The sequence below is a fragment of the Oenanthe melanoleuca genome, chromosome 6 (genome assembly GCF_029582105.1).
Source record: "Oenanthe melanoleuca isolate GR-GAL-2019-014 chromosome 6, OMel1.0, whole genome shotgun sequence".
Taxonomy (NCBI): Eukaryota; Metazoa; Chordata; class Aves; order Passeriformes; family Muscicapidae; genus Oenanthe; species Oenanthe melanoleuca.
The window spans coordinates 19,018,701-19,090,789 of NC_079340.1; the positions used below are offsets into that span (position 1 = coordinate 19,018,701).

The 72,089-nt window shown below is 38.8% G+C and overlaps 1 protein-coding gene across 2 annotated transcripts; it reads left to right on the forward strand.

Moving 5' to 3' along the window:
- Positions 1–4,461: 4,461 nt before the first annotated feature.
- Positions 4,462–37,815, forward strand: HECTD2 (HECT domain E3 ubiquitin protein ligase 2). 2 transcript variants are annotated; one of them, XM_056495218.1, is made up of 21 exons: positions 4,466–4,944; positions 9,157–9,286; positions 13,648–13,786; positions 15,212–15,314; positions 16,168–16,254; positions 16,808–16,872; positions 17,891–17,936; positions 19,002–19,111; positions 20,531–20,679; positions 22,028–22,151; positions 22,878–22,974; positions 23,828–23,935; positions 25,741–25,873; positions 28,693–28,781; positions 29,477–29,635; positions 29,926–30,000; positions 30,765–30,852; positions 31,090–31,196; positions 32,348–32,463; positions 33,076–33,219; positions 35,260–37,815. In XM_056495218.1, the coding sequence occupies exons 1-21, from the start codon at positions 4,687–4,689 to the stop codon at positions 35,378–35,380; spliced, it is 2,448 nt and encodes an 815-aa protein (XP_056351193.1). In that variant the 5' UTR covers positions 4,466–4,686; the 3' UTR covers positions 35,381–37,815. The 2 variants fall into 2 exon arrangements, with proteins under 2 accessions (XP_056351194.1, XP_056351193.1); XM_056495219.1 differs by lacking the exons at positions 33,076–33,219; positions 35,260–37,815 and having other exon boundaries at positions 4,462–4,944; positions 31,127–31,196; positions 32,348–32,460.
- The last annotated feature ends 34,274 nt before the right edge of the window (positions 37,816–72,089 follow it).

Here is a 72,089-nt window from a genome sequence, read left to right on the forward strand (position 1 = left end):
TGCTGAAAACCTGTTTTGTTGGAAAACTCCCAACCATTTCTTTCTCTCCTACACTCATAGAGAGGAAACGGGTTGTCTTCAGCCTTTGCTTCCTCTTTTGATGTTTCAGTCATACTGTGCTTCCCCTTGTGCCCACTCAGGGTCCATCCCACACATCTCTTAAATGGCCCAAATATTTTGTACTGGGAAGCGTATGAGATCTTCAAAAGGTACAGAGAAGGAAATAGCACTACTCCATAAGAGAAACACAGTACAGATGTGTGATGGGAGTACATCAGCAACTGAATGGGAAAATTCCGCCTACCTTTTCTGAAGGACGTGTGTCATTTCAGTTCCTGAAATGCCAGTTTGCACCAGAGATTTTTGACACCATTTGATTGCAAACACTAGTAAACTATTTGAGGATCAAGGAAAAACTCACTAACAGCCCAAGCCTATCCCCTAATGTTACTGAATTAAACCAGGGGAGATTTTGGCTACAGCTGAATTTGACTTCTGATTGCAGAGAAAAATGAGAGATCCAATCAGTATTTGTCATGACAGCACTAGGCAGGGAACTCAGCCCTTTTTATTTTTTACATTTGTGTGTCACTCCCAAATGCCAGTCTCTGTGAGTGTATCTATTACTTGAAAGCGTTTAGTAATCATTTGTGAACAAATGTTAGCATTTGGTTTGGTTCCATCTGTCATTCCTAGCGGCGGTCTGTGCCTGGCCACGTCATTGCACAGAGATGTGCCAGTGGCTTTTCCCCCTTCCTGACAACTCAAACTCTTTGGATAGAAGAGATATATCTGTGAAACATTTTAAAATAAGGTATCAAGAAGGTCTTATTCCAGTGAAAGGGTCAACATCCTGCTAAGGCAGCACTGTTCTTCTGTAAGTACAGGAAAATCTGTTCAGGGTCACATCCTGCCTGTGTCCCCCACAGTTTTTCAGGGGTGGTACTGCAGTGTGCATATGTTTATCTGAGCCAGCAGCATGGTGTGCCAGCATGGGGTCGAGTGAGACTGCAAACTCCTCTGGGAACAGCAAGAACTGTAGACCCAGGCAATGTGTGCTTGGGCATGAGCAACCATTTTCAGTTGAGCTTTACCTTTGCCCCTTTCACCAAAAATTTTGATGAAGTAGCTGGCACCACGTGATTTAAGATTTTTAAGTAGCTTACAAGAGATGTAAAAAATCAAGGGAAGTGTCCTTTGAAATAAAGGCATTGAGTGTGTTTGGCTCTTTGTCAAGACTCCCAGGCCATCTGGCCAACAAATTCATGAAATCTGTAGAATGGCAGTTGCATAGTTCTGTTTAGTTTTGAAAATTGTGTATGTAGTATTTCACACAAATCTTACTGCAAGAATGTCTTTATCCTGTTTTCTGATTGCTCCATTGCCCACTACCCTAGTTCATCACTTTGGCAACAAATTACTGCAGGGTTTACATGCATCACCTCATTACATGCAGCACTGCTTCTCCCAGGTAGCATTGATCCATGCTAGAAAACTGAAAGCAGATTTAGACATGTCTTTCCCTGTTATGATTATATCTTTGATTGCCTTGTGGATCTATGAATGATATTGAAATACTTTTAGTTTCAAACCCTGGGCACCAGATGTATGCTACATTAGTTAGAAGTAAGAAAATGTGTTTGCTTGTTCAGTATTTTTTGCTCTCTTACAAAAATAGAAAGAAATTTTTTGTGTCTACTTTCATAATTGCTATAAGTTAAAATATTCACCTGAATTAATTTAGTTCCAAGAGAGCACTTCACCTTCAAATAGCACAGGAGAGCATGGACAACAGAAGTTGATATCTTTCATATTGTATTAGATTTTTCGTGAGATAATCTTGGTAGAAACTATTACAATGTTTTTGACATCGTCAAAAATCAGGCCTTTATAGCTTTAAGGAACTGAAAAAATATTAATTTGTTTCCATACTTTCTACATTTAATTTTTTCTTTATTTCATGTCTCTTTGCAGGCTCAAGGGAGCAAATCTTTCTATGTTTCAAGCTGGCACAGCTCCACAAAACAGTTGTGCCAATTATTTCTAGCTGGGGACTGCCACTGGGTGTAAAGCTGCTTGTACTGAAGCTGTTGAAATTACTATAATTATGTTATTTCTTGGCATGGAAAGGAAAAAGATGAGTGAGTGTTTGGGGGGCTTTGTTTAAGTGCAATAGGCTGCTTATTCATGCAAACTGCTGAAAGCCACTGGGAAGTAAGCACAGCAAGGAGAATGAACTTCTTGGAAAACCAGATCTCATATTTAACTTGGTAAGGAGACAAAGTTATTTCTTAGTGAAACTTTAAAAAACTCCAGGTCTGCCAGTTCCTTCAGAAAGGAAAAGCCTTTTTCAATGTGTTAGATCAACTCTGCAGTACCTATTGTGCCATTGCTTTTATGATTCTTACAGAAATCTTTCCCACAGCTCCTGCAGGAGCTACTTGTGTACTACCAATGCTCAGAAAAATCATCACATGTTTTTCCTCCACCTGGAAAACAATTTTGAAGATTTGTTTCACGTGGTCTGTAATGCTATTCACGCTCTGTTCCCGAAGCGGGGAGAAAAATTCTTCTTCAGACAAAAAATTAGAGTAGTCTGAAGGAAACTTGTTTCATCTGGCAGAGAGTGGTTTGAAGAGCTTAAATTAGATATAAGTTGGGGAACCCAACATTGTCTGCCCCTCATGCAGCAGGGCTCTGCAGCTGAACAAACCAAGCCAAGTGGCAGGTCAGTACCTCACACTCAGTATGTGTTACATCTGGTCTAGATGTAATGGCAACCAGTTCAACACAGCACCTCTTCTGAAGATGGTATTTCTTCACACACTAACAGCAAAGCTCCAGCACAGCCAGGGAGCTGCACTAGGCTCTGACAGTGGGTACTGCCTCAGGCTGCCTGAGACCTGCCCAAGTGGAGGGCCAAGACCCACCACAGCACATCCCTGGCACCGCTCGGGCTTTGCCATCAGAGACAGGACCACGCTCATACATCCATCACACATTCATTCCTCATGGTACCGTGCAGTCCTTCACAATGAGGTTTGACTCCACGATATGGTATAGTGGGCACGGTGTTATTTGGTCAAAGATTGGACTTGACCATCCCAAAGGGCTTTTTCAACTTTAGGGATTCAACAATTTCTGCATTTTCTCATTGGAACGTGACCTGAAGCAGAGAGGAATGTGCTGTGGGGCGACAGTGCAGTGTCAGAGGTGCCACTGCCAGCACAGCCCTAGGGCGGTGTCAGAGGTGCCACAGCCAGCACGGCCTCACAGCGGTGTCAGAGGTGCCATTGCCAGCACAGCCCTAGGGCGGTGTCAGAGGTGCCACAGCCAGCACAGCCCTAGGGCAGTGTCAGAGGTGTCACTGCCAGCACGGCCCTAGGGCAGTGTCAGAGGTGCCACAGCCAGCACAGCCCTACAGCGGTGTGAGAGGTGTCACTGCCAGCACGGCCCGACAGCGCTGTGTCAGAGGTGCCACTGCCAGCACAGCCCTACAGTGTTGTCAGAGGTGTCACTGCCAGCACGGCCCTAGGGCAGTGTCAGAGGTGCCACTGCCAGCACAGCCCTACAGCGGTGTGAGAGGTGCCACAGCCAGCACGGCCCCACAGCAGTGTCAGAGGTGTCACTGCCAGCACGGCCCCACAGCAGTGTCAGAGGTGTCACTGCCAGCACGGCCCTAGGGCAGTGTCAGAGGTGTCACTGCCAGCACGGCCCCACAGCAGTGTCAGAGATGCCACTGCCAGCACGGTCCGACAGCGGTGTCAGAGGTGCCACAGCCAGCACGGCCCTAGGGCAGTGTCCGAGGTGTCACTGCCAGCACGGCCTCACAGCGGTGTCAGAGGTGCCACAGCCAGCACGGCCCTAGGGCAGTGTCCGAGGTGTCACTGCCAGCACGGCCTCACAGCGGTGTCAGAGGTGCCACAGCCAGCACAGCCCTACAGCGGTGTGAGAGGTGCCACTGCCAGCATGGCCTGTGCCAGCGCAGCATCACCCGGCACCACCCGCCGTGACGGAGGCGCGGCCGTGCCTAGCGGTATCCCTTCACCGAGCTGTATATTTCTATATATTTCTATATATTTCTATATATTTCTATATATTTCTATATATTTCTATATATTTCTATATATTTATGTTTACATTTGTTTATTACTCGTCTATTTCCTTGTCGCCACTCCCGGGTCCCGTCGGTGCCCCACACCCGGCCCGGCACCCCTTGCCAGGGCGGCTGCGCGGGGCCAGCCGCAGCCCCGCGCCGAGTTTCCGCCGCCGTGTCCTCCGCTCCCCCGCGGCCGCCCGGCGCGTTTCCACGGGCCGCCGCTGAGCAGCATGGCGGCGGCGGCGGCCCCTCCTGCCGCCCGCGCTCTGTAGGCGGCGCGGCGGCGAGGGCGCTCCCGGGCAGCGGCTCCGGCGGCGCCTCCGCTGCGCCGCGTCCCGCGCTCCCCCTGCTCGCCGGGGCCGCGGCGGGGGCGGCCGGGCTGCGCTGCGCTGCGCTCCGCCCCGCCGTGCGGGGGTGTCTGGGCGCCCGGGAGCAGCACGGCTGCTGCAGTGCCGCGGCGGCCGAGCGGAGCGCAGCGCCGGAGCCGAGGGTGCCCGGGGGGCTCCTCGGAGGGAGGAGAGGAGGAGGGCGCGGGGTCGCGGGTGCCCACGGCACCGAGAAGCGGAGACGCGCCCGGGAGCGGGAGCATGTCGCTGCAGAGCCCGGCGGCTGCCGCCGAGCTGTCCCCCGGCCCCGGCGAGGGGCATCCGCCGGGCGCGGAGCTGAGCCAGGGCAGCGCCGCCGCCCCGGCAGCCGAGGAGGGCGGCGAGGAGGAGGAAGAAGAGGAAGAAGGGGAGAAGGAAAAGGAAAAACAAAAAGAAAAGGAAAAGGAAAAACAAAAAGAAAAGGAAAAGGAGGGAGAGATACTGCCGCCCATCCCGTCGGCGTCCACCGCGGCGGCCGGGGTAGGTCCCGTCAGCGCCCGGGCAGCCGCCCGCGGGCCCGCCTGCGCCTCTCCGTGCTCGTTTGCTGTGTTTGCCGCTTTATTTGGGAGGGGAAAGGGAAGGGGGGAAACATCGTCTTCATTTTCTTTCATGTTCCTTTCCGTTGAGAGGCTTTCATTCAAGTTTCTTAAAAATAACAAGTGCATCTGTAAGCAATGACATAATGAAGCTATAAATTCTCCATCCGCTTATAGTTAACATTTTACAACGGTCTGTTCTGTCGGGTTAGTCATGACTGAGGGTTTGCAGCATTGTGAATGTTCATTAAGGGTTCTCGGGGGTGGAGGGTTTCAGCTCTAATACGCTAAATGGCAAGAGAGGTAGCTGGGAAATACTTCTCTATTTTTAACTTTTTCTTTAAAAATCTTTTCCGGTTTCTTGTGTTGAAGCAAAGATGACAGAACATTTTGATGAAATGACGAATGAATTAACGCAGGGAAAAAAATGGGGATAGGATATTTTCCTATAGCTTCATTTCAGAAACGTTTTCTCAGGTTTTTAATTATAGCAGAGTTGTGCTTTTCTTTCTACTGACCATACAATATTACAGAAAACAAAATTTTTCTGTCACGAGTTGGATATCTTAAACAGCTTGACATTAGAACTTGTGGTAAGTTACTTCGGTTCAACAACATAACAAAAATGTTACTAATCTTGCAGTAATACACTTAGGAGATTTTAGTTCAGTTTAGCAGTTCTGATAAGCATGTGACTTATGAGAAATTATCATTTATTTAAATTCATAATTTGAATTTAAAAGGTTGCACATATAATATTTATAACTGTCAGGAAATAATTGTGATGTTAAACTAAGTAATTGTATGCAAACTCCTTAGAGCAATTCTGCCAATTTTGTGTTTTGCCTAAACGTTCCAATCTGCTGAAAGACTTTCAGCTTTGTAAATCTGTCAGAATGTGTAAGAATGTGTTTATTCTTGTGATTCAAATACCGATTTGGTGGGAGAAGTCTGTAATGGACGAGTGCCCAGGAGTTATTTTTACCTTTGAATATCTCCACCTGAGACTTAAAATGGCAAATTAAAGATACAAATGCTGGCCTAAAATGTGTCAGGCTTAGCTCAGCTAATGAAATGTGTGCCCCTGGGTGGCCACGTAGATAGAATTGCAGCTGCCTAACAGAATAAGGAGAATTTCTTTGTAGCTGGACATCCGTTGTACCTCTGAAGTGATGCCCGCAGGCCGAAGCTGTCTCAATGGACCTGCTGCAGAGGAGCTCAGAGCTGGCTGGGTGTGGTTGTGTGTCAAGCGCAGGGCGGGGTTTGAATTTACCTAGAGCCTTATTTGGGTTCAGTAGTATGTTACGGGGGAGAGAGAGAGAGTTTTGTGGAGAGATGTCATAGACTATCACTAAAGGGGTGATAGTTCGGGTGTCAGCATTCAGATTCTGGAAAGAAACTTGTGGAAAGCTAAATCATTTGCTCCCCAATAAATAGGAACAATTAGATACTTCTGTAAAGGAAAAACAGTCCAAAGTCATAGCTTTCAAGCTATGAATGAAAGGGAAAATCCTGCTTTTTGTGCAGCCCATTGCACTGTCACATGCCTTTTGGAAATCTGAGTGTCCTCCATGTCTTCTTGGACAGGGAAGAAAATCTTCTCATCCTCACTAGTCTTTGCTTGTCATATACATAAGGGTCTTAAGTAAGCAATGTTAGGGCTAACACAGGATTTTCAAGAAACTCTTCTGGATGATCTTTTGTCTCTTCCGAGAAAACAGTCTGTATGTGCTCTTTGCAAACATTTTGACTTGTTTTCACCATTTCATTTAACGTCAATAGTGAAAAATGCAGTTTTATAAAGTATAATGCTATACTCCAGTCTTATGGAGACCTTCATGTTTTGGAAAACATCCACTAAGAAACCAGCAGAGTTGTGGCTTATTAATATGATCTTAAAACAAGGCTAAAGATAACTTTGATCTGCTTATTTCCTCTAAGCATATTCATTCCTTTTACTGGATATTCAGTTTTCTGATGGCAATGTGCTTGTAGAGTCTTAGGCTTAAAAGCTCAGTGACCTCCTACAAAATTTTTAAGTATGACATGGTGCTGTGCACTTGCCCTAGATTACTCCCTCAGGGGTTGTCAGTGTTTCTCATTAATGAGCATGAAGTTTGCCTGCAGGGCCTCCCAATAAAGCCTTTGTCCATATGTTTGTTTAGTATTGTTGGAACTGCACTTGAAACAGGATGATGGAGTTAGAGAGTGCATGCAGTTTTTGTTCTTTATGATCACTGCTGAGGGAGGTGGCAGTAAGGAGAAAGTTTTTTAAAAACTGTCCACCTATAGTGTTTCAGTGACATGGCTGGAGTAAAACCTAGAAAGCTAAGTCAGTCAAAAAGGCTGACACAATAATTTATTTAAGAAAAAACTCCTTTTTTCAATTATCTCTGCTATCCATTCCCTATTAATCATAATTAGACTAGTCTGTGCTTCAGAGCTTTTCTGCCTGGAGCACACATTTTGTGACAGAGCAGATTAACCTCAGATCTGGATTTGTTTAGAAGTTATTTTTCAGTTGCTAATGTTTGTCCAGGGTCTGTTTTTCTCAGGTCAGGTGCCAGGTGACTTTTAAGAATGATCTTAATGATATTTCAAAGATTATAGACTAAAAGGAAATGTTAATCTGAAAATCACACTGTAATTGCATTTTATTTTGTAACGTTGTTGCATATAAGGAATTTGGAACTGGAAATTGAAATTTTGTAAAAATGTCAATTTTAGAAATTTCAATTTGTAATTTTTACAGCCAGAAGTCCTGATGATTGTTCAAATTTACAATTTAGCGAGTTACAAGCCACAAAAAAATAGCTGCATGTGCCACAGTTATTTAAAATTCCTGGCAGTGTACCAGCTTGTGTACACTGTGGTGTGGTAGGTTTATGGGCTGTGTTATTACCCTTCTGGTGGTTTTTCAGGATGTTGTGGTGGAAGTCAAGTGCTTTTCTTAGAATGAATGATGTTCTAAGATGATGATAGGTTTTAGCTTTTATATACTTTGTCTGCATGTCTTAGTCAAATGTATTTCTGTTAAGGGGAAAGGGAGATGTACATGTTCAAAAATTTTGATAGGATATTACATAAATTATTCTAGAATATGTATTCTCATTTGCAGAATTAAAGTTTTGATTTGTGTGGAAACATTTTTCTAACTGAGAGCACAGATGCCAGATATCAGGAAAATGAGTCTTTAGGTTACTGTGAGGTTGAAAATCATGGTGTGCAGGAGGTGTGTGTATTTTTTTTTTTTTAGTTGATTTACCTTCTCCTGATATTAATTTATGACTTGGAACTGAGATGAAAATTAAAATATTTATTGTAAGACTTCTTGGGCAAGCCTCTTAACCCCACCTATGCTTTACAAGTTCTGTAGTAAGTAACTGCATCTAATTGCACCCAGTGCTGATTAACCAGACTTACTGGCACAATCCTTTGGAAGTCTGATGTGTGATTTCACTTCTGTTTGCTGTTAAAACACATTAGTGCTCAACACTTCCTAGCAGACAGTTGTGCTGGCTCCTTGGTGACAGCATGTACAGGTGCTCAAGCAAGGAGTCTTTTAGCACTTTGTTAACCAATGTTTGTTGGTCAGCCTCTCTTCAGTGGCAGCAGATGCTGACCATTTTGAATCATTAGGGAGTTTTGCCTGGGTGATTAGTATTGAAATTTTTTTAGCAAGTTAGGATATTTGGCCTCACGTTTCATGTCTTGGGAAATTTGTCTAAACTACTTGAATATATTACGGCTATTTGGAGAAAGGAATATGTCACTTTCTTCTGTTTAAACTGAGCTGAATGTAGTAAGAAGTATAAAAGTAGACATTAGGATGCAGAAAGTTAGAATATCATCGACATCATCCTAATTGTATTGTGTTTTCCTCACACTTATCCAAGGATGTCTTCATATCCTGCAGCTTAATAATTGAGTTTTCTAATGTAATGGAAAGGAGTTTTTATGGTACCTCTCCTGAGGTACTTGCAGAATCTTTATTTATGAGAAAACTTGCAGAATCACTATTTGTGTCTTACTCAGTTATTACCAGTCTGATTTCAAGATAAAAGGTATTTAAGAATTATGTGTAATACTTCACTAGGAAGATTACTCTAGCAGTAATGTATTAGCCCTTTAGAGCCTACTGTCATCTTAATTACAGGGGTTGGAGGAAGGAGCCAAAAATCAGTTTTCCACTTTCAGCAATTTCATCACTACTATCAACCAAAAGAAAGAAGGCATCGGAAACAGAAATTCGCCTACACAACTTGTTATACCCAACATCAAAAACGGTAAGAGAAAAAAAGACCTGTGTTACTTAGTTACCAAGTTTAGAAGGTGCTCAGTTTTCTGCCAGTATTTATATTGTGGTAGTGCCAGAAAATCTAGAAATCTAGATTTCATTAAATTATGCTTTGTACATTGTACAGGCAGTGATATATATGATAGCCCATCTTCATTAGAGGTTATGCCATAGAGACAAGTTGGATAAGAAAAAACAAATAGACCTGGAGGATGAAATAACTGCCTGAAGTTTTAAAGAAAGGTACTGATTTGGCAGTCTGTCTGCAGATATTCTTTGTCTAGTTGCAATCAGGCAGTGTCTCTAGAAATTGTCAGATCTTTGGAGAAAATAGTTTTATTGCCATCTGAAAGATGGTGGGAATGAGGCAAGAATAAGGCTTTTAAGGGAGAGAGTTGCTGAGAGATTATGTTTTTCAGTGAAGATGAAGGCCAGTAATAGCAAAAAATAAAATGCACAGGCAACAACTGGTAAATTTTGAAGAGCTCTATAAGTGAGAAGGAAGGTTGTTGTACTATGATGAAGTAACAATACTTGATGAAAAGATAGAAAGTGTAGCTCTGTATTCAGTATGGTAGGCTAGAATCATGACATTTAGATGAGAGGGTGTTGTGGTCAGACCTATTTTGCTGTAGTTCACTAGGTCTTTGCAGCAGTCACAGAATTTGAGGCAAAAAGGAAGCTGAACTGAGAGATCTCAGTGACTTTGAAACAGAACTGTTGACAGGTATTGTCAAAGTTGTGCAGAAAAGGTTGTGTATAACTTGCAGCATTAGATTCTTACTAAAATAATCTTTTATTAGTCCTGTTAGCTATACTGCAAAACTAAAAGTCAGTGCAAGACTTTTTTTTTTTTTTTTTTTTTTTTTTTTTAATGGGGTAAAGAGGAGCTTTCTACTTCCAAATAAAGCACAATCACTGAAACTCAAAAGGTGTGAATGATACCTCAGACAGGATTTTTTTGCTTAGTTCAAATTGCTTTGTACCACAAAGGAAACCACAGTGGCTGGAGATAGCCAGTAAAGAATTCTCCCACTGTGGCGTAACATACCAAAAATCTGCTTCTCCACTGACCCCTCCCCTCTCCTTTTTTTTTTTGGTACCTAGCAAGAATGATAAACTCTAAACACCACTCTCTTGAAGTGCCCTCAATTTTGCTGCAAACAGTGCTATCCCAGTTGTAATTACTGTCTCATAAGTACTTAGTTGTTAATTTTCACCACACTAACACATGGCAATATTTATTATGATCAAGGATATGTTCTTGAAATAGAGCTCAGTGTGTAAAATTGAGCAGATGCTGTGGTAGTTTCAGGATCAGAGTAACCTGCCTATATAAAACCAGAATATTTTTAGGAACAGTTGAAGATTAATTCAAAATATTTTGAGGCAGCATTTCTGTGGAGAAATTTAAACAAATGTATCAGTTAAAAATGCTTCTTTTGCTAATCTGGCATTCAAGAAAAATGCTTGATTGGTGTTTTGGTGTTTGGGCTTTTTTGCACTTTGTCTATACATATGCTATCTCTGAACACATGTAGCTGTATTTATATGTGTATATATATAGGCATATGCTGGTAATACTTCAGACTTAGGTTCAAAGAATGTTAATTTCAATGAAAACAAAGGTGTGGAAAATCTAATGCTGGTAGATACAGCATGAAAAGTAGGGAGATGTTTGTGTGCTACATAGCTGCCACATATAACTAGTCTTCTAATGTGACAATGATCTGGTGTGAAATTTATATACTAAATAGATTGTTCTAGTTCTTTTTTAATGTTACAAATACAGTAAGTGAATTTTGTTTGCTTTATCTTCTTTGAAAATCTTCATCAGCCAGCAGGTGTGTTGTTCACAATGAAAATAATTGCAGTATTTATTTACCCTGAACTTCCCTGGACTACTCAATTCTGCTTTGTATCGGTGAGATTTTCTTCACCAAAGTTTTTGATCATTCTTAAGCAGTCACGCATTGCTGAATCTTCTACTTGATGTAACTGGGCAAGAAGCCAGAAATTACTGGTTTTTCTTGTCTTGTAATTTTGTGTTATTGCTGTTTATCAACTCAATAAATGAAGTTTCCCATTTCTACTCAATGAAAGTCAAGTGACGGATCTTAATTAGTATTCTTTACTGGCACAAGAGCAAATAAATTTGTATACAAATAAACTTGAATGATGACAAAACATTCTGAAGTTGACCATATGTGTTAAAGATACTATTAAAAATCAATTTTAGTATGTGTAAATTAAACTGCATATATTTCAAAGAAAATTGCATTGCTGACAGGGTGCAAGTTACCAGCTCAGCACCTGCAGCCTCAATTTATTGAATTGAGAAGCAGCATCTGCCAGCAGATGTCTCTTCTGCTGATGTAGAAAGAATATTTTCCTCATTTCAGTGTGTTCAGCTGGTTGTAGCTCAATGTTCAATCCATTTAAAATTGAGAGGACAGAATGAGATTTGAATGAAAAAGCTTGTTATTCTCAGAGTCTAAAAATAAGATAAATTCTTTGATTCTTTGAAATCAGTCCATCCTTCTTACAGAGAATGTTGTTCAGTAGCAGAAAATTTAAATAATTGGATTGTTTGGCACCTTGGCTTAGATTAATTTATTATCTGTGTGTCTGCTTTGTTTTTTTCAATTATTACTCTTATCTTAAAATAGTTAAAATTCCAGCTGTGACAATGGACAAGGTTCCATATCAGAAATCAGTGCCATCATCAGGGTTCTGAGGGCAGTTCTGATCTATTATCTCATGAATGGTGGCTGAGTTAAGTCACAGTGACAGTGTCTCTGTCATGAGCATGAGTGAAATAAAATCTGCTCTTGGATTCAAGGGACATTCTTAGCATCTGTTTGCTTGCTGTGACAAGTGGAGTAGGCAGCAGTATAGTGATACTACTTTGATGTTTAGTTAATTAAAAAAACCCAAATCTTCAAAAAGCCATAGCAGGGTCTTAGAAAATTAATAGAGGATTTTCATTAAATATGTATGGCTTTTGAGAGCGCTTTTATTTTATATAGTGTATTTTATCCCAAACATATGTCACAATTCTTGTAAATGCTTTTAAAAATGAGCAGCATAAATCAGACAGTAAGACTGTTTGAGAATGTTTGTGAAGACACTGTCAAAATGAGTGTTGGAAACGCAGTGGAAATCTTTTTTCATGTTTTGGGTGGGCTTACCTTGGCTGACTGCCAGACACCCACCAAGCTGCTCTGTGGCTTCCCCTCCTCAACAGGACATGGGGAGAAAAAAATTTGAAAAAGCTCATGGGTTGAGATAAAGACTGGGACTACAAGGATATTAATTTATTGCCAGTTAAACAAAACAGAAACAAAACTCAAAACACCTTCCCCTTCCCTGCTTACCACACCTTCCCCTGTTCTCAACTTCTGTCCAATTCTGCCAGCAGCCTGATCAGGCATGGGCTCTCCACTAGCTGCTGAGGAATCTCTGCTCCACACCCTGGAGCACCTCCTCCTTCTTTTCCACTCACGTGGGTGTCTGTAGAGTAGTTTCTTTCTCTTTTTTTCTTCCTTTTTTTTTTTTAATCCCTCCCCTCTCTCAGCTACTGTGCAGCTTTTTTTACCCTTTCCTAAATATATTGTCACTGGGGTGCTACCAGTGTCACTGCTGGGCTGCACTCTGGCCTGTGCTGGGTGCGTTTTGGAGCTGTCGGACACAGAGGCAGCCTCATCTCTCTTCTCACAGCAGCTGCACTGTTGCCAAGTCTTGCCACACTAATCTGATCTAATATTCTCAGATCAAATAAAAAGGAAGGAGTAGAATAGAAAGACCTTAGCAAAGCACTGCTAGTAGTACTATTACATATATATATATAGCCTATTCTAATAGGCAGCCAGATTTATTGAGAATCAATCAAAGATGCTTCTGTTTCACCACTAATTCTCTGTAAGACAAAAAAAATTGCTTTTCCCATTTAGGTTTTTGGAGAGATTCTTCATGGAAGCTGTAGGTGATTCACAGTTATCTCTAGCTAAAATTCTGTATCACAGTGTAGAAAAATGGACTGAAGTCGTGTCCTTGTATGATAGTCGGACTTTGGTATGGTTGAGCATGAGATTTTTCTTAGCAGTAAGGAGCACCAGTGTTGCAGTTTGTATATTAAATATTTACAATCTGTATTGGAACTACAATAATGAGCAACATTGCTATTTTTATTAATTAGCCAAATTTTCCATCATGTCTGCATGCACACATGGTAAGAAAATTTTTTTTTTTAAAGAATTAGAATTAAACACTTGGAGTTTCCTTTTTTCCTAGTGCCAGTTTATTTGTGTTAGATGCATTGTATTTACTGTTCTTTACCTTTCTTTTAAGGGAGAGACCTGCCACCTCTTTGCCTCGATGTACGGCAGAAGCAGCGCATGTCTATAGATACCTTACCCCAAGAACTGAAAGCACCATTTCCTCCTGAGCCTTCCCTTCCAATTCGAACCAAAACTGTGAAAGATTTTCAGTAAGTTATGCTGGTGTTCCTAGAAGTGTGCTTTCTTCCTTTCTTTGGAATTCTTTTCATTTTGACCTGATTAATGCATTTGATTTTGTTAATCTCAAATGAGGAAACAGTTTCAGTAAGACTGGCAAGGAGGTAATCTGGTTATATGGTGGGATTGATAACTCTGTTACTGTGAAAACTATAAAAATATTTTTTCTAGCTTGAAATGTATGTTTCGTACAGAAAATGGCAAAACATATACTTCAGAATTAGAAATGCAGTGAACATCTAGTTTTTGCAAAGAATTATTATGGCTTATTGTAGGCTGGCAAATCTCTTGCAGTCTTCAATGTTTTGGTTATACTGGCAATTATTTCTCTCTCACACTTTTGAAATGTTGTGCTTCCAGGGTTTTTTCCAAGTTTTTTGATTATTCAGTGTGTATTTGGTGGGAAAGAAAAAGAGGTATAATGGAAGATTTGCAAAGAGGTGATCCTTTACTGATATTCAAGTGATCCAAAGAGCTGAATTTTTTTTCACATTCAGCTTTTTGTATCTATTGACTATCGTCTCTAGACAACCTGTGGCAGAGTTTGTAAAAAACTCCTTTCTTATATCTAATCTAAATTAACCCTTCTACAAGTTAAAGCCATTAGCCCTTGTCCCTTGTGCATTTGAATCCCCAGCTGTGAGCCCCTACCACTTCTCCATTTCCCCTCTCCCACGGTTGCCATCCTCCAGGCAGAGCTAGGTCCTCCTCAGTTGGATCTGGAGGCTGCTCCCTGTGCTGAGCTGGGTTAGGATTTCCCCATGCTGAGGATTTCTTGCACAGCCTGCAGCAAAGTGAGAGGAAGCAGCTTCTAGGAGAAGGCCTTGCACAAGTCCAGGTAGACAATATCATTCATATCCATCATCCACCAGCGCTGTAACTCTCCTGTAGAAGGCCACCAAATTTGTCAGGCACAATTTACCCTTAGTGAAGCCACTTTGACTGTCATTGGCCACCTTGTCATGTGCCTAAGATTAAGTTCTGTTTGAAAAATTCTAAAAGAAATAAAATTTTGAAGAAATTCTAGTGAATTTGAGTAGTTTAGGAGCCCTCATACTTAAATTACTCTGAGAAACTTTATCATGTTAGTGTAGCTACAGCTTAATTCTGTTCTGTTCTGCTAATTATTTGTCCTAACACACTGAACTGTGACATTTTGAATTAACATTTTAAATAAAAGACATTGCTCAGGTGTATCAAACACAAACTCAGCTTTTGTTCTCCTCTAGTGCCATGATCTTTAAATGACAAGAAAGAGGTTAGAAAGATACAGATATTATACTTGTCTGTCTTCTAAGTGTTCTTAGTGAGAAAAGCTTAAAGTTACAGTGCATTCTAAAGTCTAAGTGGCTGGAAAGATCAAACCATTTACCAATATTTGAATATATTTTCTCTAGGGATGATATGGAAAAGTCGAAGGCATCGGGAGATTGGAAAGCTGTACATAATTTTTATTCTACAACTTTTGATTCTTTCTTGGAGATAAATGCTGCATTTAAGGTAGAAAATAATTCCTCATACTATTTAGTAATTACAGTACTTTGTATCTTCAAAATGTTTCCAAAAATACCTGTTAAAGTAAAGGTATTCAAGGCCACTAAAATAATTTTGCCACGATCTCACCTGCCTTTTGTAGACAATCTGTTACTGCATTAATTTATTGATTCCAGTTTAAGCAATCATATTTCAAATTTGTGGAGCTTTAAAATTCCTATATATAGTTTGTTTGTGCGACACTGTGACTGTGTAAGTACTTTCTACACAAATTACAGCTCTAAAACCTCCAAGCTAATGGGGAGGCCCAGGCAAATTTGGAAACAGAAATTCCCTATCTCTAAAAAAAGGTATGGTATGGACTCTATTATAGCTGTTCATGTGTTATGATGGCACTTGATTTTCCTAGGGAACAGCTACATTTGTGTTTGAGGTCATGCTAAATTATTATTTCCTGCTTACTATAGAGCAAAATGTGCTTACGATATTTAATATGGATGGTAGAGCCTGAGCCTGGACAAAATAACCCGTGACCTTTAGTTATTTTACAAATAATGAATGCTTGAAATTTTCTTGCCTTTGTCTGATAATGGATCAACAACAAAGATGCAGTTTCAATGTAATTCATTATTTGAAACCCTCTTTCATTTTTAAAACAGAATGACAATATGAATATGTGTAGGATTACTATTGTTTTGCTCTGTCTTTAGCGTACTAATTAAGGAAACTTACATTCTTATGTTTTGATTAGGAGAATACTTATATCTGAACATGTTTTCCTATGCCTTGGTATTAAACTTACATTTTCAAAGATAACTATAAAATACTAAAAATGCTTCATGTATTATCTAACTTACAGAAAGATAGTTCTCCATTTAATACCATTGAGGATTCTGGAATCGATGCAAAATTTGTGAATGTTGTCTATGATGCCTTATTAAATACTGTAAGTAGGAAAAAAGGATTCATATTTTATACCATTTGTACCAAAAGTTTTTCTCAGATGGGCATGATTTCTGAAGAATCTCTCAAAATATACTTTAAATGATCCCGTGAGAATTATCATAGAATCATGACAGCTGCTCTAGTAAAAGAGGAAGAAAATTTTCCTACTAGTAAAGCATAGTTTATATTGTGATAGTTCTTAAAGACTGCAAATCTTAGAGATACTACATGGCTGTGACGGGACTGCATGGTGGGAAATAAAGAAAATGTGAGGATGGGGATAGTAAAAAAGTAGGTCCTGTGCCAAGTATACAAAGTACAGGAGTAGTTTAGAAATTATATTTGCAGGGTTTAAGTGTTGAAATGGACCATTGGCACAACCCCATGCTCAGCTAGTATGTCTGTGAGGAAGATATTTGGGAGCTCAGTATCATAACACAAAATATTTCTTAGCTGTCTTTAAATGCAAGCAAAGCAAACTTGCTTATTTGTACAATGTCTTGTATTGAATATGTATAATTACGTCAGATATTTTTCCTCTCCTTTTTTCATAGCCTCAAGATGTTCAGAAGTCAGTCCTAAAAGGAATAATTAATGGTCTACTACAAGAATGGACAGGGTAATTATAATAAATGTTTGCACCAGTGCTGTGCCAGCACTTAAATCTGCTATAGGTTTTATCTTTTGGGCAAAGAAAGAAAATGTGATGCAGCTTATTTGATAAGAACTTCTTTTTGGCAAATCTGCTGAAATACATCTTGAACTCTGTAAGCTGGCATTGAACCTCTGAGAGGCAGATCCATACCCAGCCATGCATTCTGTCACCAAATCTCAGCTGCTTGTTGCCAAGGCATTTCTTTGGACATCTGAATTGTGAGATGAATTAAGGAATTTATCTAGGGTAAAACTTATTCTCATTGTCCACCCCCACCAGTAACTAGTACACTTCCCTGATCCACAGTTTGCATCACAATCCTGTTCATGTGTGGCAGCACCACAGAAAGAGAAGTGCAGGATACAGAAAGGGATAGACTAGAAGCAAACCAAAAGATTTTTTGAGATGTCAGAATTGTAGTATGAAGTAATAGAAATGAGAATGTGTGGTGTAATTCACAAAAAGGTGTAGCAATAGACAGTGGCTTGTTGTAACTCCCATGTGACCCAGGTCTTAGCTACCCCTTTCTCCAACTTACCCTGCTTTTTGTGATGTTGCTGCCTGAATTTGTGGTTATATAAAGGCGTTGATAAACACAAAGAAATGCAGTGTCTGCAGTGGTAGAAGTGTATGGAGAATTGTTGCAGAAAATATCAAAGAAGAGCAAATAAACTCTTTTATGGTGTCACTTGAGATAGACAATAATGCAGAATTCCCTCTTTGGAACACCTCTGACTCTTCAATTCTGACCTTTTTTTACTGTAATGTTTTAAAAAGACAGATAATAAATAGCCTGCTGCCTTTAGAGAATTGTCAGAATCTGTAAATATCCTTTTCAGTTTCTGAGAGCAATGAAGATTCTTAAACATGGTATTCTATACATATTAGCAAAGCAAAATGAAATTGTTCATGATTTTATGACTCTTAATGTCTGTAGATTATGGATCCATATGGTTCTGTTTATTATTTCATTTGTTCTTAGGCCACGAACAAAAGATGATCTTAGAGCATATTGTATACTTTTACAGGTAAGAAAAATACAGTATTTTTATGTAAGTATGTGTCTGTTTAACTTATTAATCTATAAACCAGTATACAGTGCAAACAAGATAGTTTATATAGCTGAGATACTTCACGTGCAATTTCCTGTTGTAAGAATGTATTGAAATATGGAAAAAGTGTAATGCATGATGGGGATGGGAGCTTAATGGAAGACAGTCAATGGGGAAAGGTTGCATAATTAAGACAATGCACTAGTAGACAAGTAATTGTTTCCTTTTATTTTCTGGGTTGAAAGAATAAATATTTTACCTACTTATTTGTTCTTATGTTGTCCTTATTCCCCGATTTGCTTTATTATGGTTCTGTATCTCTGAAACTTTCAATATATGCACTTTCTGATATTGCTGTAAATTTCTCCAGTGTTACATTTTATCCAGTCTATCTGACTGATTTTCTCCAGTCTATCTGACTGCTTACAATATCTGATTTCTGTCTGTGGTCACCTCTTACCTTTGCTGCTATAGTAGGCTTGTTTTTATAGCAGATTTTCCCTTTATATTTTATAGTGTTCCTAACACCTCTGAGCACAAGGAGCAGTTTCTCCTGTTATTTGAGAATATCAAATAGCAATTTAATTTCTTGAGATAATAGTTTTCTTCTCTGGGGTGGCCCACACTAGCTGTGAATTCAAAAGAATATCTCCTGCTGAAAAGAGGGAATATGTGAACACGTGGAACATAGGGAAAATTAGTTTGGATTGATATGGGATAGACAGGGGCTGTAAGAATTTGTATTACTGATATGAAAAGCACATCACTTAGAGGAGTGTAGTTTGTGTTACAATGTAAAGAATAATCCAGAATATTGAGTACTGCCTTTGGGCTACCTGTGTATATACAGCAGTTGTATATTTTCTGTTTGGCTAGAAGTTGTGACTTGTTTTTTCCCATAGTTTTACCACTGTCACAGCTATTTTGTGAGCTACTTTCCTGTGTAATTGTACTGGCAACAACAAACATGAGAAAAAATCCTAATGACTTTTTTCCCTTTATGCAGTTTATTAACCTAACACTTTTTTTAATCTTTTTCAGAATCCTCAATTTAGTAACACTTCTACTTATGTCATCTATGCTCACTTGCTAAGACAGATAGCAGCCTTAACAGAAGCTGACCATCATTTCCTAGTGCACTGGTCTAAAAAGTAAAAAGAAAACCAAAACCCCACATTACAAATTCCATTTCTAGGATTACAATTGTTACTGTATTTCCATTGATGTTGACTGTTTTATAAATTATATAAAAGTTAATTTAATTGAGTAAAGAGATTGGTTTTGTGGCTTTCAAATACATGTGGACATAGTCCACTAAGTGATACTGATTTATAGATGCAAAATGTATATAATGTATAAAACTTCTTATATTTATGCAAAAAAGCCTTAATCACAAAATGACTTATCAGAGTTATTTTTGATAACACATGCAAAATAAATACTTGTGTGTAATTTTTAGTTATATGTTTATATGGTATTATTAAAACAAACATCTTTATGATCTGTGTTTAAATAAAGTTTTATCTTGCATAACTTGCAAAAGATACTATGATGTTGCTGTAATGTACAGAAACCACAAAGGAACTAGAGGCCTGACTTCCTAGTGCAATAGAGGTGGTAAAAGAATGTGGTTAGGGCATTAGATTTGTAATTAATTGAAATAACTGTAATAGCACCTCACTAAAAGTCATATGGGGTAACTGCCCAAAGAGCAGCTCCTAAATTGGTGTGCAGATTGTACTGACTGAGCAAAAAGTTCAGTTTGAGGTAAAAACAAAATGTTTTTACAAGTTTGGCCATATTTGCAATTTCCAAATCTCCTAGGAAATCTTAATTAAGGATTTTCTTCTTTGCAAGGATGGTAATTTAATTTCCCTCCCCCTCCCTATGTCCAGATTCGCTTTAAATTGTGGTAGAATACTGCTTCATTGGAACTGCATTTACAAACTGCATTTACAATTTGTAAATACAGTTCTGTCTGTGCAATAGATCTATCAATGTTTTTAGTCTTAGAGCATTTATTAAAAATGGAAACCATTAAAATAGGAAAGCTCTTGTTTAGAAAAGGCTATTTTAATATGCCTACACATATATGTGTATTGTTGTGCTATTATGGAAGTGTTGCAGCATGTGATTTAAAATGTACACATGGCACAAGCATATGAAGCACTTTTTATTTAAAAGGACCATGTATCTTTAATCTGAATTCCTCAGTATTCAGAGTGTGGAGTGAAATAGATAAGGATTTTTGTTTTGTTTACTGAAAGTCAAGAACAGATAATGATTCTATTGCTTTTCTTTTATTAATTTTCTACAGAGTTAAGGAGCATAGTTAGGGTTGCACTGAAGAGAATTGCCTTGTGTCAATATTTAAAAGCATGCTTCTTCAAGCTTTATATTTGGAATTTTGTTTTTATGTACAGGACAAAAGCATTAAAAATTAATTTAAACAATTAAAATTGAATTTAAAAATGGTAACAAAGGTGGTTTTTAAAAAAGCATTGAAATTTGGTAACAACTCTAGTGTAGACAGTGATCACATGAGAGTAAGTGCAGCATGTTTGTTTTAGGATTTCACAGAAGAGGTTCAAGCAGGTGGTGGACAGGTTACTGCAATTTATTTCTTTACGGCTGTTTCCTGCAAAACCTGAAGAGTTTCCACCTATGGTGAAATGTACCTGGTGGATTCCATCAGCAACAAAAGTCCTGGCTTTATTTAGTAGGTATTTTTCTTGAACTGTGTAGGCATATATATGTTTTTATGTGTATATTTGTGTGTGTGTGTATATGGGGCTTGTTTTATATATACACACACATCTTGGGAGAGGATAGGTTTTACTGCTCCTCTTCTGGGGGATACTAATAATGATGGTGGCACAGTACAAAATACAATAAAATGCTGAAATGTGGTAAGCAAGACACTTCTGTTGGTAAGTCTTCCTACTTGTAGAGGATAATTGCTATGCAGAGTTTTCCTGTGACAACAACAACAAAGATCATTCAAACAGAAATCCACAGAAGTAACCAATGGTTAAGGTTTCCCTTAGATTTATAAAAGAAACTGTCTTAAACTTGTAGCTGGCAGAATTTCTTCTGTAACTCACCCTCATGGAGCTATTTAGCATCTGAAGGAAGTTAGGCAATGCAGGTGCCTCTTAGATCCAAAACTACAGCTTAAAAAAGGTAAATCCCTGCTCAGTTCAACATAGAGCACACCAGATTTGACTTGTGCAAATGTAAACCTTCACAACTGCTGCCAAATGGTGATTAGAGCACTTACTTTTTCCTTTTTAGAAGACAAAACCACCAAATGAAAATTAAAATTGGAACTAAGATGTTTTTCCTGTCAACTTAAAATTTTTACTTAAAAGTATTCTGCACAGTCCAGAGTTAGGCACATTAGCAGACCTGTATCTAAACCCAAGATGTATTTATAGGCATCTATGAAAGAGTTGCTTGTTCCTTAATTCTGGAAAAAGAGCTATTTAGTCAATCAAAAGACACTACTTTTTGTCTGACTGACCAAAACTAAATTATGCTGAAGTGTAAATAGAGAAAACTTATTAGCTGTTTGATATTTTATGAATGCCATTTTATAATGACTTAGCTTAAATGTGAATTGGCTTTCTTCCTTTGGTCAAGTACTTAATTTTTGTGCAGGTCTAGATGGTATATTGGAAAAAAAATGTAGATTTTCTGGCCATAGCTGCTTGAAATTATATGGATTTCTTAAACACTTTCATTTATCAAACTGCTTTTTCATCAATTTCAGCAGAACATAGCACCCTTTATCCATGGAACCTTAATTTGGTGTATGTCAGTAAGGAAACCAGAGTCAAACTGAGGTTCCCTAATCATAAATGGGCTGAAGCAGGGATTTTCTGTTTTCTATAGCAATTAATGTGATGTCATATACTGTTGTGTTGTAGCAATAGTTCTGTAGCTAAGTTATTAGTTTTTTGTGTTATTTTAGACTTAGCTTAAAGTTTTTGGTGCTCATGATGCCAAGAAATGAGATGTGCTGAGTCTAGGCATTATTTTTAAAGGCTTTTGTGTTTTCTTTGTAGATGCTGCAAATAGTCTGATTAGCCCTCCTATAATTTCATATACAGATTTCTATAATTCTACACTTGATCATATTGATCTTATGGAAGAATATCATAACTGGCAATGCTATGGGAATTCTCACAGGTAAGAGGAATAACTGGTTGTTTCTTGTTGAGTACTAGACTTCAAAGCATTGTATCTATACTAGATATATCTGTATTAAATGAAGTGGAAATACAGTGTCTATATATGGTATGCATACCATTTATGTGTACATAGATCCTTATTAAATACTGTGTTATTTTATTGGAAAGACATATTACAGCTACTACTTACTTGCTACTGCATGGATGTGAGATTGACTGGAATAAATCTCATTCTGCCTTTGCAAACCAGAGAAAATATGTAAAATATGGATGATAAATATGGATTATTGTTAATTACTGGCATGGACTTCAGACTGTGTCTTACTACAGACAAATTTTAGCCTCCAATATATTCATAGGCATTTTCCTTGCCTTCAGCAGCAGTTGGGGTAAACTTGGATACCATAATTTGCTCCACTGAATCAGGTATTTCAGGCTACTCTTCTGTCTGATACCTGATATTCTACTTGAGAAGGACAAAAACCAAACAAACCACAAAACACTCAAATGACAAAAGAGAAGTGTTATTAATTTCAGTTTCTAGCAGTATTTGCAAATAACAGTTTGTTCTACTGAGTCAAATATCACTATATACAAAGTGAAAAAACCAGAAGCTATTTGCAAGTTATTGTCAGTGGAGGGATTAGTTACTGAATGATAATTCACTGAAAATAGTATGCTAGATGCTAGAAAGAAAATTTTTAATCTTCTTTTCTCTTGTTAGGTTTTCTTTCTGTCAATACCCATTTATTATTTCTATAGCAGCAAAAAAAGTGATTATTCAAAGGGACTCAGAACAACAAATGATAAGTATTGCACGGGTAAGTCCCTCAATGATGAATGTTTGTGTCTCATCCATTGGTATTTTATGAGTATTTGTTAGACTGATTTTACACATGACCTGTTACAATTTCTAGTATTTTTGATTACCCTGAAAAAGAACTTAAAACATTTTACTATGGCTAGTCTACAAATGCCCATGCTGGGTTGTCTCAGTATTTTTTTCTTTTTGTGTACTTAGCTTCAGGATCCTTATGAATGGCAGTGTTTTAGAAAAAGTTATAATACTTGACTTACTTTTTTTCATCTTTTGAGAAACCAGCATAACATCCTAGTGTGCTAAATTAACACAATGATTAGGGAAGAAAAATTCCATGACAGTTCTGGAGTGTTTTGTGTTTTATTCTGTGGAGGTTGTAATGGAAGACCAAGATCAGACTGAATCCTTTCAGGTCATGGAAGAGGTACTACTCTGGGCAGCCTCTTGTGTTAGGGAAGAGGCACTGTCTGCCTCCCTCAGGTAGTTTTCTACAGATGATAGGTGATGCTCTTTTCCTCAGTGCTCTGTGTGGCTGCACCACCATCTATCCATTCCTGTCTTGCTGGATATACCTTGTGAACAGCTAATTAAAGCATAAGCCAGTTTCCAGAATTTTATATTTTTAACAATTTGGGAAGTGCCACCTTTTTGTTAAACCTCCTAAGTTAGTTCAAATGTAGTGTAAATGTAGTAAAGAAACTTCTCTCCATCTCTTAGAAGATACTGAAGCAGTTACAATGTTAGAGAAATGTCTTTAATACACCATATTGAGAGCTTTTGCAGTTAACAAGTGTGACACCTTTTTTTTTACATGAAGATACTACATGTGTGATGTTTCTTTTTCATTCAAATAGCAAAGCCTTGTGGATAAAGTCTCTCGGAGACAGAAGCCTGACATGAATATGTTATTCCTAAATGTGAAAGTGAGGAGGACACACCTTGTTAGTGACTCACTTGATGAGGTAATAAAAAAAATGTAATTAAATTGTGCGTTGCTGTAGAGTACCTATTGTTAGATTTCAATTTGATAAGTCATATTTAAATCTTTTGCACTAAGAGATTGGGAATATAACTACATAATACTAAATAAAGAGAACTTAATTACTGTCAAAATTGCAGTGTTGCAGAACAGATTGGGTTAGACATCTTGAAATTAATTTCCTGTGCTGATACTGCTCCATAGCAAAGCCCATACATGCTTGTACATGGTCTTTATTTGGTTTTGTAATTTTTGTGTTAAAAATACAGTGCACAATTATCAGGTTCTGCGGGACTTGAGTCCATGACAGCAGCATGAATAGTATCTGACTAATCACTAATGAGGTTGTTTGTTCTAATTCTTGGAATATTTTTCTTTTTCTATCTCTATCTTATAATAATAATTTTGAGCTTTCTTTTCTTAAATTCTTTTAACTAATTCCTCACATTCTTCAATGTAATTTTTCCTTTTTGAGAAATGAAACAGATGTGTCCATTAATTGGCAATTCTTCAGTATCCTCTGAACCTTGCTAATTAACATTATTTAATGAAATTTAGTTCCCTCTCTTTCTCAACATTGAGAACAGATGATACTGAAAAATAAGTCCAGGTAGCAAAAACAACATCAAACAAATTCTGGTTACTCATGTCATAAAATGTAAGTTTAAACTTTATTTTCCTATATTAAAACCTGTCTGGTTTTGGCCTGTTCTCCTAAGACAAAAGAAATATGATTGGTGATATTGCTTCCTCTCAGGCATTTTTTTACCACACTAATATAACCAAGAGCAAATTCAAAAGTTTTTGTAGACAAAATATTCACCTATTTATTTCCAGTGTTTTCTTCTGCCTATCTCAGAGATGAGAAAGAATATAGTATATATTCATATTCTTAAATTTATGGGGAATGGCAGAGGGAGAGGGAATTTCAAATAATAATTTGCAAAGGAAAATCACTTCAGCTAATAAATGGCTTGTTTCAAATAACACAAATACCTATAATTATAAAATTTATATTTAATAGGAAGTTTTATGTAATAGGAATTTACTTGTGCAACTAACAACATGGAGATTATTTTAGCACATACATATTCTTGACTGGTTTAAGCACTTTCTCTGGAGCTGGACAGTAATTAATGGTTTAAAGAAGGCTTGTATAGAGAGTCTGAAAAATCACTGTTGATTGTAAAAGGCTATAATCTAATTCTTTGCAGGTTTTTTGTGTACCTGCACGAAATGCTGTCTCTTAGGACAAAGCAATGAAAGGAGCTTGTTACAATTGCCTAAAAAATAATTCTAAGAAGCAGCTGATACTTGTTGGCAGGCATCTTACACAGAACTGAATGGTATCCAAATATTGAAATATTAGCTTACTTCCTTATTTCTAAATATTTCCAAATTATGTCTAAGTACTTTTTTAATTTGTCATTTCCTCCTGGTAGCACATCTTATGTAAAAGGTAAAAAATTATATAGGTCTGAAATATTCCAGACAAATTCAATTCATTGTATCTAATTGCTTATTAAGTCTATTTGTACAGCACATAACTTTTTTCAAGCCCAGAGTGACACCATGTGCAAATTAGTTGATGGTGTCAAGTAGTCATAATTGTCTTGCTTCTGCAGTTCAGTCATTGTTATAATGTAGTTTTGACCTATTAGAAAATTATGCAAATTAATGGTTTAAGCAAAGCAAAAGCGGTAGAGGCTGATGTGCGTTCTCTATGGCTAGTGGTAGTGATAATATGCTCAATCTCCTTTTTCTTCTGCCTTACCTATTTCACAATAGCTAGCAAGGAAGAAGGCAGATCTGAAAAAGAAGTTAAAAGTCACATTTGTAGGGGAAGCTGGTCTTGATATGGGTGGCCTGACAAAAGAATGGTTTCTTCTTCTGATTCGACAGATTTTTCACCCAGATTATGGTGAGTCCTTATAATTCTTAAATACAATATGAGAATTTGTTCAGACTCTGTGTAAGCACTGCTCAGCAATAATGGAAAAGTCTTTGCATTATAAACACTGTTTTCAGCACAAATCCAAAACATAACCTTGCCAATAGTTTAGCTATTACCTCTGAAGGAAATTATCTCAGCCTAAACCAGTACAACGGTTCAGCACATACTCAAGTAGAGATAAGACCAAGTGTATTGGTTTATCATTTACCATCCTTCCCTATTTCTTCACATGCTGCATTTTCTCTTTCTGGCCTCAGTTGTCTTCATATTGTTGATTTAGGGAAGGAGTTTTTCTGAGTTTTCTCAGTAGCTGTAGTTGGATGCTGTTACTGTGCTCAGTTCTGGCAAATTGCCATCCTTAGTCTCCCATGTATCAATGGGGGGTTTTTTGGTGCTGATAGTTGCACTGAGCGTGCCTGCACTTTCTAGTACTACTTCTGTGACTAGGATAGGTAGAGGTTAGTTTACTTTGAATCTTTGTCATCATATATTCTGTTTGTGGTATCTGTGTGGACAGTATTCTTATAGGAGCGTGGGGTAATCTCAGAAAAGAGAGGAGCAGAGACAGTATAGTATGAAAAAGACTGCCTCTGGTGTTACCCTATAAGGACATTTCATGCCCAAGGGGAAGAAAATAAGATGAAATAGGAGATTGTAAGACATGAATGTGCAGTCATAAACAAGCAGTTCCATCTGCTTGTTTTATAGTGATGTAGATGGATCTAGATGAGTTTTATTCACCACTCTAATGAGCTTTCCTCTGGGCATGGATACATTATTGATGGTTTAGTGTGTTAAAGTGTTGCCAGGATGGCTTTTAGATTGATTTCCAGGGACTTAAGGATAACACCTGGTAGTCATTGAGCTTGTCTGTCTTTGCCTGGAAGTGTTCATGTCCCTGAAAATCATGGTTCTTTGATGGTTATAGGAGTGCTTCTAAAGGTACAGAATTTTAAGTCATAAATATGTTGTCATGTCTGTTGAGGTTGTTATTTGCCTGGAGCCCTTTTTCTAGTCAAAAGGGGTCTGTGTGAGGATATGACATTGGTGAGAGCAACCTTAATAGGAAACAATTTATCCTGCAGAAAGCATTCTGTAAGTTTGACAGTTCTGTTAGTAAAAATGCTGTCAGCAGAGCTTGGTAACTGATGAGTTTGGAAACATTCAGAGTAATTTATTTTTTCACTATCTCTGGCAGGCTTCCTTACTTTAAAGTGCAAATTCTTTCATTGTTACGACTATCAGCAGAGTGTGGGAGGAGTTCAGAAATATTCTTGTCCCTCGGAAAGGGACTGTATCCCCTTCTGTCTTAATTGTTTAAGATGCAAATAACATGTGAGAAGCTTGGAAGGGAAAATATCACTGTTATTACCCTTTCCATTTTAACTGATTCTTCAGGTTTAATTCCTGGAATTTAAAAACTCTTAATTAACTCAGCTGTCTGCCTGCCTGTGTGTTTTGCAGTGCTTTCTTTATCTTGGTATGGACAATTAACAAATGGGATTCGAAACCTATTTTGTTCCAACATCCTTATGATCTTTTATTATGTGAACCTTGCTCTGCCTTACATGCAGCTGTTCTGTTGCTTCTGGCAATGTCTAATGGCAGTGTCTAAACCTTTTGTGATGGGCACCTTTTTAAGCTGGAGTTCAAACGATAAATTGCTCAGGAGAGTGGGGAGGGGGGAAATGTGAAGGCAGCTTTTTGCCTGTAATTTGTCATAAGAACTGGATGTCCTTGAGACAAGTTGGATTTTCATTCTTTATTTTTTAAGTCAAAAGGACTTTGATTTTTTTTTTCATTTAAATATTATTTTTCACCAACTTTGCTTTTAGAGATTCAGTGAGCTATTGCATAGAATATGTACTTATAACTAGTCAGTGCTTTGGTGTGGACAGATCAAGGCAACAATAAACTTGGCCAATTCAATCCCAACAAATTCAAACAGACCATCACATTTTATCCAATTTACTTCTGCATTAGAGTACGCTTGTGAGGAGTGTGTCTTGCCTCTCTGAGCAATACTTCCTAGGTATTTTAGTGCTGTTATCTGCTTTCATTATGTAGGTTTTTACTTTCTGTCACTCTTTAAAACAGAATGTTCTGTATCTGATGCAAATAGCAGTCAAACTCATCTATACTCAAGCTTTCAGTAGGATCTGGCTTGTCATTTAGACCCATGAGTGGCTTTTTTAGGGTACATGTGGTTTGGGGCTTTTTTAACTGATATAATTTTTTGACAGAAAATATGAAACATACCTCTTTGCTGGTAGTGTGTGTGTATAACATAAACCATTTATGGTTTTCTATTCTAAGAAGGTAAAGCTTATGGTATTTGTATCATGGGATTCATGCCAGCATTTTTAGGGATTGTCATCTGCTATTGACCTAGAAAGAAAGGAGGAAATAAGTGAGCTTGCATTGCAGTAAGAAAATGTTTGCTTAGACAGTTGATGTTTATGGCAGTACCAATGCTGGAGCACAATGTAGAAACAGATTGCATAGGAACATTGCAAAATATCTACAGCTGGAGACCCTGAAGAACATGTTGCACCAGGCAGGGTTGGTGGGCTTGAGCCTGCTCCAGGCTTGGCACTGCCCTTGGTGCTCCTTCCCAAGCACCTGCCTGCAGGTTTCTGCTGTGGATGGAGCAGGGTCCTGAGAACAAGCATGGGGATGTGGACACCCCCAGGAGCATTCCAAGGGTGCATGGGTAAGGAAGCTGAGGGTTTGTATGAATTCTTACAAAGCTCAGGCTTTTTAAGGGCCATATTGCTGTTCTGCAGGCATGTTCACCTACCACAAGGACTCGCAGTGCCATTGGTTCAGCAGCTTTAAATGCGACAACTATTCGGAATTCCGACTGGTTGGAGCCGTATCCTTTTCTGTCTGCTAGAATGTTCTGAATGATAGCTGTTCAATGAGCTGGTATGGGGATAAAATAAGGCACTGGCTCAAGCTCTTCAAAGGTTGTATATACACCTGTGTTCCATTTTAAATGTATTTTTTTGAATATCATTCAAGCAAGTGAACTAAAAATAGGAAGAAAATGGAGTATGTGGTTCATTTTACAGTCAGAGAATGCTAAATCAATGTTAAACTTGCAACTTTTTTGTGTGTAAGTTGTAAAATTACGTACTTAAGCCTCTGAGTTTCTTTCAGTAAACATCAATTTGTCTGTGTCCATTAATACTTAAGTCCCCATTGAGCAGTATGTGGCTTTTTGCCTTTTTTATTACAAAATGGAAACCTATTTCGAGTACAAGTTTATTTTCTAGGTTTTCTGTTGTGCTCATAAATGAAGACCTCAGACAAGTGATTTATGATAGTACATGCTTATAACTTCACTGAGGTGAGGTAATAGTGTCCATTTACTGATTTCAATGGCATCAGGTTGTAGGTCTTTTCTGACAGATTTATTCTATGCTTGTGAGAAGTTGAATTTAGGTTTGTTTCATGGGATGCACTTAAATGTGCTAATGGATGAGCTGTAGTACCAGTGCAGGTTGGTCTTAATACTAACTGTAATCAAGATGTGTCAGATTTGCCCTTAACTTTTGACATATATAGCTTATGGGACTTGCTGTATATAACAGCATCACCTTGGATATTCGTTTCCCACCTTGCTGTTACAAGAAATTATTAAGTCCTCCCATTGTTCCCTGTGATCATAACACACTTGTAGGCATCTGTGGTGTCACATTAGATGACCTGTTTCAGATTATGCCTGTAAGTATTGCGTTTTCTAAAAGGTAAAATTACTGATATAAAACCTGATTTATTTATATTTAATGCTTGAGTTACAAACTTTTTTAAAAGCAGCCTTTTTTCAGCACAGGCTGATAAAGTCTGCTTCTGATGAACACAGAAAATCTCTGTGTTTTCTAGCATAATGTGCATTTTAAAAATGCAGCTTTTTCCAAGACGCTTTCTGTATAAAACAATGCTTCTGGCATATCCTTGCAAAGTGCATCACTTAGTTTTGTAGATTTACTGAAGAGTTTTTACTCCTATTGTAGGAATTGGCACATGGACTGAATGAACTTCTATCCTACGAAGGCAATGTTGAAGAGGATTTTTACTCAACCTTTCAGGTCGTTAAATGCCCAATTCTAAGTGGTTCTTAACCCTGTTCAGTGATTTTTCCCAGTGTTAGAATGGCAGTGGAGTGGCTCATAGCTGTGATTGCTGGTGGTTTGGAATGTGAGTGTGGGGATCAGAGCTGGCTCCGGGAGCCGCACTGCCCAGCGCTGTTGGTGTTCTGCAATTGGATCCCAGTGCTCACCACCAGGGTCTCTTGGCCAGCTGCTGGTGCATTTCCAGCTCCTTGCTTTTCTGTCTAACCCAGAAGATAGTCAAAGTTTGCTTGGTTATTTTATGCATTTTGTCCAGGAAATCTCACTTCTACAATAGCCTGTTGAAGTTTTTACAGTTTTGCCTGACCTGTGTGTTCTAACTATTTCATTCAGGGAAGTCTTTTTCAGTTGCTCATTGTTTCAGAACACACATACCAGTTAATGAAATTTCATGTTGGTGAGCTACAGCAGAGCAAATACCTTCTTAATTGTATTTGCTGCTCCTATGCCATTATTTTGTATGAAAAGCTCTATGGCTTCAGAGCCTGCAGGTCAGTTTGACATGCCACTATGTAACAGGGTCGAATTTTGTTCTTTGAATACTAAATTTCTGAGCAATTTGTTGAAAATTGTAATATTTACCTTGTAAAAACCTCACAACCCTCAAAATTACAGCATGTGCTGAAGAGAGAGAGGGAATGCATGACATACTATAAGCTTTGTCATTTCTAAGTATATGAATTTATTTTCCGGTGCTGACCTTGACTCCTCTTTTTCTGTAGGTTTTTCAGGAAGAATTTGGTGTTATAAAATCTTACAACTTAAAGCCAAATGGAGATAAAATCCCAGTCACAAATAGGAATAGGAAAGGTACTTCAATAGATATTAACTACGCATACTTTGCAGATCTAAGTTTGTCCTTTTTCTCTGTTCTGTAAGCCTATGCTTTCATTAACTAAGTGTGAAAATGAAATGGCTATAGTTCTTTCTGGTGTGCCTACCAATGGTATCTAAAATTAAATGCATTCATTTTTCATATTCACTACAATTTTAGAGGGCAGTGATTGATTAAAATTATAATGTAACAAAATAATTTTTTTTTTTTAGAATATGTGCAGCTCTATGTTGATTTTCTTCTCAATAGATCGATCTACAAACAATTTGCAGCTTTCTATTATGGATTTCATAGTGTCTGTGCTTCATATGCATTACTGGTAAGAATAAAATGAAACATAACTCTTCACTTCTATTTCAAGTATTTGACAATGACTTATCTAAATTAAATTGCACTGGATAATTTTAAGATTTGGAAGGAATCTTGTCTGATTGATAGACTTGATTAATCCAACATAAGTGAAGAAATTAATCAGGTAATCAACTATTCTTGGTAGTGTTTCACTGAAAAGAGATAAATAAACTCCAGAAGACAGGTTTATCACTATGTATTCACAGACACATCACAGGCTCTTCTGTGAATGTTTACAAGGTTTCTGTGTATTTCCTGCACTTAGGTACTGCAGAACAACTGAGTGACTTCTCTGAAAACACCTATTGCTTTTTACAGGAGGAACACTCAGTGAGGTTGAAATTAAACATTCTTCTGTTTTCAGTCCTGTTTGGCCATTGAAATGCCTTTTTTAATTTACAGAATCCTTTCTGCACTAAGAAAGAAGAGAAAGTTTCAGTTTGCCCAGGATTTTCTAAATTCCAGTGAACTTGTTGAACTGTGACACCTTGCAGCAAAGTGAGGTGTGCCCAACTGCAGGAAAGGTTCTGGAAGGACAATGAGAATCCATTGAAATGCCATGGCATACTTCCATGCAACTTGATGATATTGTAGTAAATTATGAAGTGGGTTCTGCAGGTGGAAGTTTAGTGGGTATTAAACATGGCTTATTATTATAAGTGTTTGCTTTGCACAGCACTGTGTACACCTGAGAGTCAGGTTCTGTCAGCCTCTGCTGCTCAACTGCCCACACTGGGACTTGTCAGTGCAAATGAAATGGAAGTTGAAACCAAAATTGACATCAAGACCCTCCCTTAGATTTCCATATGTACAAACTTAATTTTCTTCTTGACCCATTTGTAGTCTGATCACATGATAGGCAAGTCAGTGTAATAAGAATGTAAGAATGAGGAAGAAGTGAAAAACAAAATACACTGAAATGTTGTGTTATCCTGTAATTAACTTCCTACTGTATATGGCAGTAAGAGAGTCTTCAAAGTGCTGAGGAATTAATTTTTCTATAATCAGTATGTATCCAAGTTAGACACTTACATGGAATGATATTCTATTAATTGTTAATGAGCATCATTTCTCATGGTTTTTAAAACAATTAAATATTTTGTCCTTGATTTATGGCAGCTGCTTCGTCCAGAGGAGGTTGAAATTCTTGTCTGTGGCAGTCCTGAACTGGACATGTCTGCTTTACAGAGAAGTACCCAGTATGAGGGCTACCAAAAAACTGATCTGACTATACGGTAGGCCTGGGTTTTTACTCTAGTTACTGAGTTTAAAACATCGTAGAGTGTTAGACTTCCATTAGGAATCTCTTCAAGGGTGATCTGAAATGACTGAAGTTTTAGAAACCTATTTCTAAATAAGACACAGACACTACTAAATTGTCATAAGTAGGAAGACTTAAATCCTTAGTGGTATTACTGAATATCCTTAAAAGATTATGACCACATTGAAGTGGAGTTGTTTGAAAAGAAAAACTCCAAATCCTGCATATGAAATCTCAGTATTTTTATTATCCAATCTTCTAAAAATACTTTTTTTACTCAATTCTCTTTGATACTAAGGTTTTTTTATATTAGTGAGTAGAAAGCATTTATAGTTGCATAGATAAGTGAGTTGAAGCATCATCTGGCAAGACATCATTCCAAAATTGATAAAATATTTTACTTGTAAATTCCTTGGGAATTTAACCTTGTATATTGGGGTACTGCTGATGTCCTATATATTATGTTAATTATCTCTCAGTAAGTGATATTCATCATGTAGTGCTTGTAGTTTTATTATCATCTTTATGCTATTTTTTTACAATGTTGCATTTGCAACATTTTCTTCTCCCTCTGCCCTGAATATAGATACTTCTGGGATGTAGTACTTGGATTTTCCCTGGACCTTCAAAAGAAGCTGCTACATTTTGCTACAGGAAGTGATAGAGTACCTGTGGGAGGAATGGCTGATCTGAATTTCAAGATTTCAAAGAGTGAAACATCAACTAATTGGTAAGTAATGTTTGGATTTTTAACTTTTTTTTCATTCCTGAGAGCCTCTATTGCTCTTGAATGTCTTTTTACAGAAGAGCAAACAAATGTACAAGGAAGAAAATTGCATGGACTCCTTTAGTTTGCCTTCCAAATGTTATCCCCACTTATTGATTGCATGAATTTAAAAAACAAGGAAATTGTTTTTCCAGTCACTATTTACATTTGAGGCTGGTAATTATTTATAGGGATTATTTACATGTTTTCAATTCAAATAAATTATTTAATCATTCTTAATTTGACAGCTGATTTAATAAAAATATACCTTGAACTGCCATGAATTTTTCTGATTTTTTTTAGTTTGATGGTTTTATTTATAGCAAGCCAGTTAGTATTTTTTTTTAAATTCTTAAGACTGGAGAAGGCCAGTTTAAATAATTTGAAAGCTGTATAGAAAAGCCTGCTGCTCTGAAACTCTCTGTGAAGCATTAATTATTGACTTTACCCAGATTTCTCAAACAGCTAGAGTAATCAAAATACTTAAACGATTTTTCAAAGTCTGAATATAAAACTGCATTTTTCAAGGTCTGAATTTTGCTGTTTTTTCTGTGAAGAGCTGATCTAAAGACAAAAACATAATAAATTTGGGGATTGTTTTAAATATAATGATCTCATTACTGTGATATTTCTAATGCTTTTCTCAATGAGGTAATAAATGGTTCCAGTAACATTAAAGGAACATGAAGATCAGATGAAAAAGGAAGAAAAATCAGTCAATATTGAATCACTCTTTATGTTCCTTCCGTAAATTGTTCTTTTTCTTAAAAATGAGAAAATATGTTTTGAAATAGTGTGCATTTTAAACTGCTGTAGGTTCATGTTTTGCAAGATAATTGTTGCTGTCAGACTGCCTGTACAGGGATAAATGTATCATATTGCTCACACAATAGGATCAAAGAATGTAATGGCAATAAGAATTGGCAAATTAATAAAAGCTTCTCTATTTTGAAAATTCTGAACCATTACTCCAATGCAATTGACAGATCTTTGCTGATTTTTTTAAAGGTTAGGGAGGAGAAAAATAACTTTGGTTTCCAAATTTGGGGTTCCACCCTCTTTCAAGCATGTTTGACAATGATCAAAGGCCAAGTTGGTGCCATTCAAAAGACTGAGGAATGAAATGAAAAGAGACCTAAAGGGCTTTTGAGTCACATAATAAAATGTGTCCCCAAATGTAATACATTTTTCAGTGTGTTTTCCAGATGGCAGGCTGAGCTTCAGCTCACTGTCTTTCTCCTGTCTCCCCCCAAGTTATCAGCTGTAGGACAAGTCTGTATCCCCAGGTGTGTCCTCTATGTCACCTGAGAATTTAAATGGCAAGAAGTTCCTGTAGCATTTTATTACCTGTGGCTCATCAAATAAATCCATTCTAGTGAGAAGCAAAATTTCCAGTGTTTCAGTCAGGCATTCCTTAGCCATATCTGCAATACATGTATTCAAGCTCTCTGAAGAATTCTCAGAAGAAGCTTGGAACTGAAGTGTTGGTATAAATGAGACCAGAATTTGCCAACTGTTGTTTTTCCAGCATCAGTCAGTTCTTCAGAGCTCCCTGCTGAAGTGTGTGAGGACCTGTTTCAGCAGGCTGAACCCTCAGCTCTGTATCCTCACAGACACCTAACTGTGGTAATTCTAGGTGTGTCTGTACCTACTGCAGGACTCACCTTCCTTTTCCATGTTGTGGATTCTGTCTATACCCAGATTTTGTGTTTAGAGTCATGTGGTACCTGGAGTTTCCAAAATCTGGAAAGAGATGTTTACAACTTGAAAAAAAAATAAAGATGGAGGAAGGAGTTGCAGGCTAAATTCACCTGAGGTACTTACTACCAACAGTGGTGTTGTTACTTGCATTCAACAGAATTTGAATCAACATTGGGATAAGTGTTGTTTTATAGAATTTCTTAACAAATGTTTAACTGAAAATGTTCAGGCAATTAGCAGTGTTCAGGTTTTATTGCATTTTTCTTAAATATGTTTTGCTGGGTATTTTTTAAATTATTTTAGGTTACCTGTGGCACATACCTGCTTCAACCAGCTTTGTCTCCCTCCCTACAAGAACAAGAAGGAACTGAAGCAAAAGTTAATAATTGGAATTTCAAATGCAGAAGGGTTTGGTCTGGAATAAGATTAAATACTCCAAGAACAGCATTTTTATGTAGCATTCACTCTCTTCTGATTGTGCCTTTAAGCTTTTCATTGTTGTGTCTCTTGATACTGTGCCAGTTTTATTGCATTTAGATAATTTTTTAATTAAATATGACGTGTATGGGTTTTTTTCCTGAATGGCAATATATTTGCTGCTTGCTTTGTCACAGAAAATAGCTTTCTTTGTACAAAAAGCTCATCTGTTTGATAAATGAAACCCAACTAAGACAATTCCCAAGTTTTAGGTTTTTGTTAATAGCACTTTATGATTAATCATGATTCCTTTACATCAAGGTATCCCACTGGGAGGTAATATACAGAATATTTCTCTGTTGGTAAATCCCAGTGGTAGATTGTTTTCAATTAATATTAATAATAGAAAAACTATAACATCAGCATGTAGCCATTTTTTTTTCACAAAGGCAAATAGGAATTTTAGTCTTTATAAACTGTATGTAGTTTTATTCTGGTTTTCCTTCTCAGTGAAACCAGCTGTGTAAGAAGTATGTAAATAACTGCCTGTGAAGAAATAGGGTTTTGATAGTGCCATTTACTGCTAAAAAAATTATTTTTTATGACTAAGAGGTTTTAGATGATGTATATTCAGCTTTTACACTTGACTGTACAAGAGTGTTAAAAGGTATTTTTTCAGCTTGAGGGGATTCAAGTTCAAGCTACAGGTATTAAGGAATTTGTATGTTCATTCTTAACAGCACACTAGCCAGATTTATTGTAGCATTATATTAAACAAAACTAGATATTTAAAATCAACTCCACATCTGGTGAAATGCTTTAGGAAGAGAATTATATCCACAACTGGTGGAAAACTGATATAGTGTATCATGCTATCATTTTTTGCAGCAGCTTTGTTGAAAGTCTTAAATAAGCTGTGACAAAAGTGAATACAATAACATTTCTGAAGAATGTTCCAACACTCATTAACATGGAGACCAGCATCTAAAAAGGTTTTGTGTTTTTCACTGCAAACTCCGTGAAAATAATTCTTGGTATGTCTGCTCTGAGTTAGTAAATTAGCAGCTGGGGAAGAAATGGCACTAAAATACTGAAATATTTGTAAGTCTGGGTTTTATTCATTAAGTGGAAAGAATTTATCAGCATGCAGTATAGTATTTTTAAATATGAACAACTACTGTGTGTTCTGTAAATTTTTCTTTCAGCTGAATAAGGCCCAGATCACTTGAGACACTTTGGCATCTAATTTGTCAGCTTTCCCCATTGATTTCTGCTGGGGCATGGATGCATTACTATCTTGTAGTGTCTGTACTCAAATACTATATTAGTCTTCTTTCTTTCTTTCTCTGTATTATTTACATACAATCAACAGATTTTCAAATGATGAACAAATTAATCTGTCTAATTCATGATTTCAAAGTTGTTCTGGATATTCTTAAATAGCTAAGTGTAAATTTTATTTTTTTATTTCTCCTAGAAAAGTTACTGGTGATTTTACTGTTCTATTGAGGCAGAGATAAGTATTAGGATCTTTTAGAATATTTGACACTGTATTCATAGTGCTGTCATTGAAACCAGTAATAAAATTTCCATTGGCTTTAGCCTGGAACTATACTAGGTTAGCACAAAGAGTGCTAAAAGCAGCACTGAAAAATTCTGCATTTTTACATTGTATCTCCTTAATGGAGATTTTAAAATTAATTATAACTTGCAGGATTTCAGATGTTGAGAAATAAATCAAGCTTTCACTGTTGCACTGAATGAACTAGATAGCTGCAAGCAATGTTAAATTTCTAACAACTGAATATGGATGTAAGTAGAAACCTGGAAACAAAGACCTACTGCCTTTCCTCTCTTTGTAGAATTGGATTCATGAAAGGTTGGCTTATGAATAAATAGCTATACTGTTTATCTGAAAACATGGCAAATTAGCCAAAATATTTTTTTAAGGCTTAAACCCACTTTTAATAACTATTTATCTACTATTGTTAAGATGAAAGCTTTATCTTTTCTCCTTTTCACTGAACTGCACTTTGCCTTCTGTTTAGTTTTATTTATTGAAGCTTTTTTTGAGATAATGTGTAATATTACCTCAGAATTCTAAAAACGCTATTGTATTTGCATTAGTTTTTAAATCAGATTGTCAAAGACATTTTATATATTTCCTGATGTTGATAAATTAAATAGTAAATTTTGTATTTGTTAAATGAAAGCATTACACTGTATTTATGAAATAAGCCTCTGATAATTTTAAAAAATTTATTCAGTGGTGTTTTGTTGTTCTTGTGTCTTGCCCTGTAACCCAGCAAATCTTTTTTTATCTCCATCATTGTTTTGTACTGTACAAAAGAAATCTGGTTTGTATAAACTTGTTCATTACTAAGTATCTATTTTTATGTATTAAAATTGTCCAGTCATTAAATCAAATATTTAAAATGCTGACTTCACTTGTATAATTTCAGATTTCCAAGATTGGTCATAATGGGTTTAAAACCACAATCAACCTCTCTGCTTTTGGTTTATTTTTCTTTTGAGAAGTTTTCTTTTATCGTAACAGTTCTGCTGAAACATTGCATGGCTCACTGCAAAGAAACTAAGTTTCAACAACCAAACACACACCAAGATGTAGATTTCATATTTGTAGTCAAAATTGCAAATGTTCTGGTGCATCCCATGATGTAATAATGCTGTAAAATAGTATAGGTCTTCATCATGCATCCAGCAACTGGGGTTGTTCCATGTGGGGAAGACAAGGCTTTGGGGACATGTAATTGCAGCCTCCCAGTACCTTAAGGGGGTTTATGAAAAGGAGGGAGAGGCTTTTTATTTGGGCAGATAGCAGCAGGACAAGGAGAAATGGTTTTAAAATGAAAGAGGGCAGGTTTAGATGAGATGCTAGAAAGAAGTTCTTTGTTCAGATGATAGTGAGGCACTGGAACAGGTTGTCCAGAGAAATTGTGGATGCCCATCCCTGGAAGTGTTCAAGGCCAGGCTGAATGGAGCCCTGAGGAACCTGATCTAATAAATGGCATCCCTGCCCATGACCTGGGAGTTGTAAATGTGTGATCTTTAAGCCTCTTCCAACACAAACCATTCTATGATTCTGTGATTCTAACTTAATTTTCCTTTTTTTTTTTTTGCTACCTCAGTTGCAAGATTACTTGGAGGTGCAGGAAGAGGTGAAGCCACAACCTCTTGTATGTTTTATGTTTTTATGTTTTTTAACATTAAAATCAAGAGGGACAGGTAACAAGAACCTGTGCTTTCCCATGGACACAGAACTGTTACCTTTGTACCACTCAAGTTACCTACAGATGGCAGCAAAGATGAAGATTCAAACAAATTAATTAGAGGTTAGACTTTCCTCTTAGCTAACAGTAGATATTATAAATGCACATAATGAAGAAAAAAGTCATACCTTAAAAATTTGTATCACAAATCTTTGCAGATTTGCAAAGTCAGCAAATATAAATTGACTTTTAGCAAACAAATATGTAAAAAGGAGAAGCAGCCTCTTGGATCTACTTTTGAAAGTTTTGGTTTTGAGAGCTGGGTTTTGAAAGTGTTTTCTCTTTCCATTAAAAGTTCCTGATGTGTTTTTGGGACCAATGAAGGACTCTGCCAAAATCTCAGAGATGAGATTGGTTATACCTGACCTCTGACCAGTCAATATCCTCAAGACTGGTATTTGGAAAAAGGTTGGAAAGCCTGGCTTGCCTTGTCCTGTTTCAGCTAGGGATCAGATGGCTGCCATGGAGCTTAAAACTGAAATGCAGTATTTCCTTTTGATTTTTTGGCTAAAAGTGGTGAGATTCCTTCTCTGTAGTAGTAGTTGGTGTTGGTAGTGGTCAACTTGTTCCAGAAGCAAATATTATACCCGTTGTAAATCTACATAGCTATGATATTTCATATTCCTTCAGAACTCCTTCTTGAAAAAATGAAAATGTCTGAAAGGTCCCTGAAAGGCTCTGGTCTCATGTCCTGACTGTCAGACAATAATGTGTTTTTTCTTCTAGAGCCCCTGGGTTTTTTCTAATAAATTTGTTTGGGTGAAGTAATTTTTCAGACTATTTCTATTGTTTTTTAAGGGTCTGTACTGGTGTATGTGTTGTTAAAGTTCCTTGCACTTTTAAATATTCATGTGTATAAGAAAATAATGAGATGGCCTGGACAGCCACAGCTGTTTCACTTGTGTTAGAAATGTTCTAATTAATAGTGAAGTAGGTTTTGTTGTTAAATTAATGAGTGAAAATGGCCCCCAGTGATCTGCACCTTTCAAATTGTTAATTAATTCTTACTGAATTATTTGAACCCCAATGGCTTAACGTAAAACACATCAGCTCAAGGAAGATGAAGAGATGATCTGGTGAAGGAGTTGCTCATTAGTCTCTGGAAGGGTGGGAGAAGTTCACATAAGTTGGGCAAACTAAGTTCAGTTCTGGACTCCTCTGCAGTACTAGAGTTAATACCTATGTGCATAATAAAACAATATATCAAGTAATGTCTTGTGTGTTTTATGTTCTATTACAGCAAGACTTCATTTACCTTTTTTCTTTTCGCCATCAATTTAATGATTTGGTACTTCTAGTGAGTGAGACTTTTACTTTTTGATGCAGTATTTTCTTCCCATGAGGGTCGTCCTAGATTCTGTAGATATGTGATGTTCAGGTTTAATTTAAGGGCTTCTTGTTTATTTGCTGCTTTAACTCCATAACATGATTTCTTATTAACCAGGAGAGATGAGTCTGTTCTCACAGAGTCATTAGTTATCATAACACCAGGGTCTCTGGCTGCTGCCATACTATGGATAATAACAATCCAGCCTCCACTGGCATTGCCAGAACAGAACTATTTGTAGCTACATTATTTAATTCAAACATCTTGTCAATGGGTGAGTTTACTCAGTGTACATTCAATCTCTGCTCTAGCAGAGAGCTAGAACATTCATTTCTTTTGCTGTTTGTTTTGTGTCAGTAGCAATATTGTGGAAGTCAAGAACTGTGTTTTATCCCTGGAAAAATCAATCCAGCTGGATATAAAGTAGCTAAAGCACAGTCATTTTTGAAAGCTGTGGGGTTTAAACTCAAACATGTGGGTGTTGGTTTGGATTGTCTTCTGGTGAATTTATGTAACCTCACATTCCTGGTTTCCAAAGACTGTGGTGGCAGCATATGTACTGCTTGGGGCTTTTTATAGTTGGCCTTGATCAATGGTAATGTGCCACACAGAGCAAAGAAGGCACTTAATTTTGTCATCTTGCTCATCTGCTTTAAAGAGGGATCTTTTCCCAAATTTTTCTGGATTCCAAGATGGAGACATATCCTCCTCAGATACTTGAAAACCCTGACAAGACATGTTTTGGGATATTAAATGTATATTAATTATTTAACATTTATTAATAGAAAATTTATTTAACCATGGCAGATAAATGTGACCTGTGTAAAATAGAGATGAGCACAGTACCGGAATAGAAGAAATTTACTTCCTTAGCATTTCGATGGATTTGCTTTTTAGTTGGAAAATTCAAATTTTATTTCCTCAGTTGATGAGGTTTAATTTTTCTAGGGTAGAATATCTTAGAGAGTTTAAGAACTGAAAATCTTTTTTTTAATTCAATAATTGTTAGATAAAGCTAAAATTTGAGTTAACTATAATATTTTTCTACATGCACCTCTGTGTAGTGCTTATTGCATTGTCTAATCGTACTGATATCAGTAAAGTGTTCTTCATCACTTTTCTTTTGAAATTCCAACTTTTCTGGTAATTTTTGCCATGAAAGAAAAGTTTTCCCAAGCATTGAAAGCAGTCAGTATTGATTCAAACTGAAAGTTTTAAAATAATAACAGACATTTGTTCCTGTTGCATATAAACAAGCTCATTGCATTTTGGTTTGGGTGGTTTTGCTTTAGGATCCAGAATCTATTCAAGAGCATATTTCTGCACATTGGCTGAAATGCATTAAGCTGTTACATCAAATGGCACATTCTGCCGGGTGAAAACTCTCTTTTCAGTATCTTGAGCTACTGGAAGTTACTGCAAATACGTGAAAAGGATTCCCAGTTAATAATTGTTTACATTGCTTTGTTAGTTGCCAGATAGGGGCTGAAATCTCCTGGGGTATTTTAACCAAGCTGTGTTTGAATTACCAGGGGTATGTTTGTTCTCTTACTATTGATCATGTCGTAGCCCATGCTGGTCCAGTTTCTACTGGTGATGGGTTTCACACCCTTACAGGAAATGTTTAAAGGTATTTCTTACACTGACAAATTTAATACCATTAATTCTTCATTTCAAAAAGGGAGGTCAGTTTCTTCAACAGTCTATAATGTTGGTCAAGAACTCTCAGGTACAGAACTAAATTCCCAAAGAAATTAGTTTAAAAACAGTTTTATTTTCCTATACTAAACGTTGAACAGCATCCTATAATCAAAGGTGTTGAGGCAACATCCACAGCTGTATCTTCTGTCCCTCATTCCCTGGTTGTTTTTGTGTAAACTGCTGTAGGCATGTAACAAAAACATGGTAAATGCTTTAGGAGTAAGTTTTTATTTGAAAGTGATATTGTTGGAATTATTTTATGTCTTTGTTACATCCCTGTGTAGAAGCTACAGTTGTGTGTGGTTTTCCTTTGTAAGTATTGGCTGTGGGTACACTGCAGCTGGGGATCTGAAGGTGTAATTGCTTGCATCATTTTTCACATCATTATTTAAAAGAAAAAGTGACCTTCCTGTGTTTCTCTTCCCTCTTCAGGGCACTCTGACACATCAAGGCTTTTCTATTTTATGGTGCAAAGGTACTCTCAGTTTATCTTTCTCCCTTGAATTTCTTCTCAATTTATTTGTTGCTGGCTTTATTACTAGGGCTTATTAATTCTGTATGACATAAGCACAGCTGCTATGCTTAATCATGCATTCAGTTAGCATTTTCATACTTGTAGGTGTACTGGGAAGATGAAATTGCTACTTTCATGCAGCACAATCAATCCTTGATTAATTTCTCCTGTCATTACTTATAGCAACAATCTGCATTCTTTGTATAGTTCTGCTGCCTTTCACCATGTTCAAGACCTACTGTCATTCATAATACAGTAGATATATAATTGTGATTAATATGAATGATAAAAAAATAGAGGCTTTCACTTTGAATTTTCCTAGATTAGAAAATCATCTCGTTGGCTATTTGTGACCATTTTTTCTATGTTTTTGGGTTTTTCTTCACTAGGTATCAGATTTTATTTTATATTTACTCAAAACACAGGGTAACTTAGGGCAATTTAACAGGCATTTTAGAACTGAGCTGTCAATTGCTCTCATGAGTTATTTGACTTGTCTGTCCTTATCCTAGCTACATGCAATGTCAATCCTGTATTTGCAGCATATTTTCATAAATCAAAGTGTTTCTAATATTAAGGAAAAATACATAGAGCTGCTGGAAAAGGATAATGACTTTTGTCTCTAGGGTGCAACTTGTAAATTTGTCTCTGCCTCTTAAGATTAAAAAAAGAAAGGCAGATTAAAAACAATGGGCTCAAGGTGGTGGCAGGGGGAAGTGGAAAGCATTGCTGTGCTGTTCTCTCATTTTTGAGGAACTAGACAGACACTACATACTGAAGATATCCTGGGACGAAAATCCCTAAGGGATAACACTTCAACCTTCAGATCAGTCATTGTAACTCAATCTGCTCTTCCTTTTTGTTGGCACTAGTTTATTATTTTAATTACCTTGGCTGTGGGAATCCTTAAAATCAGAGGGTTTTGGATAAGCTGCATAAAAGCATGTCTCAGAAACAGCAGAACTGCAATTTAAGATTTGTCAGCAGAAAAGTTCTATGAGATGTAGAAAGCAAGGACAAATAGAACAATGGTCTGTGTATTAACACTTGGCTAGAATAACTCTTTAAGCTGCAGAAAAGTATATCTAGCAAGATATTAGGAAGTTCGAAGCTTAATAATGGAGCTCTGTGTATTTTAAGGCTTACAAGCAGGTATTGTATTCAAAATAAGCAAGCATTGTTTTAACCAAAGGTATGTGTACTCATAGTGGTTGGATAGAACTACTGTCAATATGCTTTTGCTTTTTGTGATTGGTCAAAAAACTTTCAAAGTGCATTGTAACATCACATTCTGCAGCTGCTGCCAAGGACGTGACCTGCTGGCATCTTCCCATTGTCCCAGCCATGTAATGAAACTTATGATTGGAAAACATAAAGCAGGTGAGATGTGTTCCACAGCAGTCCTGTCCCATTTGTGATTTTGTGCATAAACCAATAGCCAACATTAAACTTGGGGTGTTATTTTTTTTCCCTACTGATCTTGTCATGGCCCAAGGCTTACCTAATTTATATTAGTCGTGGGATTCTCTTGCTTTGAATGTCAGAATTGAGCAAATGACTCTCACTTAGGAGGTGAGAAAGAGAACGAGGCTTGTCTTGGACCATATGAAATCCCATCCTTTTCAACAACATGTAAAAAGAGTTTAACAGTTTCAAGTCTGTCTAGAGGGACCCCTTTAGAAGCCAGCCTGATCAATGCTGGTGGGAGATTTTGTTTGCTGAGCCAGCAGAGAGACTGCAGCAGGGTTTGGCAGTGCAGCAAGCCAACTGCAGCCTTTCCCTCCGGCTCTGAATGCTTCCCAGTTTTTCACTTTGAAGTCATTGCCACTTGTTTGTGTCAGTCAATGAAGGCTAGATCACAGCTGAAGCTCACTGGCTATCTTGGCTCTATATTCCATTCATGATTTCTCGATCTTTTTTAAACAGGTTTTGCTAGAAATTGATAAGTGGAGGTGAGCAAATAAATTTGAAATGTAAGCTTGTTACCAAATTGATAGATTAGTATGTCAAATTCTTGTCATTTATTTTGAAGAAAATAATTATTTTAAAAAGCTCCAAAATCTATCTGCCTTCTCTAGGTTTTACTTGCTCTTGCTTTGTATTTTATGACCCCAGAGCTGTCCTGTAAAATACCCTAAATGTGAAACCTTGGAGTGCTAAATTTCTGCCATTACCATTCTTCCCTAATCAAGTGCATATAGGTCTCTCTGTGATTACTTCACTCAGTTTGAAACCCAGTTTCTTTTCAGGTCAAGGATGAAAGGAGAAAACCAGGAAGCAGGAAATGCTTGTGTTTTGGTTGGATCAGGTGCTACTACCTAGTTGACAACTAACCAGTTGTCAACCAGCTGGTTGGTGGCTTTTCTTGAGTTTTTAAAATCAAGACAGTTTTGGAAATGTGCAACATTGATATAATTTCTTCATTTTTCTCAACTATTGCAGATTAAAAGACAAAACAACTGCACCAAACACCACCTCAGAGCTTTTTATTGGTAAAAGCAAAGAATTTTTCACATAGCTAATCAAACCTAGAGGCAGTGATATAAAAAGTATGCAGAAGTTTCTTGTTAAGATCAGACCTTCATCACAATTATTGAGCAGTATTAGTCCAAAGCAATTAAAGAAAGTAGTCTCATATTATCTTAACATGCTGGGCATTATATATCCATTATAACTTGTAAAACTGGGTGATAGCCTTTCTGTCTCCCTCACTATTTTAGCATAGGCAGAATGTGAATATAGAACCGCAGAAAATACCAAACTACATGTTGGCAATTTGCATATAAAGAGAAAATATTTGTTCATTTTTATGTTTGTAAGGGCAGATTTTTAGATTTGGATTTTTTTTTCAGTGGATTTATAGGTGGGGTTCCCGGACTGCCCATAAGCAGGGCACAGACTGGGTTGGGTTGAAATGAAACACGAGGTAACTCTAGGGCGATGCTCTACTTTGTAACAGCTCCTGACCTTCAGCCTTACGTCTAGCCAATAGTGTAGGTGCTTATTCCACCACTGGCTTACTTTTGTAGCAAAGGTGTCTGATTTTTGCAGTAAGATAACTACAGATTTATATACAATATACATCAGAAATTACATTTTATAACTAGAGCATCCATAAAATACAGCTGCAGCTTTTTCATACTTGCAGCTATTTGAACCTATAGTGATTATCTCTTTGTGTATTCAGACCCTACTGGGGGTTTTAATTTGATCCACAATTGCTGATAAAATTTAGTGAGTAATTTCAATTTGTGGGGAGAAATACTTGATTTACAAAGTGAGGAAGATGTCATGCTTTTCCATCTGTCCCATTCAACACTCAGATGGTCAGAGCATTTACCAATGAGGGGGGAATTGACATTCTGAAGGCAGGACTTGAATTTTTGTTATCCATATCCTTTGAGTTCCTAAATCTGTGGTTTGAGTCAGGCAGAGGGAGGCTGTCCTCTCCTCCTCCAGGTGAGCACACTGAGTCACTCACTGAGAGCAGGGCTCTCCCACCATCATGAGTGCTGCATGAGCTTTTAACTTCTGCAGTTCTCTTGTTAAACATCTCCAGGTGGAATGAAAGCTTCACTTCTGCTTCAGTGGGAACCATGACCGCCTACTTCCTCACCTTAGGAAAATAAAACGCACTTTTATTTTGAGTTATCTTGGGACCCCAGCTGGAGTACTGTGTCCAGGTGTGAGGGTCCCAGCACAACAAGGATGTTGACCTGTTGAAGTGAGTCCAGAGATGGGCTTGAAGTTGATCCCAAGTCTGGAGCACCTCTCCTATGAAGACAGGCTGAGAGAGTTGGGGCTGTTCAGCCCACAGAAGGTGCCAGGAAGGTCTTACAGCACCTTACAGTGCTTGAGGGGCTACAAGGGAGCTGGAGAGGGACCTTTGACTAAGGTATGAGGTGATAGAACAAGAGGAAATGGCCATAACCTGAAGGAGGGAAGGTTAGGTTAGATATTGGAGAGAAATTCTTTACTGTAAGGGTGGTGAGACACTGGAATGGGATGGCCAGAGAAGTTGTGGGCTCCCCATCCCTGGAGATGTCCAGGTCTGGGCTAAATGGGGCTATGAGTAACCTGGTCTCGTGGAAGGTGTCCCTGCCCATGTCAAGGGGTTTGGAACTACATGATTTTTAAGGTCCTTTTCAATCCAAGATGTTCTATGATTGTGTGATTTGATAACAATTTTTGTTTCCTGTAAATCTAATGATTTGTTAGCTAAATAAAAATATTAGTCGTGCTCAAGAATCATGCCTGAAACTCTTCCTCCTGCTCACAAGGCAGGTGTGAACCATGGAAAAAAGGGACTGAGAATGGGAGAGTATTCTGGGAAGTGTAAGTCTAAAAACTAAATTACCATTCTTCTTCATGTCTCAGTGTGCAATTTTCCTGAGCAATGTGCAGAAATAACAAGCTAGAAGTACCTTATTGGCTGAAAATACAGAGAATACTGGGAAAGTCATCCTGGAAAATTGTCCACTTATTACATAGCACTAGCTTCTTTTTTTATTATCAAACTCCAAAAATTACATTTTTTTATCTTTATATCAGCACTACAATCTTCAGGCTGCATTTAGCCTTCAAGCCTTCATAAACCTCTGAACAAGTCTGGACTCTGAAAAGATTATTTTCTGTGGAATAACTGCCTCCTCTGGGGAGCTCTGGTGCTGGGTCAGGCTTTGAGCTCAGTAGCCACTAAGTGGAGCATGCAGGGAACCTCTGCATCCCACACTCATCACCCTTCACATCGGGTGTGGAATTTATCTCCTTATGCCAGTTTGTTTTCTTGGAGAAAGAGGCCTTATCACCAATTCTTACTGTTACTTTTTAATATTCAAGTCCACATTCCACACTGGATAGTAGTTCTGTGTGAACAAGCAAGATTTAAGCGATCCTAAAATTTCCACTTCTATAACATATGGGGAGATTTGTATATATTATTTTTTTAGTGAGAATTTGCAAGAGCCATAACAGCCAGTGAAAATTTATGAATGCTTTCTAGGCCATTTCTTCTGCAAAACTATCTACTGGGTTGCAGAAAAAAAAAATTTAATTGTTTTTTGCAGTTTTTGTTAGTAGAAAAATCTTTGTATTTCAAGTGCTGGAGGAAAGCATGCCTATGGCACTTTGAAACTCTTTCCATCACTGAAGAATAGACTATATTGCACAAAATCATGTTTAGATTTGAACCTGGATTTCAGGACTTTTGGTTCTCTGTTCTACTAATTATCTAGGGATTTTTCATATGGGTAAATTAAATACAGAAAGCTTTGAAAAAATATATTGGAAAGTATGCATTTGGAGCCTCAATGAGACTTCAAATTTTTAATATGCTGAAAAATTCTAAGCTGAAAATAATCCATTTTTATTATAAAGCTTTGAGCAGTTTTGCAGAGAGAGGTGTTGAGATTTGCATTATGGAGCATATCCTGTTAAAGTACTTATTCAAGCCCACGAAAATGTTCACTGATTTCAGAAGGCTTTGGACGAATCCCATACTTGCCAACTTGTAAAAATGCTGTCATTACAGAACTCAAGTTTTGACTGTAGAAATTTCAGTTTGACAACCTGATTGGCAAAGACTTTAATACAACTATTTATATATTCAGTGGTTTACAAAATACATTCCCCAAACTTAATGACTTCATCATTCTTTCCTTATTTATGGAAATCATAACTTTGTGCATAGAATTGCAACCTGCACAATGAAAAGGCATATTTCAATCTTTATTTCCTAGTATTTCTCCCCTTTATCAAACCTGGATGTTTTGTGAATATTTATATAAAGCATAGAGCACACCAAAACCACATAAAGCTGTTATCCCCTCTGTATATTCCTAAACTGCCTTATTATTAAGTTACTTCTTATAAACCCTTGAAACACAAATACTTTCAGTTTTAATTGAGGAGGTGTTTGTTTTCAGGTAAATAGCATTCATGTAGGTTTTCCCCTCTGCCTTGAAGTACTATTGCACTGAATATTATACATATTTTTCAAGGAACCTCTCATTTTTTAGTGAACAGATTTTTGTCAAGACAAGGAAAATAGATTGAAATGGGCCTGTAACTCTCCAGTCTGTGGGAGTGACCATAATCAGCTGCAGGAACACTGTGGTTCTGAATATACAATGAAGAAAAAAGAAAAACAGCATGAGCACTTTTGTGTTTGTTTCCCATGGGCATGGGAAACATATTAGTTAATAGGTTAATGAAATTAGTAATCCAGATGGGAGTAGTGATGTCATGCTTTGTCAGGTTAATTTTTAGTTAGTTTCATGTGCAGTGCTGATTAGGGTTTCTGCATAATCTGAAAAAAAAAACGTGTTCCACTGTGGCATCTAGAATGTTCACTAATCACTTGATCTGTTGCTGTTTTTCCCTGTTTCAGCAGCAATGAGATGTTTGCCAGTTGTCCTCTAAAGAACTTTGTCCCAGTCCAAGGCAAGAAATGCTGCTGATAGGTGGCATGGAGTTAATGAGGAGAGCTGGCTGAGTCATGTACATTGTCAGCACCAAGAGCTGTGATTCAGAGGATCAGCAGAAAGACATCTATTCAAACCAGAGCAATCCTCCATCCTAAAGGTTCAAGTTCACACAAGGCAGGAATCTGCCCCTAAGGCTCTATCTCCACATAAATCCTCACTTCAGTGCAATGGAGTATCTTCACAAGAGTGATGATGCTTTAGGATGTAAAAAAAACAAACTGTTCTTGAAAACCATGAAAGTATTTCCTCTACAGAAGCATACCCAGTCTTGCATTATCAATTTTTTAATCATTGTTAAATGTTTTATATATCTAATTCCAATTCATCACCTAGTTACCTCTACCTTTTAAATATAATAATGGATTCTTGAAGCACTTAGAGCTTTCACTTTATTTGTGCATGGGGTTTGTGCATCATGGACATCAGATTACTTAGAGCAGAGTAACCTGGTGTCTGGCACTCACTCTCTAAAGCTGGGTTTGTGGGCTCTGGCCCTGCCACTGGTCTGGTCCATCAGTAGGAGCTTTCTCCTGGCAGAGGGCTGTGCCTTCAGTCCCAGTCCCACAGTTTCACAAAACTGTTCAAATGGAACTGTAAGTTAATTCACCTTCATTTAATTTAGCTTTGTTAAAGGTGAGCTCTCCCTTCTTCAAGGGTGAAATTGCTGATTTTGAGAAGGAGATAAATTCCCTCGTTTGTACTGTTTCAAGTCTTCTGTAACAGCCCACAGGGGAGGGACCCAACACTGCCTCTCCAGGATGGAGCCAAAGTCTGCTTGTGAGCTGGACTGGATCTGCAGCTGAAGGAACAACTTTTTGTGCCAAGGCTATCAGCCTGCCCTCTCAGTAACAAGGCTCTGGGAGTAGTGTGTTAGCATGACTTGGCAATCACAGGCACACTTCAGGCAAGCAAAAATGCTATTTCAGACTATTCTTGAGCACCTTTCTAATACTCTCAATGTCATGTCTCATTGCAGACACTTCTCTTAAAGGTGAGCACAGCAGCTTGCAAAGAGATGGGGAATGAAGCAAAAGAAACCAGATTTTATGGTTTTTTACCTAAAATTTCTGACTTTGTGAATTTTGGTTTGCATTAGGCCTTGTCTGTGACAGCAGCTACCTCTGAGCCTCCATGAGCAAAGTGTACTTGGCTGCTCACACACTTCTGCTGTAGTCAGACTTCTGACCATGAACAGTCACATGAAAAGGGAAATGGCAGACAAGGTAAATGCCCTTTTCTTCCCCCACTCATTCCCAAGTCCTGTGCTGTTACCAGTTCAGTAAGACAATGAGTGATCACAGGATTCAGAAGATTACAAAAGCCAAGTCATCTACCAGGTGCCAGGGTGAAACCAAAAAAACCAAAACTCCCAAATGGAAATGGTTCATCAGCCACCTCGTAGGAGCCTGCTCACCCCTCTGCTGAGGGCACAGCATCAGCATCTTGAACAGCCAGGGGCAGCATCTCATGCAAACTGTAAGGTCATGGGTACAGCAATAAATCTGCAAGGATTTCAGTAGCAAGGCCTTTCATGTTTCCCTAAGGCTGGTCGTGTTGCTAAATCTGATCTGAAAACTATGTATCTGTTGTAAATTATCCTTTCCTAAGCCCTTTTCCAACCTCCACAAACTTTCTGCAAAACCAGATGGGGATTTAACCACTGCTCTGCTTTTTCAAGCTTGCCTCAGGATTAGTGTTATAAAAATCAAATAGGAAAGTAATGAAAGTACATCTTCTTGGCAAGGTACATCTCTGGGGAATAGTCAGCTAATGCCAAGATTAAATTCAAAGCTGATGCATGCATGATAAGTCTGGATAATACAATTTACAAAATTATATCATATTTTAAACTCAGGCCCTGATGCATTTTGTGTATCTGCTGTCTCTGGGAGATGAGTCTCTTGTGAACCACTGAGGTACCAAAGTCCTTTTTTCCAGCAGCTAGACACTGTATGTGGTTATGTAAGCCTAGCAGGCCATTAAATTCCCACCTAGGAATAGCAGGCTGCTACATCCACTGGTATATTGGGACTGGCAATTAGTTACTAATATCCCTAATGCTTTCATCACAGCTGGCATTCCATGAATAAAGATACAAATCTAGCTCTGAATGTAACTCATTTCCTGCCATGACGCATAAATATGTTTGTGGGAGCTTAGATGACAATGTTCATTCCTACTGTAGATGTCTTTAATAGGTAGCCATATAAAGATACAAAAGTAATTATCTTTCCTATCTTGCAGTACTTTACTGAAGTGCATTTGCAAGGTAGCAAAAGAGTATTTCATAAAACTGTTCATTTAGAACAATAATAATGAATGTTAAAGGTGAACTCTCATTCAAGTATGAAATTGCTGATTTGCAGAAGGAAAGATTGCTCTGGAAACCTTTATGTAAGGTCCAAATGATAATGTATTGCTTTATAAGTGGACTTTTCAGGCTTACTGCAGAAATCTCCAGCAGGAATACAAGTTTGAAGAAAAGAAGCAATAATTCTTGATAAAATTCTTTAGACTTCACATTATAATTTCTATGGAACTCTTTCTATAAAATTCAGGCTTCATTTTTATATTTTGTGAGATTTTTCAATAAAGTAATTACAGTTTTTAGATTTCTTTTCATATTTTTCCTGTTCTTTTTACAAATGGTTATATACCTTGGAGAATAAGTGTAGGATAATGGTTTGTAAGGTTAGTGCAGGAGGCACTTTTTCCCAATGAATTACAGCTGTACTGATTAGCAAGGAATGGAAACAGCCTTGCCTACCCAATGAGGAAGGGTGTTAGAATGAGTTACTGGACAAGAGTTGCATTTGGAGCTTGAGACCCAGAGTCTGCTGCAGCTTGGGATGGAGTGTGCTGGCTGTGCTGTGAGCAGGAAGGGACAGACAAGGTAAGGAGATGCTTTGTGAGGGACAGACAGGGTTAGGTGGCCAGGTAAGGGACAGGTTGGGGTTAGTTGGTCATGCAGAATGAAATTTGCTGAGAGGAGAGGAATCAGAGCTGTGTGGAGCTGCCTGTAAGAAAAAGAGTCAGCACTGTGTGGAGCATCTAATGAGGAAAGCAGTCAGAGTTGTGTGGAGCTGCCTGTGAGGAAAGGAGTCAGAGTTGCCTGAAGAAGTCTGCAGAAGAAAAAAGGCATGGAAAGTTTTTAATAGAGGGCTGATGATGGTGTCAGTCCAGTCTGTCTCAACATAGTTGTAACAAGTAAGTGCAAGTGACTTGATGGAAAATGAAGGGGGTTTGGTGATGAACTGGCCTGAAGTTCAGGAGATCTGGAAAGGGCTTTTGTGCCCTTTACAGAGCCCTGACTCTGTATCAGAGCTTTTGTGTGATCCAGAGCAGGCAGCACTGGTACCCAGGTGCAGCTCTGCAGGCCATGGGGAGCAGACAAAATGTGTTGGACGTGGAACCTGGCTCTGAGCAGAGCTTGGTGGCTCCACACCCTCCCTCCCTGCCAGCCAGGAGGTGCAGGAGCAGCCCTGGTCAAGCCTTTTATCTGGAGAGCAGACCCACAGCCCTGGGCAGGCATCACCTCCACCCCTGCAGCCTGCACACAGCAGCACCCTCCCACCTTTGGTAGAGCATGGGGGTCCCTTTAGCTGTGTCCTTTCCCAGGAACTCATCCCAACCACAGCAATGTTCCACTCACTCCCCATAGCTTTTTCCAAGGCTCCAGTGGTGCTCTTCCCATCTCATTGCAGCACCCAGGTAACTCCTCCAGGTAATGCCTGTGTAAATGGAGGCAGCCACAGACTCTCCCTGATAAGGTAAATGTGATTATTTTGCTTTTGGGTTCAGTACAGCCACCTCACTCCCTGAGCTGTATAGTTTGTGTGTGACATGTCTTTTGCAAACATTGGTGTGCTTTGTTACTGCTCTGGTTTGAAAACCAACAACCTTCTCCTGGGAATTATGGTATGTTGTCAATTTTCTCAAATGACTGTGCAACAATTTTGGTAATTATTGACCCTACAGTACATCAGATGATCTCCTAGGCTTCAGTTTTTCCTTATGAAAAAGAGAGTGCAATGCAGGGTTTTATAAAAGCTCCTGATACTGAAGGACAGCAGACTGTGGCTGACTTTTTGCTTGCTGACTGATCAAGTGACCTCACCAGAACTAACCTTTCCCAAAAACATTACTTCTGGATGCAGATTATTATTTGTTTCAAGAATGTCTGTGTATCTGAAAGGAAGAATAATACATTGAACAGAATTAAGATACTGCTGAACTTAGAACAAACATAGCTGGGATTTTAGCTGGGGTGAGACTGTCTTGATGCCAGAATAAACACTCTAGTTTTACTTTGGCCTTCCTTTGGAAAAACTAGCTGCACACACATAGCTGCCAGCTTCTGTTGGCTGAGTTGACACACTTCTTACAAACACAGATTTAACTCAGCCAGCGATTACAACAGACTTTCTTTGCCTTTATATGGTTGCTTCATATTTCTCTGTGCCCAGCTCAGCCTACTCCAGATAATGTCATCACAACCTAAGAAACAAACCTTGTGTTTCTGGGCATCATTTGCAATTTCTTCAAAGAGTGTGGCACTGATGTTTTTATGCTTGAGGGGTGCTAAACCCCTGACTTCTAGTCAGTTGTTGAAAGCTGATAGCATCAATAGAGAATTATGCTGATAAGTATTAGAGCAGCCCACTTTTCCTCACAAGAAATGTTGTTCTTGATCACCTTCTAAGACTGATCCATATTCAGCTTCTTTAAAAGTACTATTAAAGCATCAGACATCATTTATGCATGGAATAATTATTTACCAAAATCTTCACCATATTTAAACAGAAGTGTGGTCATATTTCTAAAAAAAGCTGTCTCCAGGACTATTAGCATTGAGTTGGCAGAGAAAGAAAGTACAGCCAATGTATCTATCTATGATGGTTGTTTTTTGCTACAAACCAGCCTAATCTCAGGACTGTTTTGCTTCTTCATGGGAAGCTTTGCAGAGGGCAAATAGGATAATGTCCTGAGTCTGTGAGACACAGCATAATAATGACACAAACTTGAAGCCAGCCTCAACTTCTATTATTCCTGGGTCAAAGCAAGGTGCCAGAGAGCTCCTCTTGTTTCTTTTTACCAAGTTGCCTTTTGTCTGCCACCACTTCCTTACCACAACAGCCCTCCCTGCTCTCCAGCAGCTGGTGAGCTGCAGGCAGGTCTGCCCTGTGTGGCACACCCCAGCACAGCTGCTAGGAGCATTGACACCATGAAATTCCCTCTGTAGTCACAACATTCCCCAAGGAGGTTTTAACAGAACCAGAACCAGGGCAGTATCACTCCTAGTGTCTGTGTCTTGTGTCTGTGGTGGTGTGGATCCTCTCTGTGACTGAGTTCATATCACAGCTGTGTAGCTCTGGGATAGAAATGTTCATTGCTTAAACACAATTAAAAGTTTTTATGTGGTGTGATTTTATTTAGTGTAACTACCCAGAGTTGGCTTTGGTTCCAGTGTTGTGGATGAGACCTGTGGGGTTTCATCATGTGAGTGAGGTTGTCTGCAACACCAAGCAGCACTTCAGCTGTTTGCAGGGGAGTTTGTGTTTGCTGTATGCAGAAAGTGAATCTATTGGTTCACACACCAGCTCTCTGGAAAGCTCTAGCACCTTACCTCATGGCTCATAGCAAAGTGATTTTAATATATCAGCTGGGAGATTGGTGTATTTTCCTACTCTTGCTATGAATGTTTTAAGCGACATACAAATATTTTTCCTAATCAAAATCTGTTTCCAGTTTGTTTTTGTTTTACTGTTCTTAAGCTGAAAAAAACTTCAAATATTCTCAGGGGACTGAAATGATGGTAGGACTGCCTGTCAGAAAATTAGCCCCAAGATATTTCCATATTTAATAGCCACTAGGTATGAAGAGAGAGTGAAGGCTACTTTGACTTAATTTTCTTACAGGGTTGCTCTCAAAGAAATTTAAAAACTTGCTTAGAGGCCAGTTGAAAAGCTTGCTTGAGATGGCAGGAGAGGAAGGGAAGGCCTCTAGTTCATGACATGAATTTAGTTCATTAAACTTCAGAGTACTTACATTTTTGTTTGCTAAATACAGAAACAACCCATCTCTTTTAGCTGAGAGCAGAATCCAGGAAAGAGTGTTGAAATACAAAAAGTACAGAGCCAAGAAATGGTTTATTCTGCTGCAGCAGAGTTGTCTTGTGTGTTTATGGAAGATATTAGTGGGAGAACATGTTCTAAAATATATTAAGAGAAAGAAGGTTCTCACATTTCAGAACCATTTCGTGCAGTTCATTTATGGCACAGGATTTTGTCAGGAGTTGTATTTCTCCCATAACCAGACAAGTCATCTCTGCTTTCTGCTGCAGAGGTCACAACAAAAGCTTTCAGCTTTACTGCCACCTCCATCAGCTCTTTGAGTGTCATATCCTGAATTCCAAGTTCACACATGCTTTTGAACCAGGCAGATGGAATTGGAGCACTATCTATGTGTTAACACAATTTGGTGGTAGCTGTTAATTTTACTGAGAGCAGAGGTTCTTCATTCTGCTGAAAGTTTGCTCCATGGCATCTCCAATAGAGTCTGAAATTTGCTGCAGGGCTTCAGAGATTCCTGTAACATTTTGGTGATGCCAAGGGACACTGTGCCTGAGCTAGAGGAACTCATGCTCTTAGTCCTGGGAATAAAGTCAGCACCTAATTATAAAAAAAATAAACAAACATAAAGTTGAACCAGTATTTCCAGCCTTTAAAACTATAGAAGAGCTTTCACTACTGACTGTCTTTTGAATTAATGATGATTTGATTTAAATGTGGTAATACTTTGCTAATAGGATAGCAGGAGAGATCTGTGTTGAACAAAGTGTATAGATGGGGTGAATACTGACATTCACAATGGCAAGAAGTAACCTCTTAAAATACTGGCACTAAAGAGAAACTGTCAGGGGGGTTATTCTTTGAAAGGACAATGTGAGGTGATGTTTTTGAAAAAACAAAGCCCAAGGCAATGGTGACGTGCCTCAGGGTTATCCAAAGTGGGTCAGCATGGGGATGGGGAGGAAACATGCAGGGCACACAGGAAAACTGCCAAGTGCCAGGACCTTGCTCTTTTTCCTGAAGCAGGAGGATCAGCTTTCAGAAGTTTAGGAAATTCTGCCACAAATGAAGATAAATGGTTGTACTGAGCTTTCAGACTAAACCTTCTTAAATCTGCATATTGGAAGAAACAATAAGAATAATGGACCAGAAAGATGTACTCAGTGTTTCCCTTCACCTTTCCAGATGCAAAGCAAGGTATGTGCAGGGCACATTCAGGTCCCCATTTGTCAAACTACTACCTAAAAGAGAATTTTCATGCTCAGTGTGGACTAAAATTCTCTATTGCACAGCTGTAGTTGTCCACATCTGGGCTCTGTGGTGCTTTCAGCATAAACTGCACACTAAAAAATGGTACTACTGTACTGGGGAAGGGAGGGAGAAGAGGGAATGAGAATACCAGTGCCTTTACATCCCAGCTCTAGCAATCAGATCTGTTTTTGCAAACAACCTGCATTGCTTTCAATTCATCCTAGGAGAGCTGAGGCAGAGGTCTGATTTCAGCAGCAAACTAAATAAGACTCTGCTTTTGGTTGTTCAGTCCCATTGTGAAGTCTCCAAATCAGCCCATAAGACATTTATTAATTAGGATCACTATAGAGTAAATATCTTTATTTAGTAAAACATGAGGAGTGCTTTGGCAATCCCATTTTAGGTCTAATCTAGACCTATCATTAGAGTAAACTTTACATTGACATTGCATGGGATTTTTATTGATCCTTTTTGTGGGCTTTTTAAACTTGAAAAGTGCTCAAAGAGAACAGAATCTTTTAGTGAATTGGATCCAAGAGCTATTTCATCATGCTCAAGGCAGATGTTATCAGGAAGGATCATTTGTATTGGCAGTCCTTCAAAGGTTACTCTCTAACTGTGCTCAAATCAGGTGAGGCCCAGAGAAATCCTACTTGATTTTGGCCATGGCTTCAGAGTCTGCAGCCACACAAGCTAGAAGAAAACTATTAAATTTTAACAGGCATTACAGTTTCTATTTAATCTGTTAAACTGAGCAACCTCTGATTGGTAAATACGTATTTTTAGACATCTGCACATTAGTAAACACATGGAGGCTGATCAAAAAATTTAATCTCTCTTAGGACTTAAATGCAACTTTTTAGTACAGAATTTGAATGGTTTCATCTTTAATGGACTGTAAGATGCTGGTGTGTTTTGTAAAAAACAGCAAATTTTATAAGTTAGTAATTATTTTTCTTTTTCATCTCCTCTCCTTGAAAGAATGAAAAATTTTTAAAGACCACCAACAATTATTTTACAAGTTGTGAGGCACCCTGTTAACTCTGTGCTGGGCAGGTGGCCCATTGTTCAGCAGCCCAGGAAACTGGTGCAGACTCTGCCCATCATCAGATTCAGATTAAAAATTAAATGGCAGTGCTTATTTGCACTTCTTTTACAAAATTAACTCTGTGGGTGAATCACTTAAACAGAGCACCTGACCCAGCAAATAATGTTGGTATTTAATTTACTCACAGTGGGTATTTCGATATTTGCTCATGTGAGTGAGTTGTGCCCTTTCTGCACTCTTGCACCAGGGCTGCTGCAGCCTCTGCAGTCACTTTACTTGGGGGCTGGGGAGTCTGGGGGTGGGGAGGAAGGATTTGGGGCTCCATGCAATTGTAACTGTGAGAAATGTTCTTTGTATTTACCTTTGTGTGTGCGTGACAGCTTTGTTTGGTTTCCTGTTCAGCAGGGTTGGGTTGAAGGCTGGGGGAAGGCTGGTGTGAGATGCCTTGGGCATTTCTGAGCCTGATTCTTGCAGATTCAAAGCTGGCAATGCACAGCTTGGCTTTCTGTGGAGAGGGGGATCTGCCATGCAGTCCCATCTCATGGGCAGGTCTCTAGGTTAGAGTGAAAGGCTGGAATCACATAGATTACAAACAGCACCTTCCCCACATCTAGAAAGGAATAACATACCAGAGGGAGCAAAATCTTTTCATATGAGGGAGGCCTCAGCTCAACTCTGAGATTTTGCTTACAGGAAAGAAAGGTCAAACACACTTGGTGGTTTTGGCTAACTTACTTTTACTTCTTTTCATTTTGAAAAGATTCAGCACATCTTCAATATGGCTCTGTAAAGCTGAGAATCCTCTTTCCCTGACAGCTCAAATTTTCTTTCCTGAGCATCAATTTTCTGAAACACATCACTTTGTCTAGCTTGTCACTGACTGAACATTAGTTATTCTAAAAATGCCCTCTTTGTGTCGGAAGGGATTTGGTCTGGCTGCCTGACAGAAGGCTGTGGAGAGCAGCCCCCAGCTCTTCTTGGTCTGTCTCAGGCCAGTGTGGAGCCCAGGCTGTCACTACCCAGCCATCCTGCAGAAGATGCTGACAAGCTGTACCACCTTCACTTCTGAAAATTGCCACAGTCACAGGGAAGGATGGGAAGGATATTCTGCTTTCCACATAAGCTGGACATGCAGAAAATGGGTGCTGTAACCTGAACATTTGCAGCACACTGTAGCTGGACAAAGAGGCTGCACAGACCTAATCAGCCTGCTACCTGCAAGGTAAATATTTGAACTGAAGCAGGCTCTGCAGGCATGTGCCACACACTGGCAGCTGTCCCAGTGGCATAGTGAGCTAGAGACTGTGCTGCACAGGTTCTCGTGCTCCCATGGTCTGAGCTACCTTGGAATACAAAAGGTCTTCATGAGCTCCAGTTCTGTGCCCATCATCCTCTCTAGTCAGAAGGAAGTAGGCATGTTTTCCACAAATTTACAAGTATTACCAAAGTTGGGCATCATTGTTACAGCTTTACTTTGGGAGATTTTGTCTTTAAAACTTTTTAAAACCATAGCTTAAGAGATACACCAATCCTTTCCCCCTGCAAAGACCAATCCTGCAGGGCAACCCAGGGAGAAATATTGCTTGTACAGGACTTTCTTTTCAAAAAAGAATATCCACTGGTCTTCTCACTGTAGGATTTGTCTACCTGGTGACAATGCTATTCAAAAAAATATATTTGGAATTTTTTCAATTTTCTGAGGCCAAAAAGATGTAATAAAAATCATAAGCTGAAAGATGCATCAAGATACTTAAATTCATTGGGATATAGGTCCCACTAAGGAATGTTATAAGAATATACTTTATATAGAATAGACCATTAACTAAAAGACTCTTTTCCTGTTTAAAGCTCTTGCCCCTTGTCCTATCACTATATTTAGAAAATATTTGATTTTAAAGTTGACAATGTTAGAATGTCCACAATAGTCCTTAGCAAATTGATCCAGCAAGTCAAATGGTCAAAACTTTGCAATTAACTTCATTTATTATCAAGCATTTATTATCAGCTCCTATTTCTTTAATCTTGTCCCATGGATAAGTTTCTGCTTCTGGCATTCTCCTATTTCTGATCTCTGTGTAGGTACTGAGGAACCACATGAGGTGGGTGTTGGCAGGGCCCTCTGGAAGCTGTCAAGTCCAAATCCTCTGCTCAGAGCAGCTGCAGCCAGGGCTCATGCCCAGGGACCTGCCTTGTCCAGCTTTGAATATCTTCAAGGATGAATACTCCAAAGTCTCTCTGGGTAACCTGTTTCAGTGTTTCACTACACCTCAGTGAAGAAGTGTTTTCCTATGTTTAAAGGGAATTTTCTGTATTTCAGATTTTGTCCGTTGCCTCTGGTCCTGTCACTGCAGAGAAGAGTCTGGTTCATTCTTCTTTCCTTCTCACCACAACTATCAGGTATTTATCAACAATAATACAATGTTCAGTTAGGTATTCTCTGTGATCTCAAATTCTCTTTAGAGCCCAGTTATTTTCCTTTCTATAATACTACCTGGCTTCTCCCAGTTTGGACAAATTCATTCCTATTTGCAAAAGTACATTAATCATTCATCTTGTTGACTTGTGCAGATTGAATAATAGCAGTGGGTTGTTCTCTTTACAGTTTGCCATTTTTCCATGTTCCAGTTTGAATTTTTTCTGCATTTGAGATTTGCTGAAGTGGTTCAAGTGAAGGATCATAGCAAACTTGCTTAACTCTTGCTCTGAAATCCATGTTCCTAGCTGTGTAACAAGGGAGAAGAGTGGGATTGGAAGGAGTCAGGGGAAGAAGGGACACTTTTTGGAGGAATGAATTTGGTGAGGGATTTGGAAGTTCATATTAATTTTCAGTCATTTATTATTCTTATTTGGTGATTCTATACTAACAGCAGATTTTACTTGCAAGATCTGGCAATGAGAGGTTACAATTTTTAAATACAGCTTTGTTATTCAAAAGAGAGATTAAGATAGAAATGAATTGACAGTCTACCCACAGTTGCACTTTACAATTCATAGTGCAGTACACGAACAGGAACAGTCTATTCTATAAACTTGCTCAGGTTCCACAGATCTATAGATCTGTAATAGACAGGCCAGTGACTCAAGGAAATCCTGCTAAAAGATGCTGTAGTCATGGCTCACAGAAACCCACTGAAGTCACGACCAGTGGGAATGAGTCATGCCACTGTGAGCACCATGCCCCTCATCATGCACCAGGTTTTTATCTGGTTTCTTTCCTCTTAGTGGGAGCTTGAAAAATGCCTCACCTCCCAGGAAGATTGGTAACTGCTAAAATGCAACCTTAGCTTGTTGAACTCAGCCTGAACCCAGTTTATTTTTATTCCTGCAGAGAGGACATGAATTATCATTCTGACACCAGATCTGAGTAAGCAGATGCACTCTGTGTGATCACACATGTTCTATTGCAGGAGGCAGCAGCTCCAGCACTTCCTCCCAGCTCTCTGTTCCTATATATACTCCTGCATGACATGGATAGGTTTGCATGGGCACGTGGAAAAGGATTGCATGCCCAGGGGAAAAGCGTGTAGGAGGGAATTCTTCTCAGATAGCAGAGAGCCTGCAGTTCACAGCTAAGAACGACCCTCCATTCATTAGCCACCATTGTAGCAGCATTTTCAGTGGGTTTCTCTGTTGCCTCTGTTTCTCTCACAAGAAACAAAACTGCATATTTACCACAGAGACTGTCAGGAGCTGTATCAAACAAAAGCACACTCTAGAAAAATCACCAATTTTAGAATGATCATATATATTTATACCAGACAGACCATAAACAGCACCTTAGAGACCATGCTCTGTTTATATAAATCCCTCCTAATTTAGAAAATGTTGAATTGTTAGACTGAGGTAGCCATAGCCAACAAATGCATATTTGAGAACTGCTTTACAGTCTCCTGTGACCAAAATTTCTTCATTCATACAGTATCCAGCTTTTGTTTCTGATTAAACCTACTTATATGAATTGCATGCCATATTTTTTATAACACTCTATTCACTGTGAGTGTTCACATTAGGAAGTTTGCTCGGGCCCAGAGATTACAGCTGGCAGCAAGCAGGCAGCTCCTCCAGCCCTGCTCCCAGTCATTCTGTTTCAGAATTTCTGCCCAAGGCTGGGGTCCCTCAGTGGGCACAGGGCTCCAGGCTGTGAGCTCTGGGACCAGGCAGGGCTGGAGGGTGAGCACTCTGCAGCTCCCATCCTCCCGAGCTGAATAACCAGGTTATTCATTAACAACAGTCAAACAAGTGCTGGGATTGCACATGGTTCAAAAGCACTGCTGTAACCAAAACCATTGGTCTGCTGAAAACCAAATGCAGCTAAGAAAGAGCCTGGCTTACAGCTGTGTCCTGCTGCTCTCACTGCCTGATTCCACAGGTCCAGCAAAAGACAGGGAACATAAAGGCAGTGGAGCATGGCAAATGCACATTTGATGGATTGATTTAGGGCTGTTGAGAAATCATCACGCTAGAAATTATTTCTCTAAATGTTTCTAAACTTCAGTCTTGGTCTCAGGCCATGTAAATCTCATTATCAACCCAGAACAGATGATTATGCCTGGAAATATGTTCTGCCATCCACAGGTTATAATTGCAGTTGGAAACTACTTTCAGATCTTCTTAGCACAAAAAGATTTAATTAAATGTCAGTTCTGTACAGAAGCTGTGTATGCAAGAAAACCATGCTCCTCATAATCTTTCCATTTCATTTTCAGATTGCAATGGGTTGTGCAGCAGGGCTGACCACTTAGAAATCATCTTTTATTATGACAGAGTAAAGCCTGTGATTGTCCTTTTCTAGTCAAAAGGAAGGGTTGCCCATCTGTGAGCAGGGTCAAAACTCTCAGGTATGGGAAATAAGGGAGTTGCTGAGTTTCAGAATCTTCACCCAAGCCACTACTGGCAATGGCACTGGATTCCCCAGTGGTAATGAAGCCACATTCCCCAATACAAAATATTGTTAAACTAATATTTCCTATCCTGGTGCAAGAAACAGGAACCCAGTTGAGCCAAAACCTTGTTAATGAGAAGTTACTTGCCAAATTTACATGTTCCATTATGATGGCTCAATATTTTATACACTTATGTTATTGTACTTTTTCCCTGACTTTAAGCCCAGTTTCCTGAAACAAAATCAATTTCATACAAAATGGGAAGGCATGACATGAGGAACAGTAGCTGAGGGCTTTGAGTACACAAATACCATTGCTGTATCTAGTTTTAGTGGCATGGATTGTGGGAAAGGGCAGCTCATCTAGAAGGATTTATAAGTTTATGTCATGGGGCAAAGTTCAACTGAACTACAGCATGTTCTGCATTTTCTCTCTGATATCCTCATCCTCTGATATCCAGATTATGTTCCACTGTCCTTGGCCATGCTCTGTGCCTTAATATTACAACAGTGTAACAACATTAGAAAATTTACTTAGTTAATCCAAATAAAGACAAATTCCCAAGAATCTGCTGGGTTTGGTGGTTTGCTGAATCTGTGTTTTTATCAGAACATTTATTTTTGTGTTTTGCCCATCTGCTAGACCTCTCTTATTGCTTTTTAACTTTATTACTCATTGTTGCTGCTGTGCACATAAATCAGAGATGGCATCATATGGTTTTGACTGCAACTTTTCTAAATATAACTTCTTTATATGGGATAGATTGAATTCACTGGGTGGAATAATGAAATCTTCAGAGAACTACCCAGAAAGATGTTTCTCAAGAAGTAATGAGGCTAGCACAGGGTTGTAAAAAAGCACTTCTTGAATGCTACTGTCTCACTGGTCCTTTCTTAATTTTCTATTGAGAGAATGAGTGTTTCTTATAACATATTGCCTTCACATGAACTCTCTCCATTATTAAAAGAAACACTGTTTTCGGAATTCTTTTTTTGTTGTTGTTGTTTTCTAACCTCCAAAGGAGTGAAGGAAGAGTTTGGACTTGTGTGCACTGAGCTGAGGTATATGCAGAGGAATATTTCAGAAGGGGAGAGGAGCATAAGGAACAATCAGGACTCACTGTCTACAATGGATTTCAAGGGTAATCATAGAATCATTTAGGTTGGAAATGACCATTAAGGTCGTTGAGTCCCACCATAACCATGACACTGTCTACTCCACCACTAAACCATGTCCCTTAACACATCTTTTAATACATCTGGGGACAGTAACAACCACCCCATCTGTGGAACCTCATCCAGTGTTTCACCACCCTCATCATAAAAATTTCTTCCTTATATTTAGTCTAAATCTGCCTTGTTTTAATGTAAAACTGTCTATGACCTGCAGGCTGAAATCAAGTTGCTGTGCTGGGCATAAGAATACCTTCTGACAGTAGGAATGTAAGCTTGGGGCCAAGCTCTGGCATGGGTATGTAGAATACTTCTCATGGAAAGCCAGTCCAGGACAAAGTGTTTTTAATGCAGCTCCAGCAAGGAGAACCTCCCACTAGCATGGCTGGTGGGCTGGGGGCAGGAAAGGACACCAACCACTGACACTTCTGGCATTTCTCCTCACCTCTTAAATTGCTTCCATTTTGTTTTGAAGTTCATTCAGTTCCAAGTTCTGAGAGATATGATATGACTGTTAGATCCCAAAAGCACACAGAGTCCAGAGGGCTCTAAGACTAAGAGGTCTCATACCCTTCATTTTTCAGAGATTTAAGGCTATAAATACATCTGTCTTCTGACTCTGCAAAAAGTTACAATTGTGTGTCCTTCTCATACTCTTCATATCTATGCTTTTAAACCTGCACCTTGACCCTGCATATTTTGGGGGTTTAGTAGTCTTTGTGCCATAAAGTGGCCTGGCAGAAGATAGACACCCCTTTCCCTCCTCTGTTTGCGAAGACTGATGTGGCTGTGGTGCCCAAGAATCTGCCAGTGTGCATTGCCCCTGTAGCACCACGTGTCGTCACTGAGTCAGGCTGACCTCAGGAAAGGTCTGGAGGAGCTGGAGAGTCAGAAACATAATCAGTCCAAAGTGCTCTATGGCCAAACAACTTGTACTTTAGGGCAGCCCACCCTGCTGCTCAAAGCCACGATGAACGAGAGCAGCTCCTCACTGAGCTGAGCTCCTCTTTCCTGTGGCCAGATCCAGAAGGTGCAAACTTGACTTAGTGCACTTGAAGTTCCCTGCAGCCTTCCTGGAGATCCCTGGGAAGCTACTGGGGGTACAATCTTTTCCTGAGGTATTTCTTCTTCATTACTCAATTCTGCTGTATAAGCACTGCTCAATTCTTCAGAAAAAATGTGAGGTGGGATAACCTAGATAAAGAATCGTGATATAAAAAGCATGTAAATGAGACTATAAGAACATGCTGAGTGTGTTCACCTTTGCCATCAGCTCTCTAAAAAGATCTTTAACCAAAAGTAAGCAGAGCTGTGTTTGAGGTGGGCATAAAACCCTTTCTGTTTTGAGATCCACAATAGAGGCATCAGCTGGAGGCAGGGCCTCATTAATCCACAGCTTGAGTAGGTGTATGTACAGATCATTTTCAGATCATGTCTCATTTTTAAATTAAAAAGAAAATCCTGTTCATTGAAAATGAAGCTGAAACATTGTTTAAATGTGATATATTGTGGGATCTCCTTAGAAATGTGGTAGGCATGTCCTTATGGTACTCTCTGATAAAGTGAATTGATGAACATATATTTTGCTGCATCTGTATCACTGCAATTAGAACAGATTACTATGTTTTATTTCCTATTAGGGAAAATATTTTGTGGCATCTTGTCTACATTTAAACAAGGTATTTATCAAGAACTTAACAATATTGACTGTTTCTAGCCATTGTTAAATATTCAATAAATCTATACAGACTTGGAAAAAATTTAACTTTTCACAGCTAAGAACTGTATAGAAACTCTGCAAAACCATATAAAGAAATCTGATCTGGAAAAGGCAAATACTGTACACATTTGAGAGAAGGATTCTGCCATTTTTCTCCTGTTGCAGATAAGTGGAGGAATGCATTTCCCCTGGACAGTTTCAGGAATTGCTTGTGCATTTTATCCAGTGGCAATTTAAAATACTTAAGTGTTCATAGGACAGGGCAAGCCAGGCTAATAATTTAAAAAGTAGGCTGTTAAGATATTTTCTTTTTTTATTGCATGCAAGGAAGCTTTTTGATTAAAATGCATAGTGCAGCACCCTGAAAATGTTTCCAAGCATTTTCACTGAGATCCAAAAGGAACATTAGCTTGTGGGCAGGAGATGCTTCTAGAAAATATTTATTTGTTTTCTCATATTTGGAAAGGATGTCCTGTGCTGGTGTTGAGGTAGCTAATGGCAATCTAAAAATGAGGATGTCAGACACCAGTGGCTGCAGGAGCTCCCTCAGCCTGCTCTCCACAAGGCAGGCTTGCCATCTGAATTATCCACCATTCCTTAGGGTGTCAGTGAAGTGCCAACACCAAACAGGTGATGAGGGCATCGTCTGGCTCCATGCCTATGGATGCTCCTCATAGCCCTGGATGCCTGCAGTGCTGCCAGTCCTGCAGGAAGGAAAAGTGCTGAGCAGGAGCTCAATAACTCCAGGCTTGCAGGACACATTTGTGGTTCAGTGCCTGAGAGGCAAAGAGGGAGGAAATGATGGAGTTGTCAGAGCCAAGCTGTAGCTGTCTGATTAGAAACAGCAAATAATACACCAACACACACACACACACACACAGCTTCTTTGAGGCACAAGAACAAGCAGTTTATTGAAAGGCCACCACACTTATGTAGGATAGATCATGCAATGCAAAATAGAAAAAGCTCATTGGTCCAAGAAGGCAACACCTCTTTGAAAACATGCTTTCTGCAAAACACCACATAGCACACTCATGGCTCTGTCATCAACAACAGGTGTTAATCTATGTTATTCATTCTTCCTTTTCTTGTTTGTCTCTGAGAAAAGTCCCCAGCCTGGGAAAGATCCAAGCTGGAGCTGAGAAAGCCAACAGCCTGGGAAAAATCCAAGTTGGATTTTTCCTTGAGCCTTCAGCAGTGTCCACACCAAACTACCAAAATCCCATTTAAATTTAATCTCTCTGCTATCTTTATATCCCTCTTTCTGTTTCTTTTATTTGACAGAAATGGGAATCTTGAAAGGAGATGGTTAGGTTTTAATTCAGGCTTTTAAGAAAAAGAGAGAAAACTAAAAGCACCAAAGCATTTAGCAGCACTGAATTAAGAGAAAAATTTGAAGTATAATTTAGTAAAATGCAAAATAATTTACTGAGAGGAGCAAGACTCAATGTACACTTTCATATTGACTAACTTCAATGGTTTCCATAAGAAGTCTCAGTTCTAAATGTAGGGTGGAATTGTTACATGTTTAAGATCCAGTAATAGGCTTAGCAGCTTCCACATCTGCTCTTGAATGTGACCCCCCTCTGCATGGCCACAGTGCTCTCATTCCACTCACATCTTTCCCTACTTGGCCTTCAGACAGTCTCTTCTGCTGACATTAAACACCCAGTACTTCAGTTCTGACATGTGTGCAAAATAATGTCAGAGAATTAGAGAGAATATTTGGAGAATATGCTAAATAAACAAATAATTAAATGTGGTTTTGTCAAATTAGAACAGCCATAAAATATACTGTATTACCATCTGCAATTACCATATGCTGTTCAGGGTATTACACATATTTAGGAGATAAGAAAGATTATCTTGCCTTGGCCTTATAAAGCACTGTGAGGACAGTATGTCATTGCTGCAAAATACTTATAAGAAAAGTATGCTAAGCATATTTCTTAAGCCACAAACTAGGAGTTTCTTGTTCTTGTGTTGACCCTTTATTGATTTGTCTTGTATGAAGTGTCATGTAATTCTTAGGCTTTCTTTGGAAGGGGAGACCAGAAAGGAAGGAGCCACACCCAGGGTTAGAGTGCTGGCAGGGCTGGAGAGGAGCATGCAGAGGAGCACGTCCCACAGAGCAGCCTGCTCTGTGCAGCCCACTCCAGTGAGGGGCCACCCTCAGCCTCAGAAAGAGCTATTCCCAGCCACACAGTGTTAAAAAGAAATTAGAAATAGTTACGTTTTGGAAGAAATTACTTTGACTTTGGTTTGCACTGCTAATTACTGTAGCTTCTAACAAAAAGTGACTCAGCAAATCACACAATTAACTGCTGGTTCCTTTTATGATATTGGTATGCAGTCCTGTCTTGCTCCTGTTTTAGTGAGTGTGTAACCCCACGGTGGACTCATAATATAAATCAAATCATTTTTGATCAGACATTAGATTTTAACTCTGCAGTTAGACTGACATCAGCATGGCACATCTCTGAAATACCTGATCAGCTGTCTGCCTCCAGCTCCTCCAAAGCAACCAATAAGCAAGAAACACATGAGAACTGGCAGTGATTAAAAAGGCAGAACAACTGGAGAATAAGGTTTAATTGCTAGTGCCTCAGTTGTGCCAGAATAATACTGTGTGCTCTGACTCATCAGATTCAAATGACTTCTAACTACAGTGCTGTGTTTTGTGAGAATCAGGAGAACAAATGGGAAATTGCTCACACACTTAGGCACTATTCCTGCCCTGCCATGGTGCTTCGATTGGCAGTCTAGGTATAATGGCACAGCAAATTTCAGACTGCTGCAGAAAGCCTTTAGGATGGCTGGCTATTACACAATGATCTGTAATTGTGGAGCCCTCGACCTGAGGACTCAGGTGTGGTGATTTCCAGAGTGATATTTCCCATAAAATGTTCTGCTGAATCACCTCCAACTCCTTCACCACTGTCCTTCCTACATCTTTCCTAGATGAAGTGTAATTACTGCTGACTCACACTAGCACATACAGCCTGTGAATTTCAGGCAGGGCAGGAGGTGAGAATAGATCCACAGAAAGTTTGGGAATCAAGGGTGTATGACAGGAAAAATTGCAGGAAGCCCAAGAGCAGGGGCAAGCACAATAGCAGAATTATTGTGTCACCTGACCAACAGAACTGAGAGCTATCCAAGTGAAATCTTAACTGTTTACTGCATGTTCAGAATAGTTGGAAATTCAGCTGGATAGGGAAAAACAGCTCTTTCTACTTCAGAAGCAGTCTTTGCACAAAGAATATATTTTTTTATTTTGTTTGAAATATTCAGGCCTGCAGAAACATGAAAATAGGTGAAATGGTTTAGATCAGCCACACCTCCAACTTCTACTCCATTCCTTGCTAAACAATATCCAAGTTTTATTTGTAGCTCTGGCCTTGCTGAATGAAGGAGTAGAACGCCTGTGAAAGAAGTGAGAGATAAAAATATATGCATTTCTCAGTTTTGTTTCCAAATCAGTGAAATTAGCAGGAGGCTCTCAGCACTCATCTCCCCATCACTGGTCCATCTGCCAAATGTAGGAGTAAAATGGATGTCTAAGAGGAAGCAGATGCTGGCAGTACAACTATTTCAGCAGCTCCTTAAGGCAGAGGAATATTTCCTCTAGAAGCACTGAGCTGCAGCCCTGCCCTTGGTTGCTCAGCCTTCCCTTGCTTCCCCCTGGAGCTGCCTGGGCTCTGCCTGGGAAGGGAGCAGCTGTGGCAAACACTCACGGCCGGATGGTGGAAAACATCCAGGGACTTCAGTCCACAACCTGTCCTCTTTCACTTTTGTGCTTCTTGCCAGTTTGAGAGGCAGTCACACACATCCCAATTTTACTGAAGGCCAGAGACACTTAATTTGCACCATTATGTGAAGGAAAATCCAAGCTGTCCAAGAAATCACGTGGGCTCATGGTGTTGAAAAGGAATGCCCTTTGGAGAACAAAAGATGCTTGAACATAAGGTGCCAAAGTCACTTCCAGCAAGACTGGCATGACTCTAAGAGGAACTACCCTACTGACAATTCTTCCTCACCAGTGTAGTCCCAAACCCAGCAAATTCATAGTAACATGAAAGTTATTTGTGGGAGGCCAGAACTTCAGCTGAGAAAGAATGCATCCAAAACCACAGTGCAGATTTGTGTCTAGGAAGGCACACAAACAAACCCTTATGTAAATTACTTCAGGAGTTGCTTTCTGTTCTCACAAACTTGTGACTCAGAGCAGGAAAAACAAGAAATTGCTCTGACAAAAATTGAAACCATAGATGTAAAAACCCACCACTGTCCCAAGATTATTTTAAACCCGTGGCAAATAAGCCTCTGGCACCTAAGCCTCAGGTTATATACCTGTGAATGACACTACTCTATTTACCAAAAGAACAGTATAAAAATAGAGTTAAAATACTAGGAATTTATTTTGGCTTCTAGTCATGCAAGGGTGGTGTGGCAACCCAGTTGTCTGAGAAAATCTTTCAAAAATGAGAAATGTTTTTTGTAAGTATTGCTTTAATAGCTATGCCTTGAGGTTTAAAAAATATTCAGTAAACAAGACAAATTGGAAAATAGGTAAAATGGTGTCTGGAAACTATCTGTACCCCACTTCAAAAAGCAAATACTAGAGCTGTTAGTAATGTTCCACTGAAAGTGGAAAAAACACTCTTCTTATTCTCTTTATTGTTTTAATTAAATATTTTTAGATTTGTGCAGCAGAAACATCTAGTGGAAACCATGGGTTTTTATTCTTTCCTCAAACCACTGAACACTGACTGCAGATATCAATAAAGCTGCCACCCAATCCTCTCCCTGGCCTATAGACAAAACCACTCTTCTCTTGTCTCCTGAAATAACACTTCAACACATCTCCATGCCAGCAATGAGCATTTGATAGGGCTCTTATCCACAGCTTCCCTCTCCTCCAGTCGCTCCTGTGGCTCCAGAGGGATTTCTGCCTCCACCCCTCCTGGCTGCCCTGCAGTGGCTTTCTTCTCCCCACTCTGCTCACAATGCAGCTGCGTCCCTTGGGCCCTTCTGGCTTTTTGTGAAGGCCAAGGACCATTTTCTCTGTTGCTAATCTAAAAACAGAAGGTAGCAAATACGCTTTGCATTTTTAATTCTGCACGTCAGCAACGCCAGGCATTAAATCTCAGAGCTGAGAAATCTTTGAAAAGGCTCCCAAGAGGAGTAAGCAAACACCAGAGGGGCTAATATAATCCATATGGAAAGGAAGGGGAGGGCAATATTTTGCATTTGGAATTCACTCTGCTCTTGCTGCCCTAACAAGATAATTAACTATAAATATATGTCTCTGCCTAATCATTGCAATATGTTCATCAGTGACTGAAGAAGGCATTAGTACATACCTCTGAACCATAGGTCCTAAAGGGTAAATTTTCCTTCTCTAAGGAGCTTTTAGTCCAGGAAAGGTGACTGATTATATAAAATGACTACACAATCTTCTCTTTGTGATTCTGTGGTTCAGAATCACCTCCCTTTGATTCTGTGATCCTTCATCACTGCCATGCTGACAGAAAGTGATTCTTTCTCATACTGCCACAAGAGACAAGAAAGATTGCAGGGTGAATGACTTCACAGCAACCATGACCCTGCCCTGGGCATTCTCCTGGAGCTGGCAGGAGTAAGATGGGAGTTATAATAACCAGCTAGCAAGATGTGATCTCAGAAACACTTTTCATCCCTCTTTTTTTTTCACCCTTCTGAATAAGGACTGAAGCAGAGGGGGAGAAATCCAGCACAACCCTCTCTGTCACTTAGTTGCTTGAGGCTGTAGCTACATGGCACCTTAACTTGCACATGCCCAGGATGTACACTTGTAGCATTTGTATGACATCTTATATTTGAGATAGCATATTTTTCACTGTATAGAATAAAACATGATGTCATAACACAACAATTGACATTAGCAATTCACCAAAAATAAAACATACTATTTTTTCCTAATTACTAGCTAAAATTAATATCGGAGTTGAGTTCTTCAGTATTCATCTGCTCATGGATGGGGGAATCGTTAAAATCAGAGGGTTTTGGGAAAGCTGCAAAAAAGCAGGCCACAGAGACAGCAATCTGCAATTAGAGCTAAGCAGTAGGCATAAGATTTGTCAGCAGAAAAGTTCTATGAGATGTAGAAAGCAAGGACAAATAGAACAATGGTCTGTGTATTAACACTTGGCTAGAATAACTCTTTAAGCTGCAGAAAAATGTATCTAGCAAGATACTAGGAAGTTCTAAGGTTAATAATGGAGCTCTGTGCATTGTGTTTTAAGGCTTACAAGCAGATATTGTATTCAAAATAAGCAAGCACTGTTTTAACCAAAGGTATGTGTACTCATAGTGGTTGGATAGAACTACTGTCAATATGCTTTTGCTTTTTGTGATTGGTGAAAAAACTTTCAAAGTGCATTGTAACATCACATTCTGCAGCTGCTGCCAAGGACGTGACCTGCTGGCATCTTCCCATTGTCCCAGCCATGTAATGAAACTGATGATTGGAAAACATAAAGCAGGTTGAGATGTGTTCCACAGCAGTCCCATCCCATTTGTGATTTTGTGCATAAGCCCATGGCCAGCATTACATGGATTTTGCAATAGAGAAGCAGACTCTTATGTAGTGCCTGACTGCTCTCCTCCAGCTGAGTAGAGAAGCTCTGTACCACAGCTGTTACTCCAGCAGGGTCTGCACTGCGTGCAGCACAGCCCCAGCTGCTCCTCTCTTGGTCACTTGGCCTGGTGCTTCACCATGATTCAATGCACAAAGTTGGGCAACTGGTCCCAGTACACCTAGGATGCAGAGATAGGGGGCTCTGAAACACCCCTTTTGTTTTTCTTCAGCATGATAAGATTTGATTTGGAGAGGAATGTAATTCTGTTATTTAGCAGATAACCACCATGTGTGCCCTACCAGCAGCACTTGCTATGCCCATTTTCTCAGGTGCTGCTAGTGCAGCACTCACCCACCACCCCCAAGATCACATCAGGCTTGCAGGAAATTTGCTTCAGCACTAACAGCTGTCCCTAAAGCTGTTTCCAGTCTCCCATGACTGGAAGTGGTTCTTAGTTCCTGTCCTTTGGAGCTATGACTGATCCTAACTCAACCTCTCTCTGTTCCTGGGGTTGCCTTTGCACCAGTAGACAATTCCTTTGCACTAGGATTATATCCTGCTCCATGTCCTTCCAGAACAAAGATGATGACATACCTCTGAAAGTTATATTTTCCAGAAATTCAGACAACTA

Excerpts from the sequence above, each read along its gene's own strand:
- HECTD2 (XM_056495218.1), top strand. The coding sequence starts at position 4,687 with ATGTCGCTGCAGAGCCCGGCGGCTGCCGCCGAGCTGTCCCCCGGCCCC. Across the intron at positions 22,152-22,877 it reads TGCTATGGGAATTCTCACAG|GTTTTCTTTCTGTCAATACC; the intron begins GTAAGAGGAATA and ends TTCTCTTGTTAG. Across the intron at positions 25,874-28,692 it reads GATTTTTCACCCAGATTATG|GCATGTTCACCTACCACAAG; the intron begins GTGAGTCCTTAT and ends GCTGTTCTGCAG.